The sequence below is a fragment of the Haliotis cracherodii genome, unplaced genomic scaffold (assembly GCF_022045235.1).
Source record: "Haliotis cracherodii isolate W230 unplaced genomic scaffold, xgHalCrac1.p SCAF_37, whole genome shotgun sequence".
Classification (NCBI taxonomy): domain Eukaryota; kingdom Metazoa; phylum Mollusca; class Gastropoda; order Lepetellida; family Haliotidae; genus Haliotis; species Haliotis cracherodii.
In genome coordinates, this window is record NW_027266294.1 from 726,179 (window position 1) to 779,761 (window position 53,583).

Sequence of the window (53,583 nt, forward strand, 5' to 3'; positions counted from 1 at the left end):
CATCACACGGGGGAGGACTGCTGCGCGGCATTAGGCAATACATACTTTTTCATGCAAATGGTTGGTGATACCCTGGCGTGAACACCTGGTTTCATCACTGATTTTCAGTGATCCGTCCAGGTAGTTTTCACAGCTCTTTTGCCATTACGCCAAATGGAATTTGCGGATAATCAAGGCTCGTTATTCTCTTGCACTGACTTTTTATCTTTGATCATACAATAATATGGTGATACTTACATACAACAGATATGTGAGTTGAAGCTTGTCATGTGGACAGCTGGCTGGGACACAATGGGTTCGTTCCATTCGATGTCCTCTGTTAGTGCAATGTCAACCTAACACTCTGAAAGACATCAAAAGGTTCATTTTCTCCACCTTTCATTCCAGACAGTGGTGTGATGGAGAATTGGTTCTAAGGGCTATAAATTGGAGAAAAAGATCACCGTAAGAAATACCCCCTTCCAACCATCCAACCCCCCCCCCCTCCCACCCTGCCACCCTACAAAACCAACAAAACCCAAACCGATCACATGTCCCGTATATAGTTGAGTGTCATCATGTATCCACGTCTTCATGTTCCAGATAACAGATGGCTGTTGTTGTGTACCTGGCGTTTGCTTGTTTGTTTGTTGAAACACAAGGTAATCCACAACTTGACATTTCCAGTGTCTTACACCCTTCCTTTCTTCACTCATGTCCTTCAAATCCTTGTTGTCGAATATGAACCGATATTTTATAAGAATTTAGTTTATTCGATTAATCAGATATGCACCATCAGTAAAGCATATCATCCGTCTTTGTACGTTGGATTTGAAAAACACACGGAAGTTTACCTCACATAATGGGATCTGAATGCGGCCATTTTCCTGGTGCAACGTGACGTGACATTATTTCATTTCATAATATTATTTATTTCCGTTAGTATACATGAACAGGCAATTCACATATATTTCTAATTCCATGTGTGGAGAAGGAATATACAATGAAAACAGAATATGAAAACGCTTATACAAAAAAGTATCTTTTCACAGCTGCCAAATGCAAAGGCGATCATCATTGCTCAGACTGTGACGAGAAGACTGGGCGATGTCTGACCACGTGCTATGATGGCTATTGGGACAAAGAGTGCAGTTTAAGGTGCAGCAGCGGTTGTCGAAACAATACATGTGAAACCACAGATGGGGGGATTGAGCGATGTTCTGAAGGCTGTGTTACAGGCTTCCAAGGCACAAGTTGCAACATAAACTGTCGTAACCCTGGAGAAAAGTGTACACTGTGTCCTGGTGGGTGTCAGGAGGAATACTGTCAGCTGGGTTCCTCCTGCGTGTCTGGATGTGTCGACTCCTACTACGGTTCTGACTGTCGACCGTGCTCCAGCAGATGTAGATCCTGCAACAGGATCACAGGAACATGTGAGGAGTGTCACCCTCCATACGTTGGTCGGGACTGTGAACATTCCTGTGCAAACTGTTCAGGAAGTTGTGACAGTGAATGCTTGAAGGAGTGTTCATCTAGATTTTACCAAATGTTCTGCATTGAGCCTTGCAATGAACATTGCATATCAATAAGTAATACATGTCCACTGAATTGCAGTGATAAGGATACAGTCAACTATTGTACACTGACTTCTCACAACCAGAGCGGCGAGTGTACACGTGGTTGTGTAGATGGATGGTACGGACCCCTGTGTTCTTCTCGATGTGACACTAACTGTTTGAACCGCAGGTGCGACCTGACAGGTACTTGTGTTGAAGGATGTAAGATCGGATATTTCGGCAAAAACTGTACACCGTGTTCTGAGACGTGCCTCCATCACACCTGTCACTCAAACAGCGGATCCTGTACACATGGATGCAGCCAGGGCTGGTATGGGGAGATGTGTGACCAGACGTGTGCAGTGTGTCGTGATGGGGTGTGTCATCAGAAGACTGGAACATGCATCAAGGGATGCACTATCAGCGGGTGTGATCCCCCTTGTACAGGCAACTGCTCCATAGAGGAATGCCGTCAAGCTGCTCCTTGTAAAACAGGTGAATATTCAAACACACAACAAAATATGTGACCAGTGTATTATTTTCCAGTTTTGACTTGCTATCCCAAATATATATTGAAATAATAATAGACAGAAACAGCTTAATGTTACTGTTTCATTGAGTGTAAAAGACAAAAAATGAAATCAGCCCTGACACCAGGCGCAAAAGGTAAGCATATATATCCTGCTCTACCTTATCCACATCCTGCTCTACTGGTAGCACTACAATAAGATACTTCTGCTTTGACCAGACATTTGGAGTTGTGTTAGTTTCCGTTTCATGTTTTCTTGCCACTCTATGTTTCCAAGCAAAAATTATTTGTATTTACATATTCATAAAACGAAAATATTACTTATGTGTAATAGTCGTAAATAGGTTAATCAAATTTTCATTTCCTTTACAACTGACAATGTGGTTAAATACACATATGTCGTATTGATAATGTCAATCCTAATGATAAATAAGCCTAATATTTTTTTCTATTTACTATGTTTTCAGAGGCACCGAATACAAGTGGTATCATTATCGGAATTCTTATAGCATCTGTGCTTGGCATATCGCTGCTACAGTATATTTGCTACCGCAAACGCCTTTCAACACAAAGGTTGGTACATATATCTATATATATATATCTATATATATATCTCTCTCTCTCTCTCTCTCTCTCTCTCTCTCTCTCTCTCTATATATATATATATATATAGATATATATAAAAGAAAAAAAGGCATGTCCTTGTTTTCTTCACATGCGTCTAAATCGGTTGATAAAATTCGACACTGAGATTGAGCTGTTGAAAGATTAAGTGTCTAATGATTACAAAGCTTCAACCTCTAAAGAATTAGCTTCGCCTGGAGTCATCACTAGTTTCAGTGGTTCAATCATATAAGTGTTATTACTTTTTTGCCTTCCTCAGCCCATGCAATTTGCTTCGGCAGATAATTGAGATTTTTTCTCTGGCGTTGACGTTTTAAAGTTCCCTTAACAGTGAATACAATGACGTTGTACTCTGGCATTAATATCAGCAATGCATCAGCTCATGTCACAATGTCACTGTGATGACGCACAATATATTATATTTTCATTTTAATCCATTATTTTTGCTATCATAGATATGACTGCCACAGACATGCCTATTCCTGACAAAAGCAAGATCTTACTTATTGGAATAGGACAGTTATTAGACGACAAGTGAAAAATGATTTTTTTAAAGTGATCATCTTATCATGATTACATTGGGGAAACTATGCAGATTCTTACTGATTTTCACAAAGGCCACATTCCCATTGTAGGTCACTGGCAAGAGCATTGTACAAAACTTTGTAGTGCCACGTTCGTAACATAGTTTTATTTTTTTAAATCGAAATATCTCATTATATCAATTATATGTTTATTTTTTTCAAATTTCGAGTTATTTTCTCGTAATGTATATTATTTGATCAAAATTTCGATTATTTTTACGTGACTTTGATTATTTTACAAAATTCGAAAAATCGATTTTATCGAAGAAAAAGTAACCATGAAAAAATTTGAAGAAAATTAACCAGTAAAAATTCAATATTTCAAGTTAATTGAATTAACTTTTCATAATGAGAAAATAATCAATATCACGAAAATATAATCGGAGTAACGAGAAAAAATAAGAAAATAATTAAAATAACAAGACATTTCAACTTAAAAATTATCATAATGCTACCAAAGTCGCACCATTAGGTTTCCGTACATTGGATCTCACTGCAAACGATGTAAGAATTTCACTTATACTTTTATACAGAAGACATCAATTTGAGGCTGGGATGCACAATGGACAGATGCATCTGCCTTCAGTGCAATACCAGGTGTTACACAGGTATTACGAAATACACGATGAAAACATGGACCTGGAGCTTCCCAGGAGGGTACCAGACAACATGATGAGGGAAGAGGAGGAAGGGGGGGCAGAGGAGGAGGAGAAAGAAGAGGAGGAAGAGGGGGCAGAGGAGGAGGAGGAAAAGGAGGAGGAAGAGGAGGAGGAGAAAGAGGAGGAGGAAAAGGATCAGGAGAAAGAGGAGGAGGGGAAAGAGGCGGAGGAGGAGAGCATAGCAGCCGGCGCCATACCTGCTCTTGCTGAGTGCTTCCCTGTGTCCAGTGATGTAGGAGAAGAAGAGGATGCTACATCCGGGGCTTCTCCTGAAGACCACTCATCGTACACTCGCCTTCTCCGGGATGTGTTTGTTGATGACCCGACAACAGTTGTGACATATCTGTCACCAAGGCAGGACTCCCAATAAGTACTCATTTTACAGAATACTTCCACTTCAACTCGCCAGCCCTTGAAACATGTATACATGTGACCTCTGCCATTAGATGCTTTACAACTATTGAGAATAAAGTTTCTTCATTGGATCGGTGTTTCTGGTGAACATAAATGTAGCTACAAATGCGCTTTCAATGAAGATTGCAAAGAGCGTTACATGACTCTTCCTCAAAAGTTCTTTCCTCAACATTCAAGTCCTTAATCCTTCTGACTTTATCATAAACATGTGTTTCTGACAGAACCACTATCAGATGGGGATGATACCAGGTGTACACGGAAAGGTGGGCGTGTCCTGCCCCACCCGTGGTACCAGTCACGCATCTGTACAAAGTGGGCACATGTCTTATGAGGGAGATATTATTGTGGAGACGAATATCGCCCCTCCAACTCTGTCAGAATATAAATATACATGTATGTTCAGTTTAATGTATACTGAATTACATTAACAAATTACAGTTACATCCGACCGCAAACATTAAATTGAATGCTTCATTGTTTACTTCAGATTTGTGAAGTTAACCTGTAAAGTTGTGCAAATAAACGTGAGGCACTCTTGCTTAAACCAGGATTGTTCAAGATAACATTGTATATACTTGTTTTATGTCAAGACACGTGTAGTGATTGTCTTAGGTAATTGATGACAAACTGTCAAGATTACATTGTATATACATGTTTTATGTCAAGATATATGTAGTGATTGTCCTAGGGACATGATGACAAACTGTCAAGATTACATTATATATACCTGTTTTATGCCAAGACATATGTAGTTATTGTCTTAGGTATTTGATGACAAACTGACAAGATTACATTGTATGTACCTGTTTTCTGTCAAGACATGTTGGGCTATTGTCTTAGGTACTTGATGACAAACTGTCAAGATTACATTGTATGTACCTGTTTTATTTCAAGACAGATGTGATTATTAACTTGGGTACTTGATGACAAACTGTCAAGATTGCATTGTTTATACCTCCTAATGTCAAGACATATGTACGTATTGCCTTGGGTACTTGCATTGCTTGTTGATGGCTACATGTTCTTACAAATGAATATGTCTTCTGTGTATATATACTGAACAACAAAAGTTCCTGTGACATTGAATAAGATTTAATGCAAAGTTATGTTTTTTACCAAATCTGAAACAATTTCGGTTTGCAACAGATAACAGACTCCTGTAAGTGTTCAAATGGTTTAATTTGCCATACTAACTACAGAAAATGCGTGATTTCATAAAAAAAAATGAACATGCCAAAATGTTTGCGATGCAAGCACCACATCTTCGTCTCATGGAATGGACCAGGCGTCGCACAAGTCCTGTAGAATATCAGCCCATATCTGCTGGAGCATGTTTCGAAGTTCCTGGAGTGTCTGTGGAACACGTGGTTGACGTCGAAGGCGCCGATCCATCTCATCCCACATGTGCTCGATTGGTGAGAGATCAGGGGAGCGAGTCGGCCAGGGGCTGACATTCACGTGTTTTGTTGAAGAGAATCATGAACAAGTCGAGCAATATGAGGCCGGGCGTTGTCATGTTGAAAGGTAATGCCTGGGCCATGACGACGTAAAAACGGTAGAACAACAGGGCCGATGATCTCGTCGCGGTAGCGCTGTCCATTGAGATTTCCCTCTACCACTATCAAACGGGTCCTCTGTCTTGCTGTAATCCCATCCCCATCCCATAACGCTGCCGCCCCCGAACCGATCTTCTTCCATGACACAATGATTGAAGTAACGTTCAGCTCGACGTCGGTACACTCGAATCCGTCCATCGCTGTGGCTGAGGTGAAAACGAGACTTGTCAGTGAATAGAACTTGTCCCCACTGCATGGCCGTCCAGCGTAGACGTTGTCTGCAACACTGAACACGTGCTTGACGGTGGTTTCCTGTCAAAATGGGACGTCTGGCGGGTCTTCTGGCATCAATCCCTGCACATCTGAGTCGACGACGTACGGTTTGTGAAGATATTCGTCAAAGGCCAGGGATGCTTCTTGCAGTCACTGTTACTGGCTGAAATCGATTTCGTAGATGTGTTGTTTGAATCCAGTTGACTTGTTGATTATTGGTTACGCGTGGCCTTCCACTCCGAAGATGGTCGCTGACTGCATTCGTCTGTTGCCAACGTTGCCATAAACACCGAATGGTATTTCTGTGGACGTTAAATTGTCTTGTGACAACACGTTGACTCGATCCTGCTTCAAGCATACCAATGGCTCGCAGACGCTCATTTTCGGACAGGCGTTGCATTTCGTAATGTTGAATAATTGCGAAATTTTGTTGTGTTTTGGAGTGGTTGTTGTCAGCACGATGCTAAACAAGACATATGGAATCCCGTTAACGCACATGTTTTTATACCCATTCTTGGGTAGTGAATTGCATGGGGCTTGCATAAAAGTAAACTTTTGCATGGAACGAATGCTTTTTATAGCAGTTGAGTTCTTGTGATTTGATTCCATACATGTACTACAATATTGAAAACCAAACTATACTTGTTTGAAAAATACACTGAAATATTTGTGTATAGGAACTTTTGTTGTTGAGTATATTTGATTACAGCTCATCTGACTTTTGAATATATAACGTCTCCCAACACTGGTTTATGAGTCCATCTCAAAGTGGCAACATATCAAGAAGTGAAACCAAGGGTTAATGTATTTCTGTATGAGCCAAACATTGGGTCGCAATGGAAGCATGAAAAAGATAATATCTTTCATAGATGATACCAAAGGAACAAAAAAACACACTCTGATCTATTGCTGAAACATCCGCCTATAGAAATACATACCTTGAATGAAATGCACGACTGTCATTTGAGTGTCGACTTCGACAAACAGCGTAATGAACATAGAAGATGAGATGAACGTTGTTGTTGTTGTTTGTTGTTTAACGCCGCACTCAACAATATTCACGCTATATGACGGCGGTCTGTAAATAATCCAGTATGGACCAGACAATACCGTAATTGACATCATGAGCAACGATCCTCACAATTGGGATAGGATGACAAACATCAACCAAGTCAACGAACCTGACAACCCGATCCCGTTAGTCGCCTGTTACGTCAAGCATAGTCGCCTTTTACGGCAAGCATGGGTTGCTGAAGACCTATTCTAGATTCTGAAGAATCTTCACGGGTCTAGATGAACGTAGATGGTGAGATGATAAGATGAACATAGATGGTGAGATGAACATAGATGATAAGATGAACACAGATGGTGAGATGAACATAGATGGTGAGATGAACATAGATGATAAGATGAACACAGATGGTGAGATGAACATAGATGTGAGATGAACATAGATGGTGAGATGAACATAGATGATAGGATGAACATGGATAGTGAGATGAACATAGATGATAGGATGAACATGGATAGTGAGATGAACATGCATGATGAGATGAACATAGATGGTGAGATGAACATAGATGGTGAGATGAACATAGATGGTGAGATGAACACAGATGGTGAGATGAACATAGATGTGAGATGAACATAGATGGTGAGATGAACATAGATGATAGGATGAACATGGATAGTGAGATGAACATGCATGATGAGATGAACATAGATGGTGAGATGAACATAGATGGTGAGATGAACATAGATTTGAGATGAACATAGATGGTGAGATGAACATAGATGATAGGATGAACATGGATGGTGAGATGAACATGCATGGTGAGATGAACATAGATGGTGAGATGAACATAGATGGTGAGATGAACATAGATGGTGAGATGAACATGTATGGTGAGATGAACATGTATGGTGAGATGAACATAGATGGTGAGATGAACATAGATGGTGAGATGAACACAGATGGTGAGATGAACATAGATGTGAGATGAACATAGATGGTGAGATGAACATAGATGATAAGATGAACATAGATGTGAGATGAACATAGATGATAAGATGAACATAGATGGTGAGATGAACATGTATGGTGAGATGAACATAGATGGTGAGATGAACATAGATGGTGAGATGAACACAGATGGTGAGATGAACATAGATGTGAGATGAACATAGATGGTGAGATGAACATAGATGATAGGATGAACATGGATAGTGAGATGAACATGCATGGTGAGATGAACATAGATGGTGAGATGAACATAGATGGTGAGATGAACATAGATTTGAGATGAACATAGATGGTGAGATGAACATAGATGATAGGATGAACATGGATGGTGAGATGAACATGCATGGTGAGATGAACATAGATGGTGAGATGAACATAGATGGTGAGATGAACACAGATGGTGAGATGAACATGGATAGTGAGATGAACATAGATGGTGAGATGAACATAGATGATAGGATGAACATGGATAGTGAGATGAACATGCATGGTGAGATGAACATAGATGGTGAGATGAACATAGATGGTGAGATGAACATAGATTTGAGATGAACATAGATGGTGAGATGAACATAGATGATAGGATGAACATGGATGGTGAGATGAACATGCATGGTGAGATGAACATAGATGGTGAGATGAACATAGATGGTGAGATGAACAGAAATGGTGAGATGAACAGAAATGGTGATATGGACATAGGTGTTGAGTTTGATACTTTTATTTTTTATTATCTGCTTGACCCCTAAAAAATGAGCTGTGACATTCGATCCAGGGTGTATTAAGGTTACACTAGCCCCACCCCAACAGCCAAGATACTATTTGAATGAAAAATAGAATTTAAGAAACTAATCATAAAATGAGCGCTCGGTAAAACTCTGCCTACTTTATCAACTAACTGGTCAAACATACAACCAGTACTACCTGTTCTACTGCATTCCTGTGTGACAGATACCCACGTTGTATACAGCTGCACAATTCAGTCATAGCCACGCCAACTCGCGTCATGGTTAAGTGGAGACGAGATAGACCGTCGTGTAGTTGCTCACTACGCTGTCGTGTGTCACTGTGTTGGTGCGGTAAGTCATTTCAAATCATTTACGTTGGTAGTTTCTGAACAAAATGGAGAAATATTTTCGCAATGTAACACAAGCTAAAAATTTAAGATGAGAAATGGCACGCCTACGTTAATCAATGCTTTTGGCGGAAGTTTCTGAGGAATATGGAAAGGGCCTTGTCGCTTTTAGTGACTGTAATGCAATGTCAGTTAGTACATATAGATGTTAAGTATGATTGTCTACACATAATGCGTCTCAGTGGTTGTTGTTCCTTTTGACACACGCTTATCCATGGTGAGAGAGGCATCATGTAACTAAAAGCGTTATGAGGCATAGCATATTAGTGTTCGACAGTCAGGGCACACTCGTTATGATATGGCTGAAATATTGCCGATATGACGTTTAATTTTATTTCACGCACTCACTCGGGGCACTGTGGTATGCATGAGTGCATATATTGAATTCAGTCACTTTCATCAAGAATTCAAGACACATGTTTCCAAGTATTTACGTGTCCATTACTTGAATGATTTGTCTACTTTCTATCCGAATATTTTACACAAAATAGAAACTAATGATTTATTAGTAAAATAACAATAAGTGGGTGGAATTTATAATGATATTGATTTTGCAGGATCTTTTGAGGGGATAAGCAGCCATGCTTGGATCGATGCTTGTCACAGTTTGTGAGTACCTATTCACACATGACATAGCTACAAAGTTACTGTATTTATACTATGAGTTAACGTTAGTTAAATATGAAAAGTTCTGATCTGAGAACGGGGTGGCTAAGTGGAGAAGGCGAGATCAGACTGACAAATTCACACGTCATACATCGGTTAGCCTGAACCTAGCCCTAACCCTAACCCTATCTGGTGTCTTGGTTCATCGCGTATCAGTCTACACTGACATCATTTGTAAGGTAGTTTATTTTGAAGAACCCATCAAAGCCTCTTTCTATGCGTGGTATTACATCGACTTCCAGTAAAGGACGTCACTGACATCTGTTGTTGCTGTTGTTGAAGGCCTATTCTTGAAAGGTGAATAAAGACATATGAATAGGTATCGAGGTAAAGTCATTGTCACCGACACTCTCTGGTGTTAGTGCGCTTCCTTTTCTTAAGTGACCCATCTAATTGAATAGTAAGCACAAGTCGTGAGTATAGGATAAAAGTGATCATAAATAACGATTGTTCATGGTAGGGAATTCTCAGGGGTTATCACAGGATGCAGGAAGCTGAAGTCAGTGTTCATGTCAGGTCCTATTATGCAGTCTCGAGAAATCGTCACAAAGTGTCCTTCATTCGCTAAGGAGACGACTCAGCTTCGGGTAGAATAGCTGTGTATCATGTCACGTTCACGCTTGCACTACTGCTAGGTGGTTTTTGTTACGCGTCGAATTCCAAATATTAACAATATGTGACTCCAGAAATCTGTACATAAGAGAACCTGGTGTGAAACCAAGAAACAAGCAGCAAGTGGAATACAATCAACAAATGTATTACAAAATGAACTAGGTTTACAAATCAACACGAATTACTGCACAGAAATTACAAGGGCAGTACACAAGAGAGTGGTAGTACAATAGTCAATGGCAGTATATACCATGACGGCAGTGGTCAGTATCAGATACAGGAAACTACGTTTATAATAAACACGCTTATACCGAACTGACGGATATAACGAACTGTTTTGGGGTCCCATTTGCTGTATATAGACTGTATATGTGCCTATAACGAACTACGGTTATAATGAACTAAAATAAGTGATCCTTTTTATTTCATTATAACCCTAGTTTACTGTACAAAAATACAGTGGTGATAGCAAAAGTCAATGATACTAATTGCTGAGTGCAGTGTTATACAATACACAGACACAATCATATTATTTCTGTGGTGGATCTCCTCTAGCACGTGCATGTGTATACAATGTAGCCTTACTCTCGGCATTAAGCAGACATGTAATATTATATTTGTATTTTTCAGTTGCTGCAGTACATGGTGTCCGAGTATGTGACTTTGGCAAATATGGACAAAACTGTGACCTACCCTGTTCTGAAGACTGTGGCCTATTCCTAGAGACAAACCTTCGACCTTGTCACAAAGATACTGGGAAGTGTTTACAAGGGTGTGTTCGTGGTCGGCATGGTGACCACTGTGATCAACTTTGTAGTCAGAACTGCATCAACACCACGTGCAATCAAGGCAACGGGGGATGTACCATCGGATGTATAGATGGATACATTGGATATTTCTGCAACACAACAGGTAGACAGATACAGTTCTTTTCACAGGCTACAACCTATATTTAGTTGTATTGAATTTGCATCTGACGTGCTAACATCAGATTAAACAAAAAAAGTTATATATTTGTTCATATATACACTTTTGAGTGGAATGAGTCCAATCCAACAAGTTACAAGTTCGCAGTTCAATCTACATTTTGAAAGCACAATTTCGCGAGTTAATAGTTGTTTGTCCCAGAACATGTATGTCATAATGAACTCTGCACAAATATTCACCAGCGTAACACATAGCGTATTGCGTGACACCATGCCTTCAGAAAACCAAATATGAAGTTGTATGTTCGTGCAGGCCTGTGGGTGACAAACCCATTGGAGATAACTGGTATCAAACATATGTTTGAGATTGAATTCTAGATCCGTGATTGCCTACTCAACCCTTGGTGATAACCTTAGGTCTAATTATGAAGGACAAGTTTCCTGATTGCATTTCATTGATACGTTACTCATGCTTTGGTCGAATTTATCTACGTAGGTATCGAAACTCGACGGTTTTAGAGTTCTTCACATGTTCTTTGGTCTTGTCAGGTTTACATTTTTTTACACACCTGTGGGTGAGAGACCCATTTGAGATAACTGGTATCAAACATATGTGTGAGATCGAATTCCAGGCCCGTGATTGGCTACTCCATGGTGATGACCTGAGGTCAGATAATGACGGACTACTTTCCTGAGTTTAAGTCATTTAAAAGTTACTCGTGCTTCAGTCGAATGTTCACCTACGTCTGTATTGAACAGCAGGACCGTGTAATTAATAATAAAAATAAAGAAACTCGTCCTCGTCTGCGAGTTTGTTTGTTATTATTATCAGTTACATTATCTGCTGTTATGTCAACATTATCGTTTTTTCAGAGTGTAAACCCCCTGGATGCCACAGCGACACATATGTCCCTTCTCTTTAACCCTCACTTCGAAATCGAATAAAATTCAAAATACATCACGCAGGATAAAACACTTCACAGTTTTGAATTCCCCCTTCTGTTTATCATTTACTGTCATTTTAGGCAATTCAAAATTACTGAAAGTGACTTCTGAAAATTAGGTACATTGTAAATCTCGCAAAATCACAATTCACAGCGTTATATAAATATTTACTGAGTGTTTAGAAATCTATATATCGGATATTTACAAGAATAATTAAAGTAGAAAAAGAGCATATTAGCGATCACGGGTATCAAATCACTAATGATAATTCTGAAACGTCGCTGATAATACCGTTTAGAATGTTTTGGAAAATACGCATATACGAACGCCGAAGTGTACGTTCCGCCATATTGGATTGTGTTTACAAAATGCCGGTTATGAGACGCCTATTCGATCAGGTATATTTCAAACTCAGCTGCTATACATGCATCCCTGAATTCCTCATACATTTTCGAAACAATGGATAAATGGTCTTTGTCACCAATGCAATTTATCTAGATGAAATCATGATAAATAAATGAGGTAAGGAAACGAAAACTGTGCTCGAAAAACTGTACTTGCTGCAATGTAAAGAAAGCAAAATTCAGATTTTACAACTGTGTAGCATTTTTAGATATACTTTCGTCTAATTGTTGCATACACTGGCTCGATCACGCGTTTGAGAATATTCAGGGGAAGAGTATCGTTGCACTAATAATGGAATTCCAAATATATCCATTACAATGATGTGGTAAATTCAACAGAAACGGTAAAAGTTTCCGTCCTGTGTGACGCCATGACTGACGCTAAATCACGCACGCAGATGACGGTAGTTATCTGCATTTCCGACTAATTCTCTTTGTTACATTGGAAAAAATGGTAAACAAATAACAGTGCGCAGATTGCCTGAATGTTTCTGATTACTTACGTGAAACATTTATGTGTATACGATCCTTCAATCAACGAAAAACTTCCACTGGAAATCCCGCGTACTGTTGTCAGTGAACGCGCCATTTTGTAAAAGTCGGTCACCGGTAGTGATGTCATACGGAAGTAAACATTGTTGTACTTATTTGGTAATTTCTTTGAGGTGTAAACTTTCAACTTGGCACCCAGCGTGTTCTTTGTTTTTGTCTAGTTTGCATTTTCATCATCGCCTTGAATATCCACAGATATGACGGAAACCTTTTTGTGCAGGGTCACATTATGTATGAGTAGTAAGCAGCACATAGGATGACGTCACTTATGACAGTGGTGTTATGTATTAATGCGCTACTACATTCATGAGAATAGACAAAATTCATCGGTTCGATGCTAAAAAGGTGCGATTTAATGGTGTGTAAGAAACAGACTACTGCACTTGTGCCTGTCAGATATCATTGATCTTAAAACTCGTTTTTACAAAGCGCATCTAACGAGCGGAAGCGAGTAAGATACGTTTTGAAACAACGAGTTGTAAGATTAATGGTATCTGACAGACACTCGTGTAGTAATCTCTATATCATCATTGCCTTGATAATCCACAGACATGGCGGAAGTTTTTATTGCTGAGGGTCACACTAGGTATGGGTAGTAAACAGTAAGCCAGATGACGTCACAAATGGCCGTTGCATTATGTTTTTATGCGCCAGTGTGATCATGAAATAAACCAATTGTGAATTGATTCGATGCTAAAATTGTATGATTTTAGATTGTGTGAGAAACACATTATTGCACACCTGCCTGTAAGATACCACTTATCTTACAACTCGTTGTTTCAAAACGTATGTAACTCGTTTTCGTTGTGTAAGATAAATGATATCTGGCAGACATTCGTCTAGTAAAGTCTTTTGGTAACTTCTCCACTGTTCACTCGCCTAGTAATCTCTTTGTATCATATTTTAGGCAGCAATGTCTTCTTTTTGCGTTTGTGTTTGTGTTTGATATAAATAGCTCGTATGTCATATGCCTGGCAACCTTTCGTAGAATGACATACCCGTATGTTCTTTGGGGATTCATTCTCTGTATTGATATATCTTCTTTGTTCATGAACATTGTGTGAGTGAGTGAAACTACCGGGAGAGCAAGGTATGCTTCCACTGTTCGCGAAAACTTCATTTCATCACCATTGTCAGTGACCTGTTTGTATCTGTCATGACTGTTTTACCTTATAAGGGCCATGGAATCGGTTTGGGGCAGATATCCGCGAATGCAAATAACGTCCTGAGTATGCCATTTAATTACTTGTTGTCTTGCAGATCCCACAGTACAAAATAGCATAGTATGTGACATGGGCAAGTATGGACAAAACTGCGACCGACCCTGTTCTGAAGACTGTGGCCTATTCCTAGAGACAAAAATTCGACCTTGTCACAAAGATACTGGGAAGTGTTTACAAGGGTGTGTTCGTGGTCGGCATGGTGACCACTGTGATCAACTTTGTAGTCAGAACTGCATCAAGACCACATGCAATCAACGCAACGGGGGATGTACCATCGGGTGTACAGATGGATACATTGGATATTTCTGTAACATAACAACAGGTACACAGATACAGTTGTTTTCACAGACTATAACATATATTTAGTTGTATTGAATTTACATCTTAAGTTCTAACATCAGAATACACAAATGAAGTAATATTGTATGTTAATATGTACACCTGTGAGGGTAATGGTTGAAATAAGTCCCATCTGTTAGGAGTGGGCAGTTCAATCTACATTTTGACGGCAAATTCGAGTTAATCGTTATTTATCTCAGATATCAGGACATGTATAACATAAAGAACTCTGCACAAATATTTACCACCCAAACATATTGCGTATTTCAAGACACTACGCTTTCAGTAAACCAAATATGGAGTTTGTTTGTACCTGCCTGTGGGTGAGAAACCCAATTAATGACGGACTACTTTCCTAGTTAAATTTTATTGATACGTTTCTCGTTCTTCAGTCGAATTCATGTACGTCTGTATCGAAACTAGTCTTAGGTTTTAGAGTGTTAATACATGTTCTTTCGTCATGTCTAGTTTGCATTATCATCATCGCCTTGATAATCCACAGATATGGCGGAACATTATATCGTGCATAGTCACACTCGGTGTGGTCGTAAGCAGTAAGCCAGATGACATCACAAATGACCGTTGTGTTATGTATTTATGCGCCAACGTGATCGTGAAATAAATAAAATATGAATAGATTCGATGCTAAAATTGTTTGATTTAGGAGAGTGTGAGAAACAGATTACTGCACTCGTGTCTGTTAGATACCACTTTTCTCACAATTCGTTGTTTCAAAAGGTATTCTAACTCATTTTCGCACGATAGATACCTGTTGAAACAATTCTTTGTAAGATAAATGATATCTGACAGACATTCGTCTGGTAACGTATTTTGGTATCTTCCCCCGAGTTCACTCGCCCCGTAATCTCTTTGCATCATATTTTAGGCACCATTGTCGTTTATTTAATGTATTTCTAGTTATTAGCTCGCATGTCATATGCCAGGAAAGTTGTTGCAGAATTACATATCCTGATGTCCTTTAGATATTCATTCTCTGTATTAATTTAACTTCTTTGCTCATGAACATTGTGTGAGTGAATGAAACTACCGGGAGAGCAAGGTATGCTTCCACTGTTCATGACAACTTCATTTCATCACCATTGTCATTAACCTGTTTTTATCTGTCACAACTGTTGTACCTCTTAAGAGCCATTGAATCGGTTGGGGCAGATATTCGCGAATGATTATTATCTGGCGTTGATGTTTTTTATTTTATGTCAGCCATCACGTTCAACAATCAGACAACTGTTAATCAGAAGGGATGCATTGGTTTAAAGGCTAATGGTTGTCCTCATTAAGTTCAGTCATAATTGTAATTATGTGAAAGCAAATAACGTCCTGAGTATGCCATTTAATTACTTGTTGTCTTGCAGATCCCACAGTACAAAATAGCATAGTATGTGACATGGGCAAGTATGGACAAAACTGCGACCGACCCTGTTCTGAAGACTGTGGCCTATTCCTAGAGACAAAAATTCGACCTTGTCACAAAGATACTGGGAAGTGTTTACAAGGGTGTGTTCGTGGTCGGCATGGTGACCACTGTGATCAACTTTGTAGTCAGAACTGCATCAAGACCACATGCAATCAACGCAACGGGGGATGTACCATCGGGTGTACAGATGGATACATTGGATATTTCTGTAACATAACAACAGGTACACAGATACAGTTGTTTTCACAGACTATAACATATATTTAGTTGTATTGAATTTACATCTTAAGTTCTAACATCAGAATACACAAATGAAGTAATATTGTATGTTAATATGTACACCTGTGAGGGTAATGGTTGAAATAAGTCCCATCTGTTAGGAGTGGGCAGTTCAATCTACATTTTGACGGCAAATTCGAGTTAATCGTTATTTATCTCAGATATCAGGACATGTATAACATAAAGAACTCTGCACAAATATTTACCACCCAAACATATTGCGTATTTCAAGACACTACGCTTTCAGTAAACCAAATATGGAGTTTGTTTGTACCTGCCTGTGGGTGAGAAACCCAATTAATGACGGACTACTTTCCTAGTTAAATTTTATTGATACGTTTCTCGTTCTTCAGTCGAATTCATGTACGTCTGTATCGAAACTAGTCTTAGGTTTTAGAGTGTTAATACATGTTCTTTCGTCATGTCTAGTTTGCATTATCATCATCGCCTTGATAATCCACAGATATGGCGGAACATTATATCGTGCATAGTCACACTCGGTGTGGGTCGTAAGCAGTAAGCCAGATGACATCACAAATGACCGTTGTGTTATGTATTTATGCGCCAACGTGATCGTGAAATAAATAAAATATGAATAGATTCGATGCTAAAATTGTTTGATTTAGGAGAGTGTGAGAAACAGATTACTGCACTCGTGTCTGTTAGATACCACTTTTCTCACAATTCGTTGTTTCAAAAGGTATTCTAACTCATTTTCGCACGATAGATACCTGTTGAAACAATTCTTTGTAAGATAAATGATATCTGACAGACATTCGTCTGGTAACGTATTTTGGTATCTTCCCCCGAGTTCACTCGCCCCGTAATCTCTTAGCATCATATTTTAGGCACCATTGTCGTTTATTTAATGTATTTCTAGTTATTAGCTCGCATGTCATATGCCAGGAAAGTTGTTGCAGAATTACATATCCTGATGTCCTTTAGATATTCATTCTCTGTATTAATTTAACTTCTTTGCTCATGAACATTGTGTGAGTGAATGAAACTACCGGGAGAGCAAGGTATGCTTCCATTGTTCATGACAACTTCATTTCATCACCATTGTCATTAACCTGTTTTTATCTGTCACAACTGTTGTACCTCTTAAGAGCCATTGAATCGGTTGGGGCAGATATTCGCGAATGATTATTATCTGGCGTTGATGTTTTTTATTTTATGTCAGCCATCACGTTCAACAATCAGACAACTGTTAATCAGAAGGGATGCATTGGTTTAAAGGCTAATGGTTGTCCTCATTAAGTTCAGTCATAATTGTAATTATGTGAAAGCAAATAACGTCCTGAGTATGCCATTTAATTACTTGTTGTCTTGCAGATCCCACAGTACAAAATAGCATAGTATGTGACATGGGCAAGTATGGACAAAACTGCGACCGACCCTGTTCTGAAGACTGTGGCCTATTCCTAGAGACAAAAATTCGACCTTGTCACAAAGATACTGGGAAGTGTTTAAAAGGGTGTGTTCGTGGTCGGCATGGTGACCACTGTGATCAACTTTGTAGTCAGAACTGCATCAAGACCACGTGCAACCAAGCCAACGGGGGATGTACCATCGGGTGTACAGATGGATACATTGGATATTTCTGTAACATAACAACAGGTAGACAGTTTTATACACAGACTATAGCAAATATTTAGTTTATTGAATTTGCCTCGAATGTGCTAAAATCAGAACAAAGAAATACAGTAATATTTTATGCCTATATGATTCAAGTTTAGTTCTCAGTTAACACTTCACTTAGACATCGAAGTTCTCAAGGAACTCTACACTTAGAGAGAAAATTTGCATTAGATAATCATTGTTCATCCCAGATATCAGGACATGTATGTCATAACGTACTCTGTACAGATATTCACAAACATCTTGCCTATTGTATGATGTGGTGTAGGATTGCGTCATATTTTAGCCAGGGTTAAAGTGTCATATGTCAGGCAACTTGACGCAAACTTACATACCCTTAAGTCCCTTGGGTATATGCCACCGTGAGAGACGGGCATGCCCACCTGCATACCTGTTCGGGAAGACTTGGATTCATCCAAGATTTTCAGTGACCCGTTTATACATGTTCATCCATGTGTGTAAGGCCTATGGAATCGGTTTCGGCAGATATTCGAGATATTATTTATATATGATTTGAAGTTTCTGCCAGCCACACTGGATCCAGCAGTCAGAAAACTATAATCAGGAACGTTGCAGAGATTCAAAGCGAATGTTTGTCCTAATTAACCTCAATAAAGTATTATACCGTAGGATGTATGTATTTCTGTAACAAAACAATTGCAGGTACAATACCACAAGTTCAGAAGTGTACGAGTTTACAAGGGCAATGAATTCATCTTGAGAAGACTGTATGTGCATCCAATCGACTGATCCCACATTTTTCAATATATATATAGTTCATACTTTAAAGTTTACACTGTTTCTTTCATGCTGATTGTCTGATGGGGGAATCGCGTGATCTGATATTTTGAGTTCAAACACCGGTGAATGGACAGAAAAGTTCACACGATGTGAACAATTTTGTTTTGAAATTGAGCGTGTGAACTTTTGACAGAACTACTTTCCGGGGTTTCCACAAATTCTCGATCGGTGTTTACGATTAACTCGTTTTTCTATTTTCTTTTTAATCCCTGCATTTATCATCAGTATAATTAATTTAGTATTTTTGCCTGGTCTTGTAACATTTCATCTGACTTATTCATAAAGAAATACGTTGGTGTTTGATGTCGTCTAGCTGCTACATGAAATAAAATGGATTGTCCTTACTGTGATGTGGATATGGAATGGCTATCTATCAATACTAATGACGCAAGTGAAGAAAATGAATTCTGTAAAATTACTAAGGTCAACAAATATATTTATTGAGCAATATTGACTTTCATGCCTTGTTTTCGGAAATGACTGGAATCTAGCACAAAGACAATTACGAATGAAAACAATGTTGTAGACTAGTTCTACCCTGCTCAGATGTGGCCGTCGACACAGCCCCTGATCAATCCCAAACTAAAACCCGATTCACTATCGAATCGGAAAAAAACACCTCAAAGATTTTGAGAAACCAAGACACAGCAAATCTTAAATGAGAAACATCGAATTGAAAGGCTCTGAAAATGTTCAATGGTAAGACAAATAAAACTAATCTAGCTTTAAAAAAAGACATAAAATGTAGAAAAGAAACTTAATTTCTAAAAAAACCCAAAAAATCTTTCCTACCTGTTTTACCGATTGGTCATCGGGGACGAGAAAATACCTGTAGACGGAATTACTATTCTGGTTTCTGGGTTTGCCGACCTTCTCCGTGCATTCTAGGCCAAGAAGCGGCGGCAAATGAGAACGGGGAATAGAAATGAAGCTGGTCATACAGTACGTCCATCTCAGATGACAAGAAACACAAGCCAAGTAAAGTCATACAGCACACGCGACAAATCACAAACTCCAAACATAACACACCCTGACACAAAACACACTAGTTTCAGAGCACTCCGTTCAACCCCACCAGTTCATTCCACATCGTCCGAATTGGTTTGCGATTATCCAAACACAAGCAACACATTCATAAATCAGTGCTAGTGATTTGCTAGTGCCATGGTAGGGTTCATGACAGACACATAAATGATTAATTTGTACAGAAGTAATAATATCTCGAATAATACATTTCCATATTGCCATATTTTGCCTCTTCCATATTAATGAGAAATTAGTTTGATTAATCCCTCAGAGTTATAATACTATTTAAATTGGTTTATAGCCTTGTGATAATTTTGAAATTATATGACAGTAACGAGGTGCAATCAGTACATTATTTTACCGGTTTGGTAAAAGATGAGTGGGGTATTTTATAAAATATTTCTGAACTGAAATTACTATTAAATTGAACGGTATGTTGCAGTACGTTCTTGATATGTGTAACAAGATCAAAGCGAGTCATTAAACCATCATTCAACCATTACAGTGAGGAATACTTGATTCTGATTGGTCAAACTAGATTAACATGTATAATCAGGTGTCTAATTTCAATCAATACTTTACAATTTAGATGCCTTTTCACAAAGAAAACCCCTTGCGTATGGAAATTTGAATCTATTACTCGATGCTAATAACAACGATTGCTGACAAAACCCCACTAAAACTGCTTTCTCCTACAGTGTTTTCACAAGCTGTGTCTGTGTTGCACCGATCCTGACCACAAGTCGCCGGGGACCTATGCTAACCACGAATGAACGCGGGTGTTATTAATCATATCCTACAGTTCGTGTTCCAGCATGTTCGTTTTAGCTCTAGTGAATACACACGTTTCTAAGTGATTTATACACTGTGATTGTCGTCGGTTGTTCATCCCTTGTTAAGACATTCCTCTTCGCAAACTAGTCCTATTCTGTCTGAATGTTACAGGCGATAGGGACATTAGACAGACCAATTAGTCATATTGTGTTTGTTTGTTACAGGTGAGGGGCACTTTAGGCAGACTGATAGTCATATTGTGTTTGTTTGTTACAGGTGAGGGGCACTTTAGGCAGACTGATAGTCATATTGTGTTGTGTTTGTTACAGGTGAGGGGCACTTTAGGCAGACTGATAGTCATATTGTGTTGTGTTTGTTACAGGTGAGGGGCACTTTAGGCAGACTGATAGTCATATTGTGTTGTGTTTGTTACAGGTGAGGGGCACTTTAGGCAGACTGATAGTCATATTGTGTTGTGTTTGTTACAGGTGAGGGGCACTTTAGGCAGACTGATAGTCATATTGTGTTGTGTTTGTTACAGGTGAGGGGCACTTTAGGCAGACTGATAGTCATATTGTGTTTGTTTGTTACAGGTGAGGGACACGTAAGACAGACATAATAAGTCATATTGTGTTATAATATTGTTACATGCGAGGGTCATATTCGACCGTCTAATTAGTTATATTGTGTTTGTGATTTACAGGGGAGGGGCACATTAGACATACTTATTAATCATATGATATTTGCTTGTTACTGCTGAAGGGCACATTAGGCATATTAATAAATCATAAAATGGTTGTTTGTTGCAGGTGGGGGACACATTAGACACAGTATGCACTGGATGTGGATGTTACCTGTTGCGGTCTTAATCTTTTCGACAATGTGTTGCTGGAAGAGGTATGTTTACTTTGTATGGATCGGGTAGTGACCTCAAACTACTTCATTTTGTTCAGTATAACTTATTTTCAAATGATATAATGTTGTACTGGAGTCTACAAGATTTCACTTCTACGAACACATGAATGTTTTTCAGTATTTATTATATAACCATCTTTATCAGTTATAGCAATTGTATACAGTCGTTCATTGATGACAGTCTTAATTCAACACAAGTCATGGTTTTACTGGCAAATGTTAAATGTATTTGTGTGGAGTCACCAGAAGGGTTTGGGAAATACGAGGAAATGTCAAGCAGGTGCCCTGTGTATAAATAACCACATCTCTTTGCAGTCAACGATGTAGAAGAACGTTTGACAAAGGGTTTACGTGGCTAATAAGAAGGTAATTCTCATGAAGACTTGTTCTTTTAAGCATGCGGTAGTATTTTCTCTAAATGATTACTGCTGAAGAGGTGGGGGAGTAAGTTTGATTTAACGCCGCTTTTGGCAGTAGTTCAGTTAAGGCGTGTCAGCTTGATGTGGGAGGAAAGCCCGAAGTGATGCAATTCACAGGCGTTTACCACATAATCAGGGCGATATGGGATTATACGATCCTAGGTTTTCGCCTGGCCTGAGGGAATCGATTCTGGCAGCACAATGGATGCAATTCTGCACAACAGACTGTAGGGTCTACGGCGACTGAGTTAACCGTGTCCCCTTGTTACTGATAAACACATCATTACATTAATTAAATATTACAGTTTACTTACCTCCTCTCTTATTCTTTTTCAGGAATCCAAGGTCTTGTGAGTGATATTTTCCTTTTTTACTTGTCAGGTAGCTTGTCTGGGAATCGAGCAAAGGGAATTCACTATTTCTTAGATTATTTGACTTGAAATTTTCAACAATTTACACTACTATCTCTGACTGCCACGTTATCCACCATTCACTCAAGCCATCCTCTAGGACAGTCAGGTAAATTCAACACAACCAAACAACACATGGATGATAGCATGTCAACACAACCAAACAACACATGGATGATAGTATGTCAACACAACCAAACAACACATGGATGATAGTATGTCAACACAAACAAACAACACATGGATGATAGTATGTCAACACAACCAAACAACACATGGATGATAGTATGTCAACACAACAATAACACATGGATGATAGTATGTCAACACAGCCAAACAACACATGGATGATAGTATGTCAACTCTACCAAACAACACATGGATGATAGTATGTCAACTCTACCAAACAACACATGGATGATAGTATGTCAACACAACAATAACACATGGATGATAGTATGTCAACACAGCCAAACAACACATGGATGATAGTATGTCAACTCTACCAAACAACACATGGATGATAGTATGTCAACTCTACCAAACAACACATGGATGATAGTATGTCAACACAACCAAACAACACATGGATGATAGTATGTCAACACAACCAAACAACACATGGATGATAGTATGTCAACACAACCAAACAACACATGGATGATAGTATGTCAACTCTACCAAACAACACATGGATGATAGTATGTCAACACAACCAAACAACACATGGATGATAGTGTGTCAACACAATCAAACAACACATGCATGATAGTGTGTCAACACAACCAAACAACACATGGATGATAGTATGTCAACACAGCCAAACAACACATGGATGATAGTATGTCAACACAACCAAACAACACATGGATGATACTATGTCAAATTATGAGATTGCAAGACGCTGTTTCATCCTTCAGAGAGGGATATATAAACAATGTAAATTTTCACGAGACCTTCATATTTTGTCACTAATGCGATGTCAGTAATTCATCCATGGAAACTAATTATGGATAACCCTGAATCATGATACTTGATTTCATGGAAAAATCGAGATGTCTTCAACATTTGACTTTTTGCTTTGAATTAAACTATATAACGCAGGTGCTACCTCACAGCCTTGACGAAATAAGACATTGTTATATTATACATTCATATACCGGATTGCAGCCAAGGACACTTAGAACACGTCATATGAATATGGTGTGAACATGTATATCTCAATTAAATATGAAAGAATTTTATTAAAATATACTTAAATGGTGGGAGCATGTGAAAATCTCTTTTGCATCTCCCATGAATAATTTCAGTAAAATATATTATTTCAGTTTGTTCAACCCAGTATTAAGATTGTAATCTTAAATACGTCCATTACAACTATACTAAAATGACGACCCAAGTCAACTTTACCATTTAAAAAAAAAAGGAATTTGAACACACATGGTGCAAACGCAGCGATGGTCTCTGCAGACAGTGATACACATCTACAGCACGTCTTTTCTAGAAGTGTGAACAAGTGAAAAACACGTGCCACTTGGGCAGTCGACACAACACATGCAATAAGGGTTTTTGGCAATACAGACGGAATGTCAGACACTGATAAAGGGCAACCACAGAAATGCCACGACTGACATCCGATCAACGCGTGCGGACCCTTGGTAGATGCTTGCTGACATTGGCACCATCAGCGACGAATGCCTTAGGGCATATGGTAAGTCGACAGACAGTGGCCAGGCGACTCAGGGCTGGAGGAAGTAGGAGTTATTGACAGTGCATCATGGACGAGATTGAGATGAGCCCGGACAGTACGTCATTGGCAGCGACGTGACTGGTGGGGGGTCGTCTTCACTGACATCAGACATTATGACAAAGATGGGAACCTCAAGGTCCCTTTGCGACCACACATACATCGGACATTATGACCAAGACAGGCACCACAAGGTCCCTCTTGCAACCACACATACATCAGACATTATGACCAAGACAGGCACCACAAGGTCCCTCTTGCAACCACACATACATCAGACATTATGACCAAGACAGGCACCACAAGGTCCCTCTTGCAACCACACATACATCAGACATTATGACCAAGACAGGCACCACAATGTCCCTCTTGCAACCACACATACATCAGTCATTCTGACCAAGACAGGCACCACAAGGACCCTCTTGCAACCACACATACATCAGTCATTATGACCAAGACAGGTGCCCCAAGGTCCCTATTGCAACCACACATAAAAACATTATGTCCGAGACACGCACCCCAATGTCACCCCAACTACACATACATTGGATATTTAAACCAAGACAGGCACCCCAAGACAATTGGTTGAAATAAAGATATGAATTTAGAAAAGTTGACTCTCATATGTGATTATTCGGTGAGTACGTTACGAATTACATTAGGGAATACATAAATTATTTTTTATATACACCCTAAAACAACTCCAACACGGTGGCATAATCTGACAAAGCAAATAGGGAACGTCTAAGGTTGCTGTTACCAAGTTTGTTTCTAATATTTAGGCGGCGTCGCCGTCAACTATGCCGACATGTATGGATCCTGGAAGGGGCTTTGTGGCGTTCTCGCGTTGTTTTACTTTACTTACTTGTTGTAAGTAAGTAAAGTGTTCTAGTCTCCCCTTTTCCTAAATTTTTCATCTGAGCATGTGTAGTACAAGTGTAGAAATGGTTATCCTATGGGGGGGGGGGGGGGGGGGGGGGGGGGGGATAGTTTCTTTCGACATTCATTCAGAAATCGATATTGTCGGACACATTTTCAGAAACCATCGTGTTTTCACGGTAAGAAACACACTCTTTGCATTTCTGTGTCATTCTATTCCGGTCTCCAACAACTTTTCAAACTGATGGGACACGGTTGGTCCAGTTAGGGTAGGCGGAGTTGCGTCCCCAAGTTGTAACAGAAAACTATGATCGTGGGTTCGAATCCCAGCACCATATACATACTCTCCTTCAGGTTTTCCTCCCACATCAACCTGACACGCATTTATCACTGATCATTTAAAAAAAAAAAGCAGTAACTAATATAGGCGAGACAATGCGACATTGCATCTCTACGTCAGCGGCTGAGTAAATAGCACGTATCTCGACATCCTTGCGGTTTAATCTTCCGTTTCTGATTATATTAATGTCTGGCGCTTCATATATTAGTGTGACGGCTGGATGGCTGGTATGTCAGACTGTAGTAAATATAAGACTTACAATATATCACTCCACACCTCATTAATTATGGATGGTAGGACTGTAGTATAACTGAAAACTGCATTAATCTTAGAGTGGCGACTGTGTGGATAGTAAGTATGTAGTATAACTGAAAACAGCATTAATCTTAGAGTGGCGACTGTGTGGATAGTAAGAATGTAGTATAACTTAAAACTGCATTAATCTTAGAGTGGCGACTGTGTGGATAGTAAGTATGTAGTATAACTGAAAACTGCATTAATCTTAGAGTGGCGACTGTGTGGATAGTAAGTCTGTAGTATAACTGAAAACTGCATTAATCTTAGAGTGGCGACTGTGTGGATAGTAAGTATGTAGTATAAGTAAAAACTGCATTAATCTTAGAGCGGCGACTGTGTGGATAGTAAGTCTGTAGTATAACTGAAAACTGCATTAATCTTAGAGCGACGACAGTGTGGATAGTAAGTATGTAGTATAAATAACTGAAAACTGCATTAATCTTAGAGTGGCGACTGTGTGTATAGTAAGTATGTAGTATAACAGAAAACTGCATTAATCTTAGAGTGGCGACTGTGTGGATAGTAAGCATGTAGTATAACTAAAAACTGCATTAATCTTAGAGTGGCGACTGTGTGGATAGTAAGTATGTAGTATAACAGAAAACTGCATTAATCTTAGAGCGGCGACTGTGTGGATAGTAAGTATGTAGTATAACTGAAAACTGAATTAATCTTAGAGCGGCGACTGTGTGGATAGTAAGTATGTAGTATAACAGAAAACTGCATTAATCTTAGAGCGGCGACTGTGTGGATAGTAAGTATGTAGTATGAATGAAAACTGCATTAATCTTAGAGTGGCGACTGTTTAAACAGTAAGTCTGTAGTATAACTAAATAATGCATTTATCTTAGAGCGGCGACTGTGTGCATAGTAAGTATGTAGTATAACTAAAAACTGCATTAATCTTAGAGTGGCCACTGTGTGGATAGTAAGTATGTAGTATAACTGAAAACTGCATCAATCTTAGAGTGGCGACTGTGTGGATAGTAAGTATGTAGTATAACTGAAAACTGCAATAATCTTAGAGTGGCGACTGTGCGGACAGTAAGTATGTAGTATGACTGAAAACTGCATTAATCTTAGAGCGGCGACTGTATGGATAGTAAGTATGTAGTATAACTAAATAATGCATTTATCTTAGAGCGGAGACTGTGTGGATAGTAAGTCTGTAGTATAACTGAAAACTACATTTATCTTAGAGTGGTGACTGTGTTAATGGTATGTCTGTGGTATAACTGAAAACTGCATTTATCTTAGAGTGGCGACTGTGTGGATAGTAAGTATGTGGTATAACTAAATAATGCATTTATCTTAGAGCGGAGACTGTGTGGATAGTAAGTATGTAGTATAACTGAAAACTGAATTAATCTTAGAGTGGCTACTGTGTGGATAGTAAGTATGTAGTATAGCTAAAAACTGCATTAATCTTAGAGTGGCAACTGTGTGTATAGTAAGTCTGTGGTATAACTGAAAGCTGCATTTATCTTAGAGTGGCGACTGTGTGGATAGTAAGTATGTAGTATGAATGAAAACTGCATTAATCTTACAGTGGCGACTGTTTAAATAGTAAGTATGTAGTATAACTGAAAACAGCATTTATCTTAGAGTGGCGACTGTGTGGATAGTAAGTATGTAGTATAACTGAAAACTGCATCTATCTTAAAGCGGCAACTGTGTGGATAGTAAGTATGTAGTATAACTAAAAACTGCATTAATCTTAGAGTGGCGACTGTGTGGATAGTAAGTATGTAGTATAACTAAAAACTGCATTTATCTTAGAGCAGCGACTGTGTGGATAGTAAGTCTGTAGTATAACTGAAAACTGCATTAATCTTAGAGTGGCTACTGTGTGGATAGTAAGTATGTAGTATAAGTAAAAACTGCATTAATCTTAGAGCGGCAACTGTGTGGATAGTAAGTATGCAGTATAACTAAAAACTGCATTAATCTTAGAGTTGCGACTGTGTGAATAGTAAGTCTGTAGTATAACTGAAAACTGCATTTATCTTAGAGTGGTGACTGTGTTAATGGTATGTCTGTGGTATAACTGAAAACTGCATTTATCTTAGAGTGGCGACTGTGTGGATAGTAAGTATGTAGTATAACTAAATAATGCATTTATCTTAGAGCGGAGACTGTGTGGATAGTAAGTATGTAGTATAACTGAAAACTGAATTAATCTTAGAGTGGCTACTGTGTGGATAGTAAGTATGTAGTATAGCTAAAAACTGCATTAATCTTAGAGTGGGGACTGTGTGGATAGTAAGTCTGTGGTATAACTGAAAACTGCATTTATCTTAGAGTGGCGACTGTGTGGATAGTAAGTATGTAGTATGAATGAAAACTGCATTAATCTTAGAGTGGCGACTGTTTGAATAGTAAGTCTGTAGTATAACTAAATAATGCATTTATCTTAGAGCGGCGACTGTGTGAATAGTAAGTCTGTAGTATAACTGAAAACTGCATTTATCTTAGAGTGGTGACTGTGTTAATGGTATGTCTGTGGTATAACTGAAAAATGCATTAATCTTAGAGCGGCGACTGTATGGATAGTAAGTATGTAGTATAACTAAATAATGCATTTATCTTAGAGTGGCGACTGTGTGGATGGTAAGTCTGTAGTATATCTGAAAACTGCATTAATCTTAGAGCGGCGACTGTGTGGATAGTAACTGTGTAGTATAACTAAAAACTGCATTAATCTTAGAGTGGCCACTGTGTGGATAGTAAGTATGTAGTATAACTGAAAACTGCATCAATCTTAGAGTGGCGACTCTGTGGATAGTAAGTATGTAGTATAACTGAAAACTGCATTAATCTTAGAGTGGCGACTGTGCGGACAGTAGGTATGTAGTATAACTGAAAACTGCATTAATCTTAGAGCGGCGACTGTATGGATAGTAAGTATGTAGTATAACTAAATAATGCATTTATCTTAGAGCGGAGACTGTGTGGATAGTAAGTATGTAGTATAACTGAAAACTGAATTAATCTTAGAGCGGCTACTGTGTGGATAGTAAGTATGTAGTATAGCTAAAAACTGCATTAATCTTAGAGCGGCGACTGTGTGGATAGTAAGTATGTAGTATAACCAAAAACTGCATTAATCTTAGAGTGGCGACTGTGTTAATGGTATGTCTGTGGTATAACTGAAAACTGCATTGATCTTAGAGTGGCGACTGTGTGGATGGTAAGTCTGTAGTATAACTGAAAACAGCATTTATCTTAGAGTGGCGACTGTGTGGATAGTAAGTATGTAGTATAACTGAAAACTGCATCTATCTTAAAGCGGCGACTGTGTGGATAGTAAGTATGTAGTATAACTAAAAACTGCATTAATCTTAGAGTGGCGAGTGTGTGGATAGTAAGTCTGTAGTATAACTAAAAACTCCATTAATCTTAGAGTGGCGACTGTGTGGATAGTAAGTATGTAGTATAACTAAAAACTGCATCAATCTGAGAGTTGCGACTGTGTGGATAGTAAGTATGTAGTATAACTGAAAACTGCATTTATCTTAGAGTGGCGACTGTGTGGATAGTAAGTCTGTAGTATAACTAAAACCTGCATTAATCTTAGAGTGGCAACTGTGTGAATAGTAAGTCTGTAGTATAACTAAAAAATGCATTAATCTTAGAGTGGCGACTGTGTGGATAGTAAGTCTGTAGTATTACTGAAAACTGTATTTATCTTAGAGTGGCGACTGTGTGGATAGTAAGTCTATAGTATAACTGAAAACTGCATTTATCTTAGAGTGGCGACTGTGTTAATGGTATGTCTGTAGTATAACTAAAAAGTGCATTTATCTTAGAGTTGCGACTGTGTGGATGGTTAGTCTGTAGTATAACTAAAAAATGCATTCATCTTAGAGTGGCGACTTTGTTGATGGTAAGTCTGTAGTATAACCAAAAACTGCATTAATCTTAGAGTGGCGACTGTGTTAATGGTATGTCTGTGGTATAACTGAAAACTGCATTGATCTTAGAGTGGCGACTGTGTGGATGGTAAGTCTGTAGTATAACTGAAAACAGCATTTATCTTAGAGTGGCGAATGTGTGGATAGTAAGTATGTAGTATAACTAAAAAATACATTAATCTTAGAGTGGCGACTGTGTGGATAGTAAGTATGTAGTATAACTAAAAACTGCATTAATCTTAGAGTGGCGACTGTGTGGATAGTAAGTATGTAGTATAACTGAAAACAGGATTTATCTTAGAGTGGCGACTGTGTGGATGGTAAGTATGTAGTATAACTGAAAACTGCATTTATCTTAGAGCGGCGACTGAGTGGATAGTAAGTATGTAGTATAACTGAAAACAGGATTTATCTTAGAGTGGCGACTGTGTGGATGGTAAGTATGTAGTATAATTGAAAACTGCATTAATCTTAGAGCGGAGAATGTGTGGATGGTTAGTCTGTAGTATAACTGAAAACTGCATTAATCTTAGAGTGGCGACTGTGTGGATAGTAAGTCTGTAGTATAACTGAAAACTGCATTTATCTTAGAGTGGCGACTGTGTGAATAGTAAGTCTATAGTATAACTTAAAACTGCATTTATCTTAGAGTGGCGACTGTGTGGATAGTAAGTATGTAGTATAACTAAAAACTGCATTAATTTTAGAGCCTCGACTGTGTGAATAGTACATCTGTAGTATAACTGAAAACTGCATTTATCTTAGGGTGGCGACTGTGTGAATAGTAAGTCTGTAGTATAACTGAAAACTGCATTTATCTTAGAGTGGCGACTGTGTGGATAGTAAGTATGTAGTATAATTGAAAACTGCATTAATCTTAGAGTGGCGACAGTGTGAATAGTAAGTCTGTAGTATAACTGAAAACTGCATTTATCTTAGAGCGGCGACTGTGTGGATGGTAAGCATGTAGTATAACTGAAAACTGCAATAATCTTAGAGTGGCGACTGTGTGAATAGTAAGTCTGTAGTATAACTAAAAACTGCATTTATCTTAGAGCGGCGACTGTGTGGATAGTAAGTATGTAGTATAACTGAAAACTGCATTAATCTTGAAGTGGCGACTGTGTGAATAGTAAGTCTATAGTATAACTTAAAAGTGCATTTATCTGAGGGTGGCGACAGTGTGGAAAGTAAGTATGTAGTATAACTGAAAACTGCATTTATCTTAAAGTGGCGACTGTGTGAATAGTAAGTCTATATTATAACTTAAAACTGCATTTATCTTAGAGTCGCGACTGTGTGGATAGTAAGTATGTAGTATAACTAAAAACTGCATTAATCTTAGAGTGGCGACTGTGTGGATAGTAAGTATGTAGTATAACTAAAAAATGCATTTATCTTAGAGTAGCGACTGTGTGGATGGAAAGTCTGTAGTATAACTGAAAACTGCATTTATCTTAGAGTGGCGACTGTGTGGATAGTAAGTCTGTAGTATAACTTAAATCTGCATTGATGGGCCTTCACATAGTTCAACTAGTTGTATACAATGTGTTGCATGCAACACATTGTATGAAGTGAACAGGAAAGTGGAGCCAACTTTTGACATATGCAGTTTGTTGGACGTGTGCTGTACGAAATAGGACGTGCTCTGTTTTGATGCGACAAGTTGTACGCACGCAGCCAATCAAATCGCGTATGTAAATCTCGTCAATTTGTAGACTATAATGGCGACCCCGAATCACGTTGGTAACGTCTGCCTTTCGGTGTCCTCAGTGTCACCCGTCAATAAAACACATATGAAACGTAGATACGTATATATAATAACTAACTAAGAATTTTGACATTTGCATGGGTCTAATTCTCCATGTTAAACTGTTCATAGTTTTATTTGACACGTTAAGCTATGTGACTGTACACTGATGTTTTGTATGTCACGAAGATATTCGGGAAGGTATTATTATGTCATTAACAACTTACGTAGGAAAAGCATAAACGTATGTACAATTAACAACATATGTAAATAACGTACCACGCATTTTACCAATTCCCCATTCTCAATGTAAATATTTGTTGGAATGATGCACAGCTACATGGGAAGTCCAATTACAAAAGTATCCGGTGTCTGCTCTTTGTCCAAACACCAATAATCATCCCGCAAAAATCTCCAATAACCCTATTTTCGTTTTGGTAACGTCTTAAAAACTCTGAACCGAACCTCCATGTTGGACGATGTTGCAAAATCACGATTCCTTTTGCGTCTGTCGAGATTCCTGTCACATCACATATATTAAGGATAGAAACTAACAGTTTTAGTCCACTAGTCCTTATAATGATGACATATAACAAAACCCTTAAAAAGGGCAAATTCCTAAAAGTCCTTATACTACTGTTGGGCAGTTTGACAAGGACTATAGGACTAGTGCCAATTGCTAATGCTGATATTTCACACTCAGCTGTGATACATACATCCCTGAACTCCCATTAACAATCAAGTGACACAATCGTTGCAAGAATTCATGCATTATTGAAAGTTACTTATTTGAAAAGTTCAAGAGAAATCGTTCCACGTGACGCAATGACTGACGCAAAACCATTCACACTGATGTCGGTCTGCCTTTACACGTAGTCTTAAGGATAAATTGGAAACATAAAAACAATAGAAAATGTAGATTTCAGATTTATTCTGATCATTGAACTTAAATGACTCTTTTGTGTATATATGCGATCCCAGCTGCTCTAAACATTCCGCGGGGGTCACGTGATCTATGGCGACCACGTAAACCGCAAGGAAAACACTGCACCAGAAATCGCCGAAAACAATGCCTTCAACCCCTACCTCCACTCCCAAAAAGAAGAAGAAGCGTAAGACCTTTGGAACGCCACAGAAACAACCAAGTCTTCCAGGAAGAGACCGCTCCCCTATTCAGGAGCGAAAATCCCCTGAGCCATGTAGCACGGACGGAAAGAAGGAAGTTAAAGTTAAAGGAAGAGCTACGCGATGTACGCGATGCCATTGACTTTATCTCGAGCGAGATTCAGGATCTGAAGCGGGTGACCGGCGAGCACAGTGAATCGTTGCGGGAAGTTGACAGAAAACAAATGGACATTGACAAACGATTGCGTGAGACGGAACATCGCGTGAAAGAGGCTGAACGATACTCCTGCCGTTTTAACCTTCTAATCCATGGTATACTAGAAACTGAGCCAGCTGAGGATACTATGAGAGTCACCGCCAAATTTCTCGCAGAGAAGATAGGATTGTCTGACATGGGATCTAAAGTGGAAATAGCGCATAGGTTGGGGAAGCGGTCGGTCAATCACACAAGGCCCGTCATCTTACGATTTTATAGCAGGCTCATCAGACACCATGTGTGGAACGAGGCGCGCACACGTCTGGAAAACACACCCTTCTATATCACAGAGGATCTGATTAAAGAAGACAAAGAACTTAAACGATCGGTGAGGATAGTAATGCAGGAAGCGTACAGATCATGGAAAAAGTGCTTTCTCAGAAGTGGTAGAATATACATAAATGGTGAACTCTACCGTGGACCCGAAGTCAAGGACTTTTATTAGTCAAATTCATACACACTCAGACATCAAGCAGGATTGTCGGACAATAATGACTCTACCCTAATAATGTGTATTGTGTTGCACACAGTAATTGACTATAGGTCTAGCTGAATAGATCTATAGTGGTCCAATTATTACAGAGATACGAGAGTAATCTCCCCTAAAATGCGTTCAACAAATAAGCAGCAGGGCGTTTAGTTAAGCTGTATTTTATGATGGATACAAGATATTTTAATGTTGTCGCACAGGAATGTATATTTTGTTTTTATGTTGAGTGCGGTTTGTGAGAGTTTGTGTTTTAGCTCCCGTTTACATGGAAATGTGAATTTACCTCCCCTGAACTATGGGGTGAAACCTTCTATATCCTATTTACATGATTTAGTTATACAGAATTTCATAATATAATGTTCGTAAACTATTCCATTGGACTGATTAGTTATGTATTAGATTATTAACTCTGTTTTTCACATAAACATTTTTACTGTGTGGATTTTTCTGATCAAAGTTATTTTATTGGCCTAGTATAGGTTGAGGCAAAATTTAACAATGCAATACTGGTGATGAGTTTTGTAGTAGAACAACTGATCTACTAGTTTTCCTAGTCACAGTGACCAGCTAGTCACTTGCTTTTGACCTTAGTTTTTATTTTTTATTTCTTACATATCATATGAATTCCTTGAAACTGGCATCATATAATGTGAGGGGTTTAAGAAACAACCAAAAAAAGATGTGAATTATTTCTTTACTTAAAAAATCTTAAATTAGACATCATCTTGCTGCAAGAGACACATAGCATCTAGAGGATGAGAAGTACTGGGTTTCTCAGTGGGGATATGATATCATTTTTTCTCATGGCAGAAGTGATTCTCGTTTGGTAGCCATGTTCATTAACAGAAAAGGCATTACTGTACTTGATAAGCAGATTGATGATGATGGGAGGTTCATACATGCAACATTAGATATTAAGGGGGATAAACAGCAGTTGTTCAATATTTATGCTCCGAATATTGCTAGAGATAGAGAGGTTTTCTTAAAAGAAATCGATGAATATATCAACAGTCTCACGGTAAAAAATAATATAAATATTGGTCATTCAACCTTCTGTTGATAGATTAGGTATTTCTTGCCGCATATGTATAATGCTCCAGAATGTCACAAATAACCATAACCTTTTGATATTTGGATATTTAAATATTTGGAGGAGATTACACTTTGACAAAAAATCTTACACATGGAGAGGTAACAATCATACACTATCCAGGATAGAGTTTTGGCTGATTTCGGAACATCTGTTGAAAAAGGTTAAGAGCTGCAGTATATGTCCCAGTATTCGAAGCGACCACAAAATTGTAATGTTGGAATACAGCAGCGATGAATTAATGAAACCAAATTTTTGGAAATTTAATAATTAACTTCTAGAGGATAAGGTATATGTAGATAAAATAAAAGACTTTTTGCAAAATGTCAAACCAGAAACTGTAGAACAAAGTATGCAGTGGGACTGGATCAAGTTCAATATTATGACACTAACTATTGATTATGCTAAGAATAAGCAACAACGTCAAAACCAAAGAGAAAGAGAGATAATAATTTTTTTAGCAATACTAGATAATCAGTTATAAGATGTTAATGATAACAATCTCCTACAAGAATATGAAAATTGTAAGCAAGAATTAGAGTGTATTTATGAACGAAAAGTGGCGGGTGCCTTTATAAGATCACGTGCTAAATGGGGAGAAAAGGGAGAAAGAAGCAATTAATATTTTTATAATTTGGAAAGAGAGAGACAAAACAAAAAAGATATTAAAGAATTAGTTGATTCAAATAGTCAAAGGATTGAAAATAAAAAAGAAATACTTACAGAAAATAAAAATTATTATTCAACATTATATTCAAACAAGACTGATAAGACATGCGAAGAAATTTTGACATATTATAATCAGAATGTTCCTCAGATTGATGATTTGGATAGAAATAGATTTATGGCAGATATTGATGAAGATGAATTGTTTACTGCCTTGAAACAGACGAAACCAAACAAGACTCCAGGATGTGATGGTTTAACAAGTTAATTTTTCAAATGTTTTTGGCCAGAATTGAAAACATTATTTAAAGCATCACTAAATTGTTCTATTAATGAAAATATATTAAGCATATCACAAAGACGAGGCATTATTACATTAATTGAAAAAAACGGAAAGGATTTAAAGCTATTAAAGAATTGGTGCCCAATTACATTACTTAATGTAATCAGAATTAAGACTATACTTGAAGGGATTATTCATGAATCTCAAACTGGTTTTATAAAAGGGCGAAGTATTCATGAAAACATAAGGTTATTACTTGACATTATCGAAATTTATGAAGAAGAAGGTTATATTCTATTTTTGGATTTTGAAAAAGACTTTGATTCGGTCGAATTTAATTTCACAGATGCAGCTCTAAAGAAATTTGGTTTTCCAGATGAATTTATTAATTTAGTGAATTTGTGTTATACTATATATCATAATGTGTAATAAATGGTGGTCAGACAACAGGTTGGTTTGGAAACCTCAGGGGTACCAGACAGGGGTGTCCCCTAAGTCCTTACATCTTTTTAATCTGAGTTAATAAATACAAAGTTTCGAAAATATCAAAACATTAATGGCCTAATATTTGGAGAAAAAGAAATAAAAGGAATGCAGATGATTCGTCCCGTTCTGAGAGATAAAAAATCAGTCAAGAAAACCCTGGAATTTTATTTAAATCAAAGTGCCTACAGCGGCTTAAAACTGAATTTAGATAAATCAGTCGCAATGTCACTTAGAAAAGACAATTTTATTCCTCCTTTTGGCATAAAGAAAATTTCTAGATATAAATTTCTTGGCATAATGATAGATGTAAATGATACGGTGTGTCAGGAGGAAAATATTGAAAGACCTTTAGAAAATATTAAAGCCGTTTTAAAATCTGAAAAAGTAGAAATTTAACAATAATATTATATGGACGTTGTCTTTTAAGCAAATCTGAAGGAATTTCTAGGTAAGTCCATCAAGCAAGTTGTGTTTCCTTTTCACCAAAAATAATCAAAATAATCAACAGAGAACTGTTTACCTTTATTTAGAACAGCAAGTCAGAAAAAGTATCAAGAAATCGGTTAATCCAAAAACAAGAAGAAGGTGGAATTATCGCTCTAGATTTTGGTACCTTTAACGCAGCGTTAAAACTAGTTTGGCTTGTCAAGTATTTCTCTGAGAAGATCTGGACAGTTCCTATTGCACATTATTTTAAAAGCATTGGTTCGCTTGAATTCTTACTTAACTGTAACTTCCAAGTGTCCAAATTAAAATAAAAAATCCCATTATTCTATAAAGAAATTTTATCCTTGTGGAAGACCTTTCTTGCAAAAAGAGAAGATGACATCTATAATGAAATAATTGGGAATAACAAAAATATCTTAATCAATCGAAAACGTATATATTCGATGCGAAATGGAAAGATGAGGGCATTATCTATATAAGGCACTTACTTAAAAAGAATGGGGATTTCTTTCAACGCGAATCAATTGCTAGGAAATATGGAATTGACATAACACCAAGACAATATAGTAGGTATATCAATGCTATTAGGAAGGCAATAGGGCAGAACATGTTTAGCTTCCAAAACGCGGGTCCTATAGAAATTGAACCACATCCTGAAGTTAAAGGAATCAGACTTGCTGACACACCTTGTAAAAGTAAATTTTGGTATAATATAATCTATAATGTGTTCCAAGTTGCTAATGAAGATGTTTTTAAATGGAAAATTTTAAAGGACATGAGAATTGGAAACAAGTATAAGCAACTGCAATTCAAAATTCTACACACAATCATTCCTTGTAATCAGTATTTAAATAGAATTAACATTAAAGAAAGTAATGAAAGTGAACATTGTGGTAGTATAGATACTGTTAGACATAACATGTTTTACTGTTCAAATGTATTACCCTTTTGGATAGAATTCTTTAAGTGGGCGAAGGTTAATGTACATAATCAGATTTATGATAATTACAGAGATACTGTATTGTATGGTATAGAAGGAGGCACAGAGGAGTGTACTTTGATGAATTATTTACAACTGCTAGCAAAGTATATTGTGTACAGATGTAAAGTAACTGAAACCGACTGCCTTTTTAGAATATTTAAAAGAGAACTAGAAATACAATACAAAGTACTACAGTATAACAATGTTAATCTTGCTTTAAGCAACTCAAACCCAAATATAAAAATATGAACCTTGGTATGCCAGTTCACGTGGCAATGTACAGGGCCATGTAAAATCATGGACAATTATCATGAATAAATGATGTAAAAAAAACACCCCAAAACAACAAAAAAACATTCCGTGTACTTGTATCAGTGAACTCGGTATGTTGTGAAGGGGGGTTACCGTAGTGATGTCCTATTGGTATACGTCAACATCAACATTGTTGTACATATTTGTTAATTTCTTTGAGGTGCTGGGAATTAGTACACAAAACGTTCATTTCATGAAGTAGTTTACTATTTCAATGTTGAATAATATTTTCAGCCATTAAACAAATTCACTGCTGGAAAATAGGTTCATATAGGCTACCTATTACTGTTTAATAATTTATGAAAGTTTTGATAATCTGCTGTTTGTTTGAACATAGAAATTGACATTCACCGTGTCGTGTGACACATATACTTCCTATAAGATGTTTTGTGAATATAAGCAGATACATATGTCCTTTGGAGAATCGTGAACTATAATTCATTATGACAAATTTATACAAATATATGTAGGTTAGATAAAAAAAAGCCATTTCGTTTTATCAATTAATTAAAAGGATACTTCTGCTTAATACCTGAGGGTGAGGTGAGGTGAGGTGAAATGGATTTAACGTCGCGTCCAAGATTATTGCACTTAAAAAGCGATGTACATGCACGTTTGCGTGTATGCGTGTGGCTGCTTGTACTCGTCCGGACTGATGCCGATTGATAGTGCTAGCCCACTAAGATACCATGCCTTTTGATATGACCTAGGAGGCGGTTATTTACCTGAAGGAAATTCGTCACATTATATTTTTATTGTTTGCTTGTTGTTTGACGCCGCAATCAGCAATATTAAAGCTATATGACGGTGGTCCGTAAATAATCGAGTCTGGACCAAACAACCCAGAGATTGACATCATGGGATACGATGACATGCATCAACTAACCACAGCGAGCCTGACCACCCGATCGCGTTAGTCGCCTCTTACAACAAGCAAAGTCGCCTTTTATGGCAAGCATGGGTTGCTGAAGACCTAATCTACCCCGGATGTTCACGGGTTATACATTTTGTATTAATGTTTACACAAGTGTGGTAAAAACTATTTCTTTTATATTTGTATTATTGCCAAATTTGAAATATGTCTTCAGGACATGTTGGATTGTAATCATTCAATGTCCGAGAAAAGGACCGATGTGGTTATCAGTATCGCTAGCTGTGTGGGAACATGTTAGGTACACATGGACAAAAATATACCAGAATGTATCCAATTGTCCTTGAACCATAGCACATGCTCACCACGGACATGACGGATACGGAGTTACAATGGCTTACAGTTAAGCATTGCGGAGTTATGCCCTTTTTTCTTTACAAATTTGACTTCTCCCCTGTGTTTTGATGTCATAGCGAAAAATTTATTTTCGCCACATAAAACAAGTATTTTTTACATATCGAATTTGTCTGTTAACTTCGCCATACTTCTTACCTTTTGTTTGATGGAGGCTTCAACTACTCTCGATGGATACAAACTTAATTGATAGAGGCGTACGCATGTCCGACATCGACGATGTATGAATGTTAACTGGCAACTGTGTTCAAACATCAGGGGCAGTTAGTTGTGATCATCATTTACGTTGAAGACCTGAGGTAAAACATACGATAGTGCAAATGAAACGTCCATAAAATATCAATAGACAGTAACTTAAGTTCATATTCCAACAGTGTCACATATAACCGTACACAACTTAATGTCTGTGTCATAGAGTAACCGTTAAAAACAACAAGCCACTCCCCGCGATTTCCACTTAAGCATACTAACTGCTCCCTTAGCAGGGAATTCTGGGAACCTCGGTCTGTCTGCTTCCGCCATGAATGTAAACACTCAAGAAGAGTAAATGTGCATCTTGACTATCCCTCTAATGCCGGGTTGTCTTGTTGATGATATGACTGTATTTATGTAAAAGCTGGACAAAGTCGTTCTCTGGGTCCATGTATTTTATTAATACTGGAGATGGTAGACCTAAACAATAATATACAAACTTTTAATATACTTGGTAACATCATGTATGGCCTTTCATAGATGATAATGCTGTATCGTATCTGCATATTACACATGTATATAATAATCATATATGGCTGAAAGTATCAGTTATCATACATTTATATTTCGTCATCGTAATACACACAGAGTAATTCTTTTCAGTGAACACAATGCATAAAAGTACAATATAAACATTTGCATGGTAGAAAGTATCTTTTACATACAATGTTAAATGTACCAATAGCACTCACAGTAACTTCCGGTAAAATAACAGATCCAGTGGGTCTGAACACCTTTATAACAGTTTATACACTAAATAATCTAACTAATTACAAAGTAACTAACATATAGACAAACAAATGACAATGTACCCGTCGAGGTTTATAGACTTACCCCCAACTACCTCTGTTACATCTGTAAACGACTGGAATGGGCTTCCAGGCCCAGTAGGACGTAACTACAATACAATAGGCAAAACTGACAATTCCATTCAGTTACAGTCTTAGTAATTAACAACTTATCAATGCCTAATTCTATACACCACTCTGAGATTCAAGCCTTATTTAAGTCCCTCGCTTGCACGTGGCATTGAAACGTAAACAAAATGGAACAAAAGAATAACAATGGAGTGGAAGTGTATAATTACAGTACAAGGGAAATTCGCGTCTCATGCAGTACAGCATGACCAACGGGAGATAACTGCTTATGGGATAGATAACTATAACAGCAGTCACTACAACTAAAACCCGTAGTTAATTTGTTAATCTCATAACACAATTGAAATACTATACACTTCTTTGTGTTCACACAACCACTGAGAAAAGAAATGTTGACTAGGTTACAATTCTACTACTACTACGCTGATGAAAATACGTGTAAGCAATGAAACAGCCTCTCCACGGCGTTCGTATACTGACTATAGTACAGTGGCTGCTACAAGATGGTAATTCGATACTTAAATATACTGCTATAGCATCAAACAAAAATATATCAGCTGAGGCAAGATACGTATTTATAAAGTTGTAGGAGATAAACAAATCTTAAAAGGATACGGTTACATTAATGTGACATATAAAATAACTTCTTAATCAGGAATGTTTACAAACATTTCCGAGCACAGCCGGAAACTGCCGAAGATAATGTAAGCAAAAGTGCGTGTCTGATAGTTACTTTACATGTAGTCTGGGGTGACCACAGTCTGCTATAGTTGTTCGGATATAAGACAGTGTATTTATTTCGCTCAAAGTTTACATAAAACTGTCAAATAAAACATTTCGTCGCACTGTACTTTATCTTTGTACGATCAAATGTAGCTTCAGATTATAGAGTTTATTTCTTCAGCAAAACAGAAGCTTGGACCACATTTAGCCCTTTTTGCTTCAATTGTCTTCTTTCATTCTTCACCATTGGGTTGAAATTTCAACTCCGTTAAATTGCAAAGTCAGAAGTTAGCCCAGTATCGCGCGACCGGAATTCCCGCACAGCATTGATTTTTCAAAACTGTGGGCCTGAACAATAACTCGACAACCAGGATTCCAGCTGTGTGCAACTCGCCTCCGTGTGAATGCTTGTTGTATACAACTTCAGTTCTTACAACTAACTGTACAACAAGTTGTATCGATCTAGCGGTTGATCGGTACAAGCAGTCGAGCGCCAAACTATGCCATGCTCCTGACACGTCACAATGACGTCATAACTCGCACTTTCACGGTCGTAGTGTCGCCGGTCAAGGCATTTTATGACCGGCAGCGAGATGTGTCACGCGTGTTAGGACGTAATCGGTGCCGGTGGGTAAGTTACATGTATCAGTTTCTACTTTTAGGATAATTAATTTCAGGAAATTAGATCAAACAGAAATTGTAAATATAGTAAGATTGATGTGCAGCAGAATGAATGTTGTAGGAATCAGGTGCTTGCTTCACACAGTGTTTACACCCAGACAGTTGTTTAGCCTGTCACCGGGGAGAAACAAACGTCTGCATGTAAACATTTCCATACGGCGCTTCAACCCCTGGGGCCAAATGCATTAGCCTAGGCCTACTAATGTCCCTGATCCTGCACCTACACAATGTCTATGCTACAGGCTCTATAGGCCTCGCCTAGTCCTAGCTCTCTGTTCGGCCTTTTTCCCGGCAATCTCATTAAAATCAGATCTTAGTTCTCGCTACCGCTCAGCTTTGTTTACCCCGAAGCAGCAACTAATTATAATATTCAGATTGATTTCAGTGCGGGGGAAATATACTCTTCAAAAAAAGAAACTTGACACTGACTTTCAAAATGTTTATATAATGCGATTGTTCCAAAACAGGACACAGAAACCATAATTGAAACACTGTTTGAAGATCAATGTACACAATGTTCAAAACATTAATCGTGTCACCTAGACAGACACACGTACACGATACAGTTAATGTCACAGGGGTACAGAAAATGTCAGTATCGGTTGTGGCCACCAGGTGCACCAATCACCGCTTGACACCGACGACCCATAGATGCAATCAAGTTGTCAATAACACGCTGTAGGATGTGCTGCCATTCATGCTGAAGTGCATCAAGAAGCGCCGGAAGTGTTTGGGGCGGTGGATTCCTTCTGCGAACGCGTCGATCCAACTCGTCCCACAGATGCTCAATCGGGGACAAATTTGCTGACCGGGCTGGCAAAGGTAATGTCTGGATGTTGTTGTGCTGTAAGAAGTCCTGACAAACACGTGCAATATGCGGTCGAGCGTTGTCCTGCTGGAACTGTCCGCCATGAACGTTGACGTGAGGAAGAACGTAAGGCTGTAGGATCAAATCTCTGTAACGCACACCTGTCAATGCACCTGCCAAATGCACGAGAGGCGTCCTACCACCGTGATGAATTCCGGCCCATACCATGACACTCCCGCCGCCAAATGGGACAAACTGCTGCACACAGTTGGGGGCGTAGCGTTCACCTTGATCTCCACCTTGCACGTGCCCATCTAACCCTCTGTCGGCACCAAAGCAGACGGTCTGCCAGATGTCGCGGGGTCAATACATGACGTTGAATAGGTCTTCGTGCAAAAAGTCCAGCCTCCCTCAGTCTGTTGCGTACCGTTTGATCTGATATTCTGCGTACCCTAGGGATCTGTGTGGTTGTAGACGTGGCTGTGGTAGTGCGGTCTCGGAGGTGTCGCAGCCGGATGCTTGGGTTGTCACCCTCGGTCTTCCTGAGTTGCTCCATCTTGTTATCTCCCAATAGCGTTGTTCTGTTGAGCTGCATTGAGTCTTGGCATTCTGTCACCGCCTCTACTGTCGTTATAAGGACTGTATGAACAGCCGTTGATGTGGATTTTTATACCCATTCAGCAGTGGGGCCTGCGTGCCTAAATGCAGGATCCTGTGCTGCACGTTTTTTACAGGCAGTTGCGTTTGAATGAAGCTGTAAAATTTATCCCCAAACGCTACGTTTATGTGCTTTGCATTTGTTTTCGCGAATTATAGACACATCATCTTTCTGTTTTACTTATTTGGTTCTCATTTAATGTAATTATTTTAGATATCTGGCAAAAAGTGGTTTTACATCTACGTCAAGTTTCTTTTTTTGAAGAGTATATTATGTGTAGCCAATGTTATTACCCGATCCAACATTTTTATAGGAAACGTAGAAGAAAGGGTGATGGCAAAGATGGCAAAAAATGCGAAATCAATATTGGCGCACATCACACGGGCAGTCGTCATTTCTCTCTTTGTCGCAATATAGATGTAGTTGTGGGCCGATCACCTCGTGTTTGTACCCTTGTTCTTCAGCAGAACATAGCACCAATTTTGCCTGACATTCTAACTGTAACTGTGTAGCACAAGCGCTGGGTCAAGTCACGGAACCATGTAACTAATAATAATAACAAATAAACTCGCAAACTTCGTCCTTGTAATGTGATTTTTTTGTATTATTCTCCCATTATAAGGTTTACAGTGGTTCATTTTTTTCACACAATCCTATTGGCTCCCTGAGCGTGGAAAGCTATGTTGCTATTTTCTATTAAATTATTCTATTGTGTAATGTGTAAATTTTCAGAACTTGGTAAGTAAAGAAAAACTCAAATTTATGGATGATGAAGAAACGACCAACAAGAGATCATCTTATAACATATACCATTAATCCTAAAATTTTAACATTTTGACCAGTTATCATAATGGGCCCTTATTGTGTATTTAAACAGTAATGGCCATGTATTGTCTTCAGATAACACCCGTTTTTGTGCAGGTGAATCGATCAAAATCATGTGCACAGCACTATAGTGGCAAAAGTGTTTTTTTCAAGTCCAATATATTACCGCACGTGTTTTCAGCCATACTTGTTAGCAGTCATTAACAAAAAAAAAGAAAAACACAAGAAAACAAACGTCTTTACGGCCATTTGTCATGCCACGCCTTTCAAATGTGCAACGTGAACGTGCCATCGGCATGTTGCAGACGGGAACGTCCGCAGCTGAAGTCGAAATTGAAATAATTTATTGCTTACATATATCCTATATATTTATTGGCGCGGTAAAGGAACAAATCGAAGGGGTCTTGAATGGTGCTTGTTTATTCAAGTCTGAAGCAGTGAAGACACAAGGATGATAAAATAAACTTACTGTCCATACAGCACCGAATAAAGCGTATTTATCTGCTACATACATGTATGAATGAACGCTAACTGTAATAAGTCATCATCAGTAATGATTTACATCAGGTGTAATTTACAAATTTTCCCCTTCAACAGCAAAGAAAACCGGCATTATGCCCACCACGCAAGTACGGTTATCGCGCTTGCTCACAAAGAACCATAACTCTAATTGACTGTTAATTAATGACGTCGTTAATGTCATCATGCACGTAATACTGGTTCGAGTCTCACCTCTGCAATGTAACCTAAACATATTTTTTTTACTACATATATTTGGGCATAACAAACATCAAAATATTCAACACCTCTAATATAAGAAAGTACTTCCTTAAGGTCATGAAAATTAACACAACAACAACTCAGAAGCCCATACAAAGTAAATATGTATACATTAATGTTGTAAGTGCAACATTTATGTTTCACACACAATAACATATTGTGCTTGTCACATTCACATTGTGTCATTCACAGATATGGGAAAAGGAGATAACTCATTTAGTAACATTTTTGGTGTTATGATGTTAAATATTATAGTCAAAAGAAAAAAAATGTCCACTGAATTAGTAAATATTTCCTTTTGGATATAATACAAACACATATGCTCACCATGTTCAGGAAAAAACAAAACAAAACAAATAAAAAAGATGACATGAATTAATCATCATTTTACATATCAAATTATTCACTGTAAAGTTCATTTTAAAGAGGGAAATTCGTTTTAAAATATTACAATTCTTTGATGTTGAGAAGATTTACCTAGCAGTAATCAGCTGATCAGTTGCCTGAGTTGGTATTTTTAGAATCTAGCCTGATCAATCCTGCTGACAGTTCCTATGGCACTCGTCTTTCGTTAACAATATGTTACAAAAAAAGATAATATATAATTTCCTTATATTTGGGTTTATTACATTAGTTTCTAACGGACAAATAAACGAATAATGTATTTATATACTCTCAAAAGGTGGACCTATTTAGTGCTGCGCATTGAGAATGATAGTCACGGCGAGACGAATGCAAGTAAAGTCATGGGCCGAGTAATCTAAAGCCATCAAGAAATATCAAATCACATTAATTATTCTCAAAACGTTACTCCCATCAACTTTTAATAGTTAACAAAGAACATAACATGAATGCTAACAAGTGGCTTGTCTGTCACGGAAAACTCGTGTGGGTTGTCTTCACTAGATTCTTTTTACCTGTTTATGGTGCAGTTGTCTTAGTGAGCATATTCGAAAACGAAGCTGGGGAAATCCCGAGTGGTTACTGAACACGGGAAATCTTCAACTACGAGCTCGACTTTTTATGGCGTATTGTTATGGGAGAAAAAGGATTAACCACTGTGTTCAATTGTTACCGAAAAATCTACAAAGCCTCGTTCTAATCATGGCAGGTTAATCACTCGTGTAATAATAATCAGTTTAATAATATAAAACTAAGCATTAAAACGCTTCCTATTTGTTGTCCTGTAATCAGTGAAATACAGGTTACCCTACAAAGCCATACAATTAGTTATATATACATGTCCACAAATACGCTAGTAGTTCCACCATAAAGTGTACGTGTATAGAGACACGGCGTAGATGAACTACAATCTATGTTTGTGTTATATATTTATCAGTCATGTATTCTTGTTGACAATCACTAAACAACTTTATACTTCTACTATAACAAAGGTATTCTAACTAAGTAAACTTTTCAAAAGACTTCAAACTGGTGGAATGGCAATAACTGGTCTGTGGTCAATATTTATAAAGCTTATGTGCTATATATAGTTTTCTAAACAACATATTCTGTGTTTCAGCCTCGAGTGACCCAAGCCAGGATCACAGCGAAAACGAGGAGGATCCACTGCTCTCCACTGCTTCACGCGGTAGGTGGGAGAACCCAGCAGGCAGAAAGCTCACTCCTTAACCCTTCATACATACAGTGTATTCAATGAACAAGCTGATGTAAAGCAATGTTATAATACATATCATGTGATCTTAATCATTGTGAAGACTCCGGGTTAGAATAGGTCTTCAACAAACCATGATTGCCGTAAAAGGTGACTATGCTTGTCGTAAAAGGCGACTAACGGGATCGGGTGGTCAGACTCGCTGACTTGGTTGATGCATGTCATCGATCCCATTTGCGGGGATCGATGCTCATGATATCAATCACTGGATTGTATTTATACAGACCGCCGTCATACAGCTGGAATATTACTGAGTGTGGCGTTAAACAACATACCAAACCAAAAATCATTTCAAACAGAAATTAAAATGACAGTGTCTGACTATCATCAAACTCCCCAACCATACACAGAATAGTGTTACAACTACTGGATGTAGAAGAAGGCACTTGAACAAATGTCACGTGAATAGATTGTTCCTCATCGTTATAGTGTTGTCATCCATACAGGAAGTGGTTCAACATGTATCGATGTTCATGTCACGTATCAACACTTCGAGGTGTGAACACAGTAGATGTGTGACAAAGATGTCTGGATGTATACAGAGTTTACTTTGTGTTACAGCGACTCCATCACCAACAGACCTCTTCTTCGCCAGTGAGGCTGGGGACTTCGAGGTGGTGAGGTGGCTCCTGTCTACAGCCGGAGTCAACGTCAACTGTAGGTTGGGGAGTAGGACACCGGTGATGGAGGCAGCCCAGTGGGGACACAGAGACGTGGTGGAGCTCCTTGTGAAGGAAGGAGCCGATGTGTCACTGGTGGACGAGTTTGGTGACAACACCCTTCACCTCGCCTGTAGTCGAGGAGATGTGGAGACGGTGGAGTTTGTGCTGTCTCTGAACGTGGTGGACATCAACAGTAGAGGAGGGAGGAGCAGGACACTGGTGATGAAGGCAGCAGTGGGTAAACACAGAGACGTGGTGAAGCTCCTGGTGAGTAATGGAGCTGATGTGTCACTGGTGGACGTGGTCGGTAACAACACCCTTCACTGGGCCTGTCGGGGAGGAGATGTTGAGACGGTGGAGTTTGTGCTGTCACTGAACGTGGTGGACATCAACAGTAGAGGAGGGAGGAGCAGGACACCAGTGATGAGGGCTGCATTCAGGGGACACAGAGACGTGGTGAAGCTCCTGGTGAGTAATGGAGCTGACGTGTCACTGGTGGACGTGGTCGGTAACAACACCCTTCACTGGGCCTGTTGGTCAGGAGATGTGGAGACGGTGGAGTTTGTGCTGTCTCTGAACGTGGTGGACATCGACGCTAGGAACAACTCGGGGGAGACAGCGGCGGACAGGGCGAGACTCAGGGGACGTCAGCGAGTGGTGGAACTGCTGAAGTCCCACGGCGCTCAGTGACGTCAGTGTCGTGTTTGCGTAGACGGTGGAGGGGGACATGGTGTGCCGTGTACGTCGTCGTGTTAAATATTCCCGGATTTGGTGAGAATGTTTGTTGTGTTTGAGGAGAAATACAACTTGTTGAAAATATTTTTCAGATATTTTGTCATCTGTTGTGTTTGGAACTTCGCATGATAAGGTAAGAAAGTTGTTAACTGAGTGTAAATATTGACAATGTGTGATTGGTATGTACACACTGCATCTCATGATATAATTAATCTGTGTCAGGAGTTCATAATTAATCATGAAACACACAACAAACTGTTTGTTTACATCTCGTTGCACTCTGTGACCTAAGACTGAGCCGAGGTTCGCCCAGCTGACGTGGCGCCAAATGTACAATGACAGTGACGTCACATTGTCCATGACGTCACGGAATTGCGGCCAAGGCTTTGCACCAAAGTGACCGTCTTTTTTCTCTGCCAAAACAGGGCGGCACACACAACATAACCATACCATAACACATGCACTGTGTGGTAGATATAGTTGAACAAAGGCAGTTATATACATCTCTTTTCTGTTGAGTTACTTTTAATATGTACAAATTATTACTGCTTGAATTAAAAATTTACAAGCGGCAAAGGCAAACCTTTACTATATTCATCAGAAATCTCTGTCAAAAACAGTCGATTGTACGATTCTGACTATTATCATGAGCATGTGTTTATCTCTCATGGTTCCTGGCTGTCAGTTGCGGTTCCCAGATATTCTGGTTTGCGTATATCTCTGCCTGACCGTGTTGTAACACGCTGCCAGGGGTTCATGTTCTGGCTGTGACTTCGCAGGTGTGTGTGCAGGACTGTGATGCACACCTATGGAAGGTACGCTCACACTTGTTGTCTCAGGTGAGCTGATATCTGTCAGCTTTGGAGATTTCCTTGTTACCTCGAGTGTTACACGACTTGGTGATTCAGATGTTTTCCTCAGATGTCTGCGATTTCGTCTCAGGATCTGATTCTCCTCTGTAATGACCTCGTAGGAACGGGATCTGTCTTTGATGGGTCACAAGATTTCTGCTTTCCGCCACAGTTTGTCACCAATTGTTTTGGGTGAGATTCTCACGCTATCACCTCTCTGAAGAAAAAGAACCTGTTTCGTACCCTGGTTGTAGTATTGAGCTGCCTTGTACTTGGGGTTTCTCATCTTCTCAGTAGTTCCTGAAACAGTCTCCGGAATCAGTAGATTTTCAGAGATAGGTAACAATGTTCATGTTCGCCTGCTCATGACTTTGAGCAGGACTCGACCCTGTGTCGGTGTGTTACGAAAGTTCAGTATGGCCAAGTTAGGGTCACTCTTGGCCCGTTTGGCTTTCTTCAGTAATTGTTTTCCAGTTTTCAATGCCTATTCTGCCTTTCCGTTGCTCTGAGGGTAGGCTGGAGATGTTACATGATTAAATCCCCAGTCATGAGCAAATTTCTTGAATTCCTCTGCTGAGAACTGTGGACCGTTGTCAGATATGCAACTGTCTGGTATACCATGTCGTGCGTACTGTCCCTTCAGCTTATTCACTTCTATGGCTGACCTGGTATCTGTAAGGTAATCAATTTCCCAATAGTTTGAGAAGTAATCTACAGTGATGAGATAGTTGTTGACATCTAGAACGAACAAGTCTGCTCCAACTTTGGACCATGGGCAGTCTGCTACTGGGTGTGACAACAGTGGTTCCTTAGCTTGTTCCCTTTCACTTCCATGGCAGATGTCCCATTTAGCGACATAATCTTTGACTGCCCCGTTCATCTCAGGCCAGTAAATACATTCCCTTGCACGTCTGAGACATCCTTCTGTTCCAATGTGTGAAGAATGAATTTGCACTAACTTGTCTTTTCTCAGGATTCGGGGAATCACAACTCTTTGACCTCGGTAGATAATTCTATCTTGTACAGTAACTCATCTCGACAGTGGAAGTATGGTCTTGCAGCATCAGTAACATCTTTCAACTGATCCGGCCAGCCCTTCCAAATGATGTCATACACTTGTTGTAGGTCTGTGTCGGATTTGACTTTCTCCCGTATCTCTTCCATTCTTGGTTTAGCAATTGGGACGTAGTCTATCATGTTGATGAATTCCTGGTCCATTCCTGTATCTGCAAGTTCAGGCAGTGGTACTCTGCTTAATGTGTCGGCTAACTGCATCTGTTTTCCAGGCCTGTAGGCGAGCTGTATGTCGTAGCACTGCAGTCTTAGCAACATTCTATGCAGACGCTTGGCTGCACTGTGTAGTGGCTTCCTAACTATAGTCTCAAGTGGTTTGTGGTCAGATTGAACGTCAACTGGCCTTCCGTATGTGTATTGGTGGATCTTTTCCAGCCCATATACAACTGCAAACAATTCCTTCTCGATTTGGGCATACCTGGTTTAGGCGTCTGTCAATGCCCTACTAGCATAGGCCACAGGTTGACCATCTTGGAGAAGAGCTGCGCCCAAACGTGACATAGATGCATCACACTGAATCATGACCTGACTCTGTGTGTCGAAGAACTTGAGCACAGGGTACTTGCTTACAAGCTTCTTGATATCATCGACAGCGTCATCATGAATCTGTTCCCAATGCCACTCAACATCCTTCAGAGTCAGCTTCCTTAGTGGTTCACAGGCACTGCTTAGATGTGGGAGGAACTTGCTTAGATAGTTCACGAATCCAACGAAGCAAAGTACACCTTGTACATCTGTTTGTTTCGGCATATCGAGAACAGCTTTGGTCTTTCCTGGGTCAGGCTCTAGACCATTGGATGTAAGACGATGTCCGATGAAGGTAACTTCCTGTACTTTGAAGGTTATCTTGTTGGGGGTTGATCCGCAGGTTGCAAGCTCTGCAGCGTTCCATGAGCACTCTGAAGTTTGCATCATGATCTACAGATGCTTCTTTAATGGAGTCTCCTTAGCCAGAGATGAGAATATCATCCGCAACTCCTCGTACACCCTTAGCCCTTCTATGACCTGATCTTGCCGTCGCTGGAATTCCTCTGGAGTGGAGGATATACCAAACGGCATACGTAACCAAAGAAAACGGCCAAACAGGGTGTTGAACATAGTGAGGTATGAACTGCTGTCTTCCATAGCCACATGCCAAAGCCCATTCTTTGCGTCCACAACGCTAAACACTTTAGTTTTGCCAAGGTCCAGTAAGATATCCTCAATAGTGGTAGTGGGTTGTGACTGCGGAGAATTTCTTGATTTAGGTCTTTTGGATCGATGCAAATCCTAAGTTTATTGGTTTTCTCCACGATGACGAAACTAGATGCCCAAGGAGTTCGTTCAGTGACAGGAGCGAGTATTTTAAGATTCACCAGACGCTCTAGTTCAGCCTTCAGCTTGGCCTTCAGTGCTAGTGGCACTTTCCTTGGAGGGTGAACGACTGATGCCACTGAGGTGTCAAGTCGGATCTTGTACGCTCCTTCAAACTCTCCTTTTCCCGTGAAGACATCTTTGATTTCCTCTTTTACTCCCTTCAATGTTAGATTCCGAGGAATTTTAATTGAGTGCATGGATGCTGTCATTACTGTATCAACCATAGTAATGTGTTCATGATCCACTCTTATCAACTTCATACTCATAGATGCGTGACTGCCTAATATTGGCGTAGCACTGGGGTCACTGAGGACAATAAAGTCTACCTTGTACTTTCTCCCATCCTTGGGGTTGACTACTTTTACAGGGCATTTGCCTAAAGGTTTGACGACAGTCTTGTAGTACATTCTCAACAACTGTGATGTCTGCTGTAATTCTGTAGTAGGAGGTAGTAGAGAACTTGGTATCAGGTTGCAGGTGGCTCCTGTGTCGACTTGAAATGAAACTGGTTTAACTGCAATGTTCATGGATGCGAATATTTGTCTGGGAAATTGAGACTCCTCTTGCACCTGATGCACATCTATCACTGGCTCTGTGAGAGTGAGTGAGTTGATGGTAAACTATTCACCCGAGTCTTCGTCTTCCTGGATGACATTTACACGTTGTCTAGAGTGGCGAGGTGATTGCATTTTGTGACACAGGGCTAGACTGTGGTTCTTCTGCTTACATCTGGAGCAAGTTTTTCCAAATGCAGGGCAGACACTTCGGTTCCTCTCATGTTCTCGCCCACAGAATCAGCACTGTATTGTGTTGCTACTTACAATTGGTTTCACTGGAGTGGCCCGTTGACTGTGCAATCTATAATTCTTTTTCTGTGTGTGATGCCCTCCGGCATGTCCACTGTTCCAATTCTTTGGTTTATTTGACCAGTTCTTTTCAATAACTGTGTGAACTGTTTGCGCAGTGTCCAAGGTTTTTAATTGTCCCTTAGAAATTAATGATGCTCTACACACTTCTCCTGATCCAAACCATCCTCTCTCAAGAGTCGTTCACGAAGTTGCTTTTCTGTAACTCCACAGACAATGCGGTCTATTATCAGTGATTCGTTCAATGTACCAAAGTAACATGTGGTAGCTAGGATTTTCAGGTCAGTTATGTATACATCATAGCTCTCACTAGTGTCTTGATTCCTGGTAAAGAATTTATACCTCTCCACAGTTTCCGATTTCTTTGGATTACAATACAGTTCAAACGCATCAAAAACAAACATGTTGTAATATTCTTTCACCCTCTACCAAAGTGAAGGTTTCATACACTTCCCTACCTTGGGGCCTGATCAGATATCGAAAGTACTTTATTTTCCATTCTGCAGACTCGCCTTCCGTAGAAAGATCTAGGTACAGCTCCGTCTCTTCTCTCCACTTCTTCCATCTGTGTTGTAGATTAGGGGAGTGAAAATCCAACTGATTTGGAGGTTTGAGATGTATTGGTCCTCTCACAACATTCACGTGGTTACCGCCATTTTCTATGATCTCTTGCGCCTCCTCGTCTCCCATGACGATCCAATGCTGTTTGAAAACGAACGTACGACTCTCCTCACTGTAATACGTGATGAATGACGTCCACTTACACTTCTGACACCATGTTTAGGTCTTCATGTCTGTCTTAGACATGAATCTTGGGGTTCTATTAAGATACCACAAACAGTGAGTGTTTGGGGGCACATACTTTACTCAGTAGGCAAGATGGCTGAACACCCAAAGTTATGTCGTCATACACATGACGTTATACAAATGACGTCATACACAAATGCTGCTAGTAGTGAGACTACTTGTCACAACAACGATATCTAAATTCAACAAATCCCAAAGGTATATGCACTGCCCAGCCATTGATGAAAAGTACTATTTTTGTTAAATTAATTGTCATTTTGAAGCACCCGAATGTGGCAAGTCAATTTGAGCAAGTGCCCTTGTTCGAAATATGGATCTCCAATAATTCCTTCCATTGTAAAGTACATTTCCTAACGATGATAGACATAGGACATTTGAGAATTGTCTGTGAGTTTAATTTACCGACAACAAATCTCGTTGAAATTAACCGCTTGTTTATATTTTGGGTGTTATTATACGTTGTTAGTGGTTTAAACCTAATTTACTAGAGTACGCTATATTTCATACAAGGAATCTATAACCTTCACAGGTGAAAAAAGGAAATATTACTGCATTTACAGCACAATTATAAGTAATATCTAGATTAAGTGAAAAAGAAAAAATCGTAAATATGAATTACCTGGATTAATTAAATACATTTCCTTTCATAATATTTTTCTATAATTGCGACTTTAGAACTGTATTTACACCTTGATATATACATGCACATTAAAGTAAAGTTTGAAATAGATAATGATTGTGGATCAATATTGAAACTAATTGAATTATTTGTCATCAGAGGGAATATGAAACTGAATTACGAGACTAAAACTAGCAGTCGTTTATATAAATGGTTTTCAGCAATTATACTGATCGAAATGAAGAAGGGAACACTTTGTTTAAGACACAGCAACGTGATATG

The 53,583-nt window shown here is 38.9% G+C and overlaps 3 protein-coding genes across 3 annotated transcripts; all 3 read left to right on the plus strand.

Annotated features, from left to right (window-relative positions):
- Positions 1 to 589: 589 nt before the first annotated feature.
- Positions 590 to 3,357, plus strand: LOC139477873 (scavenger receptor class F member 2-like). The gene is made up of 4 exons (XM_071260307.1): positions 590 to 641; positions 1,032 to 2,058; positions 2,548 to 2,637; positions 3,324 to 3,357. The coding sequence occupies exons 1-4, from the start codon at positions 590 to 592 to the stop codon at positions 3,355 to 3,357; spliced, it is 1,203 nt and encodes a 400-aa protein (XP_071116408.1).
- A 470-nt stretch (positions 3,358 to 3,827) lies between these two features.
- LOC139477874 (cyclic nucleotide-gated channel beta-1-like) lies at positions 3,828 to 4,301 on the plus strand. The gene has a single exon (XM_071260308.1). The coding sequence runs from the start codon at positions 3,828 to 3,830 to the stop codon at positions 4,299 to 4,301; it is 474 nt and encodes a 157-aa protein (XP_071116409.1).
- Positions 4,302 to 9,913: 5,612 nt separating this feature from the next.
- LOC139477897 (uncharacterized) lies at positions 9,914 to 47,706 on the plus strand. Its single transcript, XM_071260330.1, has 9 exons — positions 9,914 to 9,941; positions 11,241 to 11,522; positions 14,698 to 14,982; positions 16,373 to 16,657; positions 21,765 to 21,852; positions 22,186 to 22,236; positions 22,626 to 22,639; positions 46,179 to 46,247; positions 46,893 to 47,706. Exons 1-9 carry the CDS (start codon positions 9,914 to 9,916, stop codon positions 47,681 to 47,683), a joined length of 1,893 nt encoding a protein of 630 aa, XP_071116431.1. The 3' UTR covers positions 47,684 to 47,706.
- Positions 47,707 to 53,583: the final 5,877 nt, after the last annotated feature.

Coding starts and splice junctions, on each gene's coding strand:
- LOC139477873 (XM_071260307.1), top strand. CDS start 590: ATGGCTGTTGTTGTGTACCTGGCGTTTGCTTGTTTGTTTGTTGAAACA. Junction 2,059..2,547: donor TCAAACACACAACAAAATAT/GTGACCAGTGTA, acceptor ACCGAATACAAG/TGGTATCATTATCGGAATTC. Junction 2,638..3,323: donor AAACGCCTTTCAACACAAAG/GTTGGTACATAT, acceptor TTCCCATTGTAG/GTCACTGGCAAGAGCATTGT.
- LOC139477874 (XM_071260308.1), top strand. CDS start 3,828: ATGCACAATGGACAGATGCATCTGCCTTCAGTGCAATACCAGGTGTTA.
- LOC139477897 (XM_071260330.1), top strand. CDS start 9,914: ATGCTTGGATCGATGCTTGTCACAGTTT. Junction 11,523..14,697: donor ATATTTCTGCAACACAACAG/GTAGACAGATAC, acceptor GTTGTCTTGCAG/ATCCCACAGTACAAAATAGC. Junction 21,853..22,185: donor ACAATGTGTTGCTGGAAGAG/GTATGTTTACTT, acceptor ATCTCTTTGCAG/TCAACGATGTAGAAGAACGT.